The following is a 72089-nucleotide window of genomic DNA, read 5'->3' on the forward strand; positions in this document are numbered from 1 at the left end:
ATCTGGCTAGCACCAGCAAGTTGGGCAGCACGGCAGCAATTTCTAAGCAAGCTAGCTGCCATTAATGGTCTGCCTACTTGAGGTTAATGGGGATTAAGTTTGTTTCTACAACACAAATATTTATGCACATGGTGCAGTAGAACAGGCCCACCAGGTTTAGACTTGCAAATGCATTAATATCTAGGCACAACAGAGACCGGAGGGCAATAGGTGCGATTTCATTGCATTTTCTATTAGTGAAGGGTTGTCATTGTCCGGTTTGTCTAAATAAGTTTTTTTTTTTTGCCTTGAGCCCCCCATGGAGAACCTTAAGCTTCTTGTTCTTCTCGGTTTTGCCCTTTACTGTGTTGTTCCACCGCTGGAGAGTTTTAAATTTTCAAACTTTTTACTGTGTCAGGACCTTCAACAACTATTTGGAGAGCCTTCGCTGAGTTGTTTAACTCTACTTTTAGTAGTAAACTTTTAATCTATAGTCTTTTGCTTGTTTGTTCCACCACTGGAAGGCTTTCAATGTCTTTCTCCAGTTGCAGGATCAATACAGTTATTATACACAAAAGGAACACCATTGTCAAGCTGCTCAGCTGGAGCTTCATTATAGTTCATTCAAACCACATTGCAATGGATTTTATAATTAAACAGGTTAGAAGTTCCTCCGTGTAGCTTTGAGATAAGCAGATAAGGTTTCCAACATTCCATATGTGGAGAAGTCTTTCCTTAAGGTGGCCATACATAGGGAGATCCGCTCGTTTGGCGATGTCTCTCCCAGACATGCCCAAATTGAGGTGGGCGATATCGATTGGATCAGAAGGAAGCCATACGGGCAGTTGGATCGCAGGGCTACATCAACGAAAAGATGCGGCCACAATCCGATGGGACTTTTTACCCTGCCTGATCGACATCTGGCCAACTTTTGACCAGATATCGATCAGGGAAGTCCGTCAGAGGGCCCCACACACGGGCCAATAAGCTGCCAACTCGGTCTGTCAGCAGCTTTTATCGGCCTGTGTATGGGGGCCTTAAGACAGAAGACTACACTGTAAAATCAAAAAGGACATATTTTACATTTGGAACATCTCTGATTGCAGGTTTTTATTCCAAGATAACCTACTGCACATCAACAGCCTGTTTTTAAGTTCATTCCCTGCTGCATATGGCTGTCCACACACCAGACCCAGTCGTTTGGTGCCCTTATCAAACGAGTTAATCTTTAATTCGACCAACCATCTGCTGGGTCAAATCGGGCTGAGCAGTTTGGGAGATCATATTCACGCTCTTATATCCTGGTCAGAAGCAAGCTGAGCTCTGATCAAATAGCCGTTGCTGAGTAAGCAAAACCAGCCTATTGGGTTTATTTAATGTTTATATTGTTTTCTAGTAGACTTAAGGTATGAAGATTCAATTTAAGGAAATATCCATTATCTGGAAAGCCCCAGGTCCCGAGCATTCTGGATAACAGGTCCCATACCTATATGTATGTAAATATACAGTGGTGAAACTAGAGTGGGCCAGGCCCCCCTGCAAAAAAAACCTTCAGAGGGGTCCAGCGCCCTGGCTCCGCCTAATTTCCTCCCAGACAGCCACTCCCCATCACAAATAGTTATTGCTCTAAGTAAGTAACTTGTACATAATAGTAACTTTGTTCAACACAGCATGAAAAGTGAAAACACATTTCAATCAAATGTATAGATGGCCTGCAAAAAAAAAAATGGTTACCATGCCTCTCATTTAACCCAACACTGATTTGAATTCATAGATTTAGAGGCTTTTTCTCCCCCCTCAACAGATCTCTTAATCCGATCCTTTAATATCCAAACAACAAAATATTGCTTTTTAAATAACAGTTCTGGATGTAGAGCTCAAAGCAGCTCTTGGCTTGGACCTACTGCAACAAAATTAAACAGAAAATCAAAACCATATAAATAAGTGAGAGCTGATGGTTCAGTTAAAACGGGTAAAGCCATGATGTGCTGCAATCAGCCAGGCAAAAGAGTGCAATATGAGACTTGTGTTTGAGGGAGGAAAGTGACAGAAGAGCTAGCTGTTTGTAGGGTTGAGTTGGAGTCTTCACAAGGAGTTTTTGAGGGAAACACATTCCTACCACACTTGTGCTATATTAGCTAGAGAACTGGGAGTTGTGGTAAGTAACATACAATGGTAAGTAACATACAATGGTTTGGTATAAAATAACAAGAAGTCAAAACAAAATGCAGAGATGTCCAACTTGCCCTTGATCTTGAACATCCAATCCTTATTCAAATGCAATAAAATGCAGAGATGTCCAACTTGCCCTTGATCTTGAACAACCGGTCCCAATTTGAATGCCATAAAATGCAGAGATGTCCAACTTTCCCTTGATCTTGAACGACCAATTCCAATGCCATAAAATGCAGAGATGTCCAACTTGCCCTTGATCTTGAAAACCAATCCCAATTCAAATGCCATAAAATGCATAGATGTCCAACTTTCCCTTGATCTTGAACAACCAATCCTTATTCAAATGCCATAAAATGCAGAGATGTCCAATTTGCCCTTGATCTTGAACACCCAATCCCAGTTCAAATGCGATAAAATGCAGAGATGTCCAAATTGCCCTTGATCTTGAACAACCAATCCCAATTCAAATGCCATAAAGATATGTCCAACTTGCCTTTGATCTTGAACAACCAATCCCAATTCAAATGCCATAATATGCAGAGATGTCCAACTTGCCCTTGATCTTTAACACCCAATCCCAATTCAAATGCGATAAAATGCAGAGATGTCCAAATTGCCCTTGATCTTGAACAACCAATCCCAATTCAAATGCCATAAAGATATGTCCAACTTGCCCTTGATCTTGAACAACCAATCCCAATTCAAATGCCATACTTGCCCTTGAGATGTCCAACTTGCCCTTGATTTTTAAAGCCCAACCCCAATGTTATACAAAGTTTTCATTTTTTTCTCATTTATCCCAAGTTTTGGTGGTTGGTGTCGATTTTGTTTAGTGTTCATGCTCTTTGCTTCTTATAAATAGATCTTATTTCTTGAGGCCTCCCCCCCAATCATAATCATAAAGATTTTTGCAACATCACAAACATGACATTACAACTGATGATAGCACAAAACAAGGTTTTCACTGGTTATATATGGTTGTAATGTAGTATAAGGGTTTTTAATATATCTATGGGCCTTCTAGTTATATCATGTGACGCATTCAAAAATGATGATGTGTGGGCAAGTGGAATTAGTTTACAGGAGATGCTCCTCATATATAGGTTGTGTTTTCCCTTCACTGATTCAGTTGTTCCATGTGACATATAATTAAAATGATGGGGACGTAGAGTGCATAACAAGTACACAAAATGAGGTTTTCTTCTCATGTCTTCAAGGATTCATTTATACAGGTATAGGATCCATTATCCGTTATCCAGAAAGGCCATCTCTCATAGACTCCATTTTAACCAAAAAATTTACATTTTAAAAAAAGATTTCCTTTTTCTCTGTAATAAAACCCAGTAACTTGGACTTGATATCAACCAAGAGTAATTGGAGGCAAAACAATCCTATTGGGTTTGTTTCATTGATTTTTTTTTATTTAGGAATGCACCGAATCCACTATTTTGGATTCGGCTGAACTCTAAGCTAAAGATTCGGTGAATACCGAACCGAATCCTAATTTTCGTATGCAAATTAGGGGTGGGAAGGGGAAAACATTTTTTACTTGCTTGTTTTGGGAAAACTTTGGGAAAAGTACACAAAAAAAACCTGATCCTGAGACCAAACTGAACTCCTATCCCTTTCAATGCTTTCACCAGAAAAAAACCTGTTGTAGCAACTTCTCATCTAGGTCTCCCTCTCTTCAGAATGGGCAAGTGACCGCAGTTAAAAGGAAAATCAAGAGGCATACAGGACTAATTGCAAGCAAAATTGCCTTGCGTGTCCAAGAATGGTCGCCGGCATACAAAAATGAGACGCCGGCATACAAAAATGAGATGCCGGCACCTCCAATGGGAGCAGAAACCCTCAATTTTTTGATTGAAACTTACCAGAAGCTGCTGCATTTCTCCCCCTCGGCTTATACTCGAGTCAATAAGCTTTCCCAGTTTTTGGAGGTAAAATTAGGTACCTCGGCTTATACTCGAGTATATACGGTAGTTAACTGTAACAGAATTAACAATGTGTCATGCAACTCAAAGAGACAGGTGTTACTTGTAAGTATTGCATGAATGGAGGTGAGAAGTTTTTTGAAACTGCCGAGGTCCGATCCTCTGTTTAAGGATGGTTTCTCTGCCTCTTTTGCACCTTGTTCAAATCAACAAAGAGTTTATATAACAAGAATCTCCTGTACCAGTCAGCTGAACTGAAGAAGCTGTTCGGATGAGTAGTGAAACGTCTTCAATGATTACCCAGCAAGTCCAGTTGCTCTAGATTTACTTCTACTAGATATGCCATCTACATATTCCTGGCCAGTAGTTCTTTGGTTCTTGCAATGAAGTGTGATTGGATTATTTTAAGAGTTTATATGCCGAGGACTTCCCGTACCAGTCAGTTGAACTGAAGAAGCTGCTCGGATGACTAGGGAAACGTCTTCAATGATTACTCAGCAAGTCCAGTTGCGTTGGATTCACTTATACTAGATATACCATCACCTGGATGAATGAAACCTTCATACATAAATAGCCACTTAAGACTTCATTCTCAGAACTAGAGCAAATGGAAAAATAGCACTTAAGAACTGTTAAATGCTACATGGACCATGGATAGAAATGGCACAAAAATGTGTGTGTGAATGAAATGAAAGCCTATGGTAGAGTCCTGCATGGGTTCAGTTGAGCAGACCCATGTCCAAACCATACCTGCTGACCCACAACCCAACCCAGACCAGCTAAACCACAATACCCCTGCCCATCCCTGCAAGTTGTTCAAACTCGACTTGGGACCCACAAAACCTAGACACAGTTGGCCGGAAGTGACATTACTCCGGAGGTGAATCACTCCTGGTACCTATGCAGGTGAATGTACAAGACCCAATGCAGGACTCAAGCCTATGGTACAGTGGGAGATTACTAGGAATCCTGGCTGCTGCATCTTGTGCCATTTAAACAAAACCCAACTGGGGGAAGCCAGGGCATTTTCATGTAATATATCAATATGTATTGACTGCATGGACATTCCTTTTACATGACTGTTTATTGAACATGGGTAATCTGCTGGCAGAGATTAAACAGTAATTTATCGCTAGCAACAAGTGAATTTACTGGAATGAATCAATTCAGCTAGAACCGTGAAAAGCTCACAATGGTACAGGCAGAAAATACGATTCTAACATCGCTTTTCAGTCACAAACGGACACCGTCAATAAAAGCAACTGCAGGAAAACGACTGCAATTTACAGAGCACAATAAACAAAAAAAAAATGCCCCTCCATAATAGAAAATAAAAATACACTTCTTCAGGTCCGTCCTCGTGTCTCGGAGTTTGCTTCAAACCAACCGAGTACCACGAAGATCTCGGAGATTCTAAACGCAACTCGAGATGGCTGCCAGCTTAATGTTCTGCTGCACATAACGGAACATTCCCCATAAAAACGAAGCAGACACAGAAAGCAGCAACCGACACAGCGCAGGTCCCTGCACGTTTATCACGCACAGCAATGGTGTGAACATGCAAACATGGCCGACGTGCATGCGAAACAGCAGGGGATCACAGTATGGCTTCGTAGCTTTCTTTCTCCAGCATAAGCTCGGCAAATCTCTGCTGCAGCTCTCTCTCTCGCTCTTCTTGTCGCTGGACGTCCTCTTTCAGACACTGAACAGGAAGGAGAAAGATGTAATAATGTTTGTACATATACGTTACCATATAATCTGCTATAACAAGACATAAGGGCAAATTCACTAAAGGGGGCGAATTTTCGCCAGCAAATGATCAGCCATACTTCTCCAGGCGCAAATTTGCTACCACTACACTAATTCACTGAAGTGAGTCTCAGCCGAGCACTGTTGAAGTTTCGCTAGCATTAATTCATCAGCACAAGCATTTCTTAGCGATCTTTCGCTAGCGTTCATTTCTGCCTACCAAAACTTCGTTAGTACTCTTACGCTTACGTCAATTTAAATAGGGTGGGTACATATAGATCATATATACGTCTTTATTAGAGATGTTGGTGCAAATGCTTGAAGTGGCCACTTATTATTACTAGTGATGAGCGAATTTGTCCCATTTCTGAAACTGGAAAAATTAGCGGAACACAGATTTTGCTGGCGTCAAAATGGGCGCCAGCGTCAAAGTTGACTTCAGCGCCCATTAGAGTCAATGGGCGTCCTTAATTGTCGACCGTCGTCTATTCCGTCGCCGAGTTGCAAATTACCTGTGAATATTTTTCTGCAAATTCCCAAATTGATTCCCTGGCGCTGAAACGTGGAGATTTACCGCAAATTTGCGCCTGGCAAATACGTTCGTCCATCACTAATTATTACACATGTCCAAGGAAGACAATAAAGATGTCCTAGACATAAGCCCACCCTAAAACTAATGTGGCATGCCCCTCAAATAGTTGGGAAAAAATGTTAACACAGAAATCTTTAAGTCAGAACTTTTGAAGACAATCCCGCTTTAAAATATGAAAAAACACCAGCGTTTTTTGTAGAACTTTTATGACTTTTCGGCATACAGGATATGATGTCACTGACATAAGATTGAGGAGGATGTAGCTTCATCTTATCAGTTCGCCAGGTCTAAAGGTGGCCATAGACGCAGAGATCTGCTCGATTGGCGATGTTAATGCATCCGATACGGAAGGTCAGATCGCGGAAACGCATAAACGCACAGATGCAGCCTCGATCCAACGGGATTTTTTAACCTGCCCGACCTAAATCTGGCAGACTTTTGGCCAGATATCGATCGGCGAAGCCCGTCGGATGGCCCCACACACGGGCTAATAAGATACCAACTCGGTCTGTCGGCAGCTTTTATCGGCCCGTGTATGGGGGCCTTAAGCTGGAGAAGGAAACTCTTTAGGGAGTAACGATCGTTCGCCCGATTCGACTAGCGATAGGGCACAAAACTGCTCTGGTGACCGTCTCTTTCACTAGCGAATTGTCCTCTACACCTGTTAGTAAATTGGTGATGTCCCTGCGGATGGGATTTCTGGAGAATTTTCACTAGCGACGGCCACTTCGCCCTTTAGTAAATCTGCCCCATAGTTGTATGTAATGCAGTAGCTTCACTTTCTCAAGCAGTTAGTGTTAAGCTTTTTGTTCATGGAAGCTGCCAAGATGCTTGTTTCTTAATGATGAAATGTTCTGTGCTAAACAGGAGATGGAACCGGAGCTCCACCAAACGTTTAAAAACTGTACTGGCTTAGTGCTGGCCAGAGATAGCCACAATTTTATGTGCTTGGGGCCAGATTAAAGGGGAACTTTAGCGACAATGAAAATTTTATATTGGCTTCAGCATACTGAAATAAGATACTTTCTAAATACAACCAATTAAAAAATCAGTACCGTCTGAAATAATCAAGTTTATCTTCACTATCCCCTATATCTCAGCATCTGTTTCTCTTCATTCTGTCTTGAATCAGGAGTTGGGTGTCAGATGAATGATCCAATATATCTTATAGGGGGGGGGCCCTTTTGCCTAGAAGATGTATTAGAGCTCACTCTATTAAACTCACCAGACATCATGTCTCTCTACATGCAGAATTTGTGCAAAAGGCAGTTATTTTGTTAAATTTTTTTGTTTGCTAAAACATCTGCTAGGAAAGGAAGCCCCCTATAAGATATATTGGATCTAACTGTCAATGAGAAACAGATGCTGAGAGAGGAATAGTGAAGATAAACTTGATCATTTCAGAAACAATGCAGAATTTTTTTAATTGATTGCATTAAGAAAGTTTTTTATTTCAGTATGAGGAAGCTTATTAAATTTTCATTTTCGCGATAGTTCCCCTTTAAAATACAAAGATGATTAGTGGAGCTACTTGAGCAGTATGGGGGCTATAAAAATCTCTTGCAAGGCCACATCGGATCCTTCTGCCCGGCTGAACCGAATCCTAATTTGCATATGCGAATAAGGGGCGGTAGGGGAATCATGTGACTTTTTGACACAAAACAAGTAAAAAATGTTTTCCCTTCCCACCCCTAATTTGCATATGCAAAGTAGGATTCGGATTCGGCCGAATCTTTCGCGAAGGATTCGAGGGTTCGAATCCTTCGCGACCTTCAGATGAAAAAGAGGCAGGCTAGGTAATTCATTTAAAATACAAGATATGTGGAAATAGTAGATTAAGAATAAAAAAAGCACAGGGAGGGCACAAACTATTAATTACTGGAAAATGATGCCATCGGAAAGCAGCAAAGTGGCGTGGGCACAGTTCACAAGCTATAAACCAAATACATGTATCCAACAATATTCACCTCTATCCTCCTAGGAATGGCGATATCTTCGTGTTTTTTAAGTTCTTCGAACGTTCCCAGTTCCAGGTTTGCCTGTTCGTACTGATCCCAGACTTCATTCAGCTGTTTGATGAGCCCCATGGCCCGGGACTGGTAGCCACCGAGCAAGATCTTCAGTTTCTTCTCCATCTTGGCTGCCCTTTTGGCTTCTCCTGTCATGTGACCTCTGTTGACCTGGAGCAGGCACAGAAAATCCATTACATACACACATATATATACAGTATATATATATATAATTTTCTGTTATTGTTTTCTAAAGAGTATTCAGAGTATTGTATTCATAAGTAAAGATGTGCCCAACCAATTGTTTTTTTTTTTTTGATTTGGCCAACTACTGAATCCTCACTCAAAAGGTGAAATACTGAACACGAACCTTCATTTTCATATTCAAATTTGAGGGGGAAAAAAATTGTGATCAAAAAGGTTGCCATTTCCAATGTCTACAGCATGACCTTAAATCCTTGGATTTATCATAAACTTCGATATCTCCAACTAAATCCTGGATTCAGAGCAAACATCCATCGTTGGAACCCACAGCTACTCTACCGAGTGAACTGGACTGCTTTCTAGTAGTCGAATGACTAATAATGGCAAACTTCATATTCAGACATGGCCAATTCCTGAACCAAATGCAGCAGGAAATCCCCAAAGTGGCATCTCTGGTCAGTCTGTGTGTAACAAGGCACTCTCACTTGAGCTAAAAGTCAACCATGTAGATTTATACAGATTGCTTACAATAAACAGGGCGGGCTAGGATAGGGTTTGGCCTGGTTCCCAGGAGAAGCTTTGCAAATCTGATCAAGTGATCTAAGGTAGAGTGTGGCCTTAAAATAACAAAAAGAAACACTTGAAAAAAATTGCCCCAACCCACTGCTGGATATTTGCATCTAAATACCGTGGCGAGGAGGAGCACCCCTCTGTGCGGCAAGTTCTATATGTAAAGAACATTTCTGACCATGACCCACCTTTATACAGTCCCTTTGCCACCATTTTAATTCTCTTTACAAACCTCAATACATTTCATACATTTCGTTACATATTGCCATAGTTATATTTGATTCCACTTTATAACCCCAGCTCTTTATGGGCAACATGATAAAAAAGTACAACCCAGGCAGTGCTGCTGGCAAAACATTATGCTCTATGTTAAATTACCAAAGTATCAGAATGTTTGCCTTTGTTTTTCCTGCATCCCATAATCCCTCGGCCCTCCTATTGCAGGAGTCCCCGACCTTTTTTACCCTTGAGCCACATTCAAACGTAAAAAGAGTTGGGGAGCAACACAAGCATGAAAAAAGACCCTGGTGCCATATAAGGGTTGTGATTGGCTACTGGCAGCCTACATGAGACTCTGTTTGGCAGTGCACCTGGTTTTTATACAACCAAAACTTGCCTTCAAGCCTGGAATTCAAAAATATGCACCTGCTTTGAGGCCACTTGGAGCAAAATCCAAGGAGATAGTGAGCAAAACGATGCTCCTGGTTGGGGATCACTGGTCTAATTTTAATTGGGTTATGTGATATGGGACAGTGTAAGAAACAACATGTACCTAAAGCTACCACAGCTGAAAAAATTGCCACAGAGGGTATTTGCTCTGGGCCCAATGATAAATAATAATAATTAGTGATGAGCAAATATTTTCAACAATTTTGCCACCAGCTAAAAGTTTGCAAAATTGCTGATGTATTCTATCGCACAGACAGATGTATTCTATCCCACGAACTGATGTATTCTATTCCACGAACGGATGTATTCTATCCCACAAACTAATGTATTCTATCCCACGAACGGATGTATTCTATCCCACGAACGGATGTATTCTATCCCACAAACGGATGTATTCTATCCCACAAACGGATGTATTCTATCCCACAAACGGATGTATTCTATCCCACAAACGGATGTATTCTATCCCACAAACGGATGTATTCTATCCCACAAACGGATGTATTCTATCCCACAAACGGATGTATTCTATCCCACAAACGGATGTATTCTATCGCACGAACTGATGTATTCTAGCGCACAAACTGATGAATTTTATCGCACAAACTGATGAATTCTATCGCACAAACTGATGTATTCTATTCCACGAACGGATGCATTCTATCCCACAAACGGATGTATTCTATCCCACAAACGGATGTATTCTATCCAACAAACGGATGTATTCTATCCAACAAACGGATGTATTCTATCCAACAAACGGATGTATTCTATCCAACAAACGGATGTATTCTATCCCACAAACGGATGTATTCTATCCCACAAAGGGATGTATTCTATCCAACAAACGGATGTATTCTATCCCACAAATGGATGTATTCTATCCCACAAATGGATGTTTTCTATCCCACAAACTAATGTATTCTATCCCACAAACTAATGTATTCTATCCCACAGACAGATGTATTCTATCCCACAAACGGATGTATTCCATCCCACGAACTGATGTATTCTATCCCATGAACTGATGTATTCTATCGCACGAACTGATGTATTCTATCCCACAAACGGATGTATTCTATCCCACAAATGGTTGTATTCTATCGCACGAACAGATGTATTCTATCCCACAAACTGATGTATTCTATCCCATAAACTGATGTATTCTATCCCACAAACTGATGCTTACATGAACGCATAGAACCCTCGGCTTATTTCACTTGCTTTAGGTGGTAGGGTTGGTGTTAGGAAAGAATTACTTTATAAACAGAGGGGGGAGCCACATTCAAAGAATATGTCCCTAAAAAAACACAAATGCACATGTTCGGGGAAAAGTTTGTGTTCTTAGGGTGAAATGGTTCAATACACATTTTTTTATACTCGTTCAATTATTTAACATCTGAATTTCAACCAAAATCCTTGGAAAGAGAAGGGGGTTCCAGCTAAATAAACAAAAAAGAAAAGTGAAACAAGCAATTACATGTAAGATATTTAGTGCCAGGGTGGCCATGTGTACATAGTAAGATGATGATTCATTTATTTTTATTTCATTCCTTTTTACTTGGGGGTGTCAAAAGTTAGTCACCACCAAGTGATCACATTTATTTACTGAACACCTCTGGTTGATGATCCGATCAGCAGAAAACTGCACCGGCCTAGGGTTCTCCCAGAGAGCACCACGGATTGATCCTCTTCCTTCTTCGGTTTTCAAATTTCCCAGGGCAGAGAGGCATGCGCAGTAGAACGAAATAGCCGACTTTTTCGTTAAAGTTCGGCTTTTCGCTCTTCTGCATAGCACAGTTGAGCCAAACAGCCACAAGAAGAAGCCGGAAGAACTTGCAGGAAGAATCCAAATTTTCATACGATATTCTGTGCGTGTATGGTGGGAGAAGAGCCGACCAATATCGGCTGAAGGTTTGGATATCGTTCGGCTCGTGGATAGGTCCAGGCAGAACATATTTGCCTTTGAAGGCACCTGAACATCAGCCACTGTTACTGCTGAATTGTCAGATACAGGTAGAATTCTATTCTTTCTACCTGTATATCGGACGATTCAGCTCTAAACGTGTGTATTGAAACAAACGATCTTCCTTGGAAAGATCTTTTCCAGGAAAGATCGTAATTACGTTTATGGCCACCTTTAGTCCATGGGTCAAGACCATCAATCATTAGTATACAGGCCTGAACGTTCCAGTAGAAACACGGGGTGAGATGTGAACAGAATACCCATATGCTCTTCTAGAAAACACCAAAAATGGAAGATTGTTTTAAATGGGATGGGGATTTGCAGTCCCTAAATATCCTTGGTACAGGTATTGGATCTATTAACTGAAAACCTGTTTTCCAGAAAGTTCCACAGACTCCATTTTATCCAAATTTTTTAAAAAACTGTTTTTATTTTTTTCATTAATAATAAAACAGTAGCTTGTACTTGATCCCAACTAAGATTAATAATTAATCCTTATTGGAAGTAAAACCAGCCTATTGGGTTTATTTAATGTTTACATGATTTTCTAGTAGACTTACAAATTACAGAAAGATCAGTTATCTGGAAAACCCCAGGTCCCGAGCATTTTGGATACCTGTACTATGTTTAAATAACACAGCAGTGCTTTCCTATATCTGTATTATTATAATAAGCTACAGTAAGTGGAGCCCTGACCAAAGGTTGGCCCTGCATGGAGATGTCAACTGAACTCTTAACAACCAAACCAAGAAAAACCTTTCCCATTAACAAGGTTTGGGGCCAAGACGACTGAAAAACTAACATAGTTCGGAGGGAGAGGCCAAAGGAAAAAAAAAACAAAAAAAAAAAACAGATTGTTCACTTTGGCCGCTGTAAAACTCAAGTTAATCATTTTTAAGGCTATAAATCATTTTTTTCCCCCAACATATTTTTAAAAGATTACTCTATTAAATAAAAACACAATGGCGTCTCAGACGAGGGTGTGAGAATCGAATGTCTCTCGCAGGGAGACGGAGGAGAATATAATAGGCTTCCTTTCACAGCGCAGAAAAATGGAACATTCTAACTTTTTATTTATGCTCCGCAATTCCAATCTTCCTTTGTCAAAACATTCTAATTCTCATATTTTATTAGCATTTCGAGTGAGCGCTGCCAAATAATTTAATCACACGAGAATACAAAATGAGTTCCAGATGCCTTCATACATCAGAGTGCAGAATGGCTGGCATACTCATCCTCTGGAATCTGGCACAGCCACTGGATTCCTTATACCTGAACATACAGAGAGCTTGGACTGCGCTTCCAATAAATAAACACTCACGACAGGAGGGGGAAAAGGAAATCTGGAAATGTACCAATCTCTTTACCTGTTTTGCCCAGTGCTTGGAATAAAGTGCCATCACGGCTTTCGAAGGACCCCATTATATTCCTTTTCGTCTTGTCTAAAGGGAATATAATTTGCCTGCTCCCAGAGACTATGAAGATGTTACTGGCTGGTTTTTTAAAACGCATCAGTTAATAGAGCTGCTCCAGCAGAATTCTGCACTGAAATCCATTTCTCAAAAGAGCAAACAGATTTTTTTATATATTTAATTTTGAAACCTGACTTAGGGCTAGACATTTTGTCAGTTTCCCCGCTGCCCCCAGTCATGTGACTTGTGCTCTGATAAACTTCAATCACTCTTTACTGCTGTACTGCAAGTTGGAGTGATATCACCCCCCCCCCCAGCAGCCTAACAACAGAACAATGGGAAGGTAACCAGATAACAGCTCCCTAACACAAGATAACAGCTGCCTGGTAGATCTAAGAACAACACTCAATAGTAAAATCCAGGTCCCACCGAGACACATTCAGTTACGTTGAGTAGGAGAAAACAGCCTGCCAGAAAGCAGTTCCATCCTAAAGTGCTGTCTCTTTCTGACCAGGCAAAATGACTTGAGATGCCCCTACACACCAATATTACACCTAAATACACTTGCTGGTTCAGGAATGAAATTTTATATTGTAGAGTGAATTATTTGCAGTGTAAACAGTGTCATTTAGAAATAAAAATGACATCATAAAAATCATCATCATAAACAGAATCCATTTAAGGTTGCCACCTTTCTGTTTGCCCAACTCCGGGAAAGGGGTGGGGCAAGTGACAGGTGATGTAGGAGGCGGGATCTGTGCTGTAGGGGTGGGGCTGAATATTTCAGGGGGGCGGGACTGGTGACGTGGTAGATCATCGATTAGCTGATCGCTATGCCATTTACTTCAATGTCCTGTCCGAATTTCCTAATTTCCCCAATATATCTTATATGGGGGATTCCTTTCCTAGCAGATGTATTAGCGCTCATTTAAATAACTGATTCCAGTACAAACAAAATCTAACGAAATAACTGCCTTTTGCACAAATTCTGCATGTAGAGAGACAGGATGTCTGGTGATTTTAATAGCGTGAGCTCAAATTGATCTGTGCTTCTAATAAAATCCAAGATGGGAAACTCCTGTGACAAGTTTGAAGGCCTGAATCATTACTCACTATAGAGATGCAGAACATTCAATAACATCAATATATAAAATATGGCATTTCCAGCAATCTTACATTTTAGGGTTTAGTTCTCCTTTAAACGCTGATACAAACCAGAGAACGCTGCATCATCAGCAAGCATATCTGAACACTGAGAGCTAGTCACTGCAAAGATTTTACTTTGCTCACATGTGCAAACTGAGAACAAGCGTTCAGTGCATATCCCTCAAACTCAGGTATTTCCCATTGCAGTACACACCTCTAAAATGAAAGGATCAGCTCAGTATAAAAATAAAAACTGGTTAAATAAATAGGCTGTGCAAAAAATAAAACGTTTCTAATATAATTAGCCAAAAATGTAATGTATAAAGGCTGGAGTGACTGGATGTGTAACATAATAGCCAGAACACTACTTCCTGCTTTTCAGCTCTCTTGCTTTCCACTGATTGGTTACCAGGCAGTAACCAATCAGAGACTTGAGGGAGGTCACATGGGGCATAACTGTTGCTTTTGAATCTGAGCTGAATGCTGACGATCAAATACAAACTAACTGAATAATTATGTCCCATGTGGCCCCCCTTAATATTGCTGACTAACTCAGAGTTAGAGAGCTGAAAAGCAGGAAGTAGTGTTCTGGCTATTATGTTACACATCCAGTCACTCCAGCCTTTATACATTACATTTTTGCCTAACTAACTATATTAGAAACATTATTTATTTTGCACAGCCTATCTATTTACCCAGTTTTTATTTTTACACTGACCTGTCCTTTAACCACTTTCCCGTTACACAAGTACAAGATGGCCGGTAGCCCACCCTTCCAGACAAAGTCATTTGCTGCTAATTAAATGGAGATTGAGGAGCTGCTGACCATCCAAAGCCATTTTTCCCACTCCCTGCTTGATTCCACAGGGGCCAGTATAAGCCATAGTTACAACTGGCTAGTGACATCGGCCTTAGACTTCAAGTTTTCTTTCTACCGACATTCTAATCAAAACCTTCCCCACCCTTATATTTATTACCACCTATGTGCTGGTTTAACTACTTTGGCACATGTATCACATTATGTTAACAGCCTGTCTGAGACCGTTAGGAAAGAAAGTTTTAGAAATATTTCAAACAAGGAAAGAGCACTAGTGCCACCTGCTGGTAAACTGGGCACAGTCATTTGTTTAAAGGGGAACTTCAGCTATCAAACCAAAATTTGATAAAGAGGCCGAAATAACACAGAAACACCTAATACACCCATCACAGTTACCGGTTTCTTCAAAAAGTATGAATAAATGGCATTTTCTATGCTGAAATCCAGCTGTTTAAGAGTTCTTCTCTTCTGCATCATTTGAAATACTGGCAGGGAAGGAGGGACTAAACACTGATTCCACAGCTTACAGACAGCATGCAGGAACTACATAACCCACAATGCATTGCACTGGGATGTTCCTTTGCTTATTGAAATCACGTGTGCAGGGAATTGTGGGGTTTGGAGGATGCAGGCTGAGGACAGATGGCTGTTGATTCAAAGTAACAGTAGTCAGACAGCTCAGCAAAGTAGTCAAACAGATCAGCAGGAGAGCAGGGGGCTAGGCTTAGGGAACTGTCAGAAACCATTAAAAATCATGAAAACTCTGCATATTTTTTTTAAATGATGTATATTGCAAAGTTGCTTGAATTGTGTTTACTTTTCAAAAAGCTCGAGTTATGTTTCTCTGTACATCCCCTTTAAAAATTGCATATCTAGTTGCTTTCAGCATTCATCCTATATTGAGGATATTGGGTTATTAAAGGGATAGTAACACCTCTGTTGGCTTTTAATTAAAAAAAAAAAAAAAGAATGATGATGAGGTTGTCAAACGACAAGATCTTTTCCTGATTTGGCCTTCCAAAAGCTGTTTGGCCAGAGATTATAATAGGTATGGGGATCTTTTACCCGGAAACACATTATCCAGAAAGCTCTGAAAAACGGAAAGGTCAGCTCGCATAGACTCAATATTATCCAAATAATTCAAATTTTTAAAAAATGATTTCCTTTTTCTCAGTAATATTTAGGGATGCACCGGATCCACTATTTTGGATTCGGCCAAACCCCAAATCCTTTTTGAAAGATTTGGCTGAATACCGAACCCTAATCTGCATATGCAAATTAGGGGTGGGAAGGGGAAAACATTTACTTCCTTGTCACGCGATTTCCCTCGCCACCCCTAATTTACATATGCAAATTAGGATTCGGATTTGGTTCGGCAAGGCAGAAGGATTCAGCCGAATCCTGCTGAAAAGGGCTGAATCCTGGCCGAATCCCGAATTCGATGCTTCCCTAGTAATAATAAAACAGTAGCTTGTACTTGATCCCAACTAAGATATAATTAATCCTTATTGGAAGCAGAACCAGCCTATTGGGTTTATTTAATGTTTACATGATTTTGTAGTACACTTTAGGTTTGAAGATCCAATTATGGAAAGATCCATTATCCGAAAAAACCCCAGGTCCCGAGCATTCTGGATAACAGGTCCCATACCTGTTGCACACAGCAGATGCATTCCTCACCAAGTGATTTTTTTTAAATGGTTTAGATATCTAATAGATCTTCAGTCAGATATTGGTTGACCAAGTCTTGGGCTACTGTGTGTGGTCAGTTTGACATGCAGAATAATTATACACCTACCTCTAGTCTCTTCTCAAGTGATTCAATCCTGTCCTTTTTGCTGGCCAGGTTGGCCCGTGTGTAACGGCCTTGTCCAGGAAGGTACAACACCTGACTGTAACACTCCTCCCACACCTGATTGTACGAGTCAAGCGAGAGCTCCCCGTGGCCCATACCTTGCTTCACCACTTCCATCTCTTGTTGGAGGAGTTCCTCGGCCTATCACAGTGCGAGATAATGAAAGGAATATACACATGCAGCTCATCGGTTATAAAATTAAGCCAATACTTCAGCCTCACGTAACATGAGAAGAATCAAAAGCTCATTTTGTAACCCTCTTCTTAGGGCATGGCCACACGGGCAGATTCAGGGAGATTATTCGCCAGGCAAAAAATCTCCTCTTCAGGATGACTAATCTCCCCGATCTGCCTTCCGCCGGCTCGAATGAAACATGTTTTTTTTTCAAAAACCATCAGTTAATAGTGCTACTCCAGCAGAATTCTGTCTGAAATCCATTTTTCAAAAGAGCAAACAGATTTTTTTATATTTAATTTTGAAATCTGACATGGGATGGGGCTAGACATATTGTCAATTTCCCAGCTGCGCCAAGTCATGTGACTTGTGATCTGATAAACTTTAATCACTCTTTACTGCTGTACTGCAAGTTGGAGTGATATCACCCCCCCCTCCCTTTTCCCCCCCAGCAGCCAAACAAAAGAACAATGGGAAGGTAACCAGATAACAGCTCCCTAACACAAGATAACAGCTGCCTGGTAGATCTAAGAACAACACTCAATAGTAAAAACCCATTGAGACACATTCAGTTACATTGAGAAGGAAAAACAACAGCCTGCCAGAAAGCATTTCTCGCCTAAAGTGCAGGCACAAGTCACGTGACTGGGGGCAGCTGAGAAATTGACAAAATGTCTAGCCCCATGTCAGATTTCAAAATTGAATATAAAAAAAATCTGTTTGCTCTTTTGAGAAACGGATTTCAATGCAGAATTCTGCTGGAGCAGCACTATTAACTGATGTGTTTTGGAAAAAACATGTTTTCCGATGACAGGATCCCTTTAAATAATCGCTTAATTAGAGCTTTCACTAACCCCAATTTCCAACACTGTATTGTTGCTGCCCTGGCAATTAAAGGGCAAGTAAAAGGAAAATAAAATGACGTTAACAAATGCGACATTGCAATAGAAACCTTGACCTTAGTTTCAACTAAACCTTTAGAACAGAATAAAAATAAATGACCTCTACTATCATGGCTCCCAGTATGTTACGCGAATGTATGAGAGTAGCCAGGTAATTACGAAACTTACATGCTTGAGTTCCTCCTTAGTATACTTTACATACGAGGTGTGTTCGAGAAATGCAATGCTTTCTGCATTGGTCGCTGCCGAGCCGGGCGCCTTCCCTCTCTTCCCTCCTACATTATCGGCATAAGGATGGTGAAGGGTGTCGTGATGGAGCATCACGATCATTTCCTTTTTTATCATCTCTTCGCTTTTCTGCAAATCTGTAAGTGGCGGCTCCACGTTTACAGGCCTCAGAATAGTTTGATTCACCTAAAATACAGGTATGATTGATTTTTAACTCCTGGAAGAACTGCTCGTGCCTAATTTTATCAAAGGGATTTTAATTAGAACATCAGTAGTGTTACACACATTTGCTGTAAAGTTTGCCAATGGTCTAGCCTCTTATAGCATCCACTAAGTAGGTAGCATTTAAAGGGCAAGTCAACCCCAGAATAAACATTTGCCTAATAGAACATAAGCAACTTTACGATATACATTCATCACAAATTTTCTACGGTTTTTAATTTATCTGTACAGTATATGGATTGCTATTGAAAGCAGCGTCTGTCCCTGCCTATTCTCTGCCTTGATGGCTAAGACTGTTGATCCGATGCAAGACAAGGCAGCTGATTAACAGACCTGATTTTGCTGGGGAGCCAAGACTTTTGCAACATTGTTTAAAAAGTAACAAGCAGGAGTTAAGCAAAGGCTGCTTTTAATAGCAAACATTTTTACAAATAACTTTAAAAGCACTGAAATTTTTTAATAAATGTATATTAAAAAGTTGATTCGAATTAGGTTTTATTTTACTAGGTACATTTTTATTTTGGGGGTTAACTTCTCCTTTAAAAACAAACACCAGATTGGTTGTTACAGGTGACTGGACCAACAAAACTTTCCTCCTTCTATTATGGGACCCTTAAAGGGTTTGTTCACCTTTGAGTTAACTTTTAGTATGATGTAGAGAGGGATATTCTGGGACAATTTGCGACCACTTGTTTTATTATTTGTGGTTTTTGAGTTATTTCGCTTTTTATTCAGCAGCTCTCTGCAGTTTTAGCATTCTGGTTGCTAGGGTCTCAATTACCCTAACAACCATGCAATGATATGCATAAGAGACTGGAATATAAAGAGGAGAGGACCGAAATAGAAAATAGGATTTTTTGCTACTCACCGTTAAATCCTTTTCTCTGTAGTCGAAAGGGGGACACAGGGACCGATGGGGTTAAGCTCCATCCTCCAGGAGGCAGGACACTTGGTAATATTAATTAAGGGGCGTGCCATACTTGGCTTAACCCCGCACACTGTGCTGAAGCTTCAGTTTGTTCCAAAGAAAAAATTAACTGATAACTATGACAGAATGAAAGCCAGGGATTATCCTGGACACGACCGTCTGGTCAAAGGCTCGTCCTAGGGCGGGAAGCCCTGTGTCCCCCTTTCGACTACAGAGAAAAGGATTTAACGGTGAGTAGCAAAAAATCCTATTTTCTCTGTCGTCTAAGGGGGACACAGGGACCGATGGGGACTTAACAAAGCAGTCCCAGGACAACAGCAGGGTGGGACGAGCCAGATTGAACATTAATGCAAAACAGACTGTAACACCCTGCGGCCTAGAGAGGCCTCAGCTGAAGAAGTGGTGTCAAGTCTGTAAAATTTAGTAAAGGTATGAACTGAGGACCAGGTGGCTGCTCTACAGATCTGATCCATTGAGGCAGAGTTGCGCCAGGCCGCTGATGCACCCATGGTTCTTGTGGAGTGAGCCGTGATAGTCTGTGGTGGCGTCTTGCCTTTGGAAAGATAAGCTTGCCTGATGGCTTCTTTTATCCACCTAGCAATGGTAGTCTTGGAAGCAGGAAAACCCTTACGAGGACCGGCAGGAAGCACAAAAAGAGTCTGTGATTTCCGAAAAGTCTTTGTCCTATCAAGGTACCACCGAAGGGCTCGGACTACATCTAATTTGTGAAGACGTCGTTCCTTGTCATTTTTGGGATCCGGACATAGTGATGGTACTATGATTTCCTGATTAATGTGAAAGGAAGATACAACTTTAGGTAAAAATGATGGAACTGTTCGTAACACTGCCTTGTCTCTGTGGAACACCAGAAAGGCCGGATCCGAGGACAGAGCGCTCAGTTCGGACACCCTTCTGGTTGAGGAAATAGCAACTAGGAACACTGTCTTGTAGGTGATCCAACTGTCGGAAACAGAATGCAGTGGTTCGAATGGGGAATCCAGCAATGCTTCCAGCACCAAGTTAAGGTCCCAACCTGCAACTGGCTGCTGAAATGGCGGAACTACATGCGCCACACCTTGTAAGAAGGTACGTACGGTGTCTTCTGTTGCTAGTCGATGTTGAAACAAAATAGATAATGCCGAAACTTGGACTTTCAGAGAACTGAGCTTTAGGCCTAATTGTAGACCTTGCTGAAGAAATGATAGAAGTCTGGGTAAATTGAGTTCCAGGGCCGAGACATCTAGCTCCTGACACCAATTATAGTAGGAACGCCAAACCCTGTGGTACGACTTAGAAGAAGTGGGTTTACGAGCTTTAAGCATAGTGGCAATAACTTCTTCTGCTATCCCCTGTCTTCGCCAGATGGATGCTTCAATAGCCATGCCGTCAAAGCGAATAGTCCGGGATTGGGATGCGACACTGGGCCCTGGTTGAGCAGATCTGGTCTGCATTGCAGACGAACTGGTTGGTCTATCGACAAATCCTGCAGATCGGAGAACCATGTTCGCCGAGGCCAATAAGGAGCTATTACAATCACTGTCAGTGTTGACTGCCTGATCTTCTTGAGCACTCGAGGCAACATCGGAAGCGGGGGGAACACATATGCCAGGTCGAATGTCCAGGTTTGTGTCATGGCGTCCACCCCCGCCGCTAGTGGGTCTCGAGCCCGTGCAAAGAATGTGCGTACCTTCCGGTTGGATTTGGATGCCATCAGATCTATCTGTGGTTGGCCCCAGAGACCCACGAGTTCCGCGAACACTTCCGGATGAAGTTCCCATTCGCCCCGGTCGAACTTGGTTTCGACTGAGAAAGTCTGCCTTTATGTTGGACACTCCCGGAATGTGGATGGCCGACAATCTTACTCGGTTGACCTCTGCCCACTCCAGTATGAGCTGAACTTCCTTCAGTGCTGCTTTGCTGCGAGTTCCTCCCTGACGATTTATGTAAGCCACTGTGGTGACATTGTCGCTTTGGATGCGAACTGGGTTTTGGTACAGGAGACATGACCATTGATGCAGCGCTAGTTTTACGGCCCGTAACTCTAGTATGTTGATGGGGAGTTTGGACTCCTCGTGAGACCATTGACCTTGTGCTGATAGATTGTTCCAGGTTGCACCCCAACCTTTTAGACTGGCGTCTGTGGAGATGACGTTCCATTCCGGAGTCGCCAAGATTGCCCCGTGATTAGGTTGTCCATCCTCAACCACCACTGAAGGTTCTCCCTTGTTGTCTGGGAGAGATTGACCACTCGAGACAGAGGTCCTCCCTTCCAAGATGATAGTATGTTTGCTTGTAAGGCACGAAGGTGAATCTGAGCAAAGGGAACTGCTTCGATCGTTGAGACCATGAGACCCAGAACCTGCATTGCCATGTGTACAGTAGGATTCTGGTGTAATAGCAATGACCGCACTTGCGTCATGATCTTGTGTTGTTTCTCCTGTGGAAGGCATACCAACTGTGAAATTGTGTTGAACTCCAAGCCCAGAAACACCATCTGATGGCTTGGTTGAAGGTTGGATTTTGACCAATTGATGGTCCAGCCGAAGCTCTGCAACAGTCGGATCGACTTGTTTAGATCCTCCTTGGCCTTCACCTCTGATCTGGCTTTGAGGAGAAGATCGTCCAGATACGGAGTCACAGATACTCCCTGAAGCCGTAATGTTGCTGCTGTGACCGCCATTAACTTGGTGAACACTCGTGGGGCCGAGGACAGGCCGAACGGCAGTGCCACAAACTGAAAGTGTAGATTTGCAAATGCGAATCGGAGATATTTCTGATGAGGGGGCCAGATGGGGACATGGAGATAAGCGTCCTTGATATCTAATGACATCATCAGCTGTCCCTGTTCCATTCCCCGTATCACAGAACGGAGAGTCTCCATCTTGAAATGAATGGAACGGATAAACTTGTTTAGCAGTTTGAGATCCAGCACCGGCCTGAAGGATCCGTCCTTCTTTGGCACTATGAACAGATTGGAGTAGAACCCTGAGAATCTCTCCTGTCTTGGTACTGGTATAATTACTCCGGTGCGCTCGAGATTGGTAATGCAGTGCAAGAAGGCCTGAGCCTTTCTGGGATGAGTTGGAACTTTGGTCATGAAAAATTTTCGTGGAGGCGATCTTGTGAAATCGAGGTGATAGCCTTCTGAGACTATTTCGTTGACCCATGCATCTGTTGAATGATGGATCCACACCTCCCGGAATCGCAGTAACTTGCCCCCTATTTGCTCTAGCGATTCCGGAGGGAGTGCCCCGTCAGGCTGAGGTAGACTTATCTCCTGCTGGTTTGTTGAATGTTTTGTTGGACTTCCATGGGGTACGACCTTTATCACTGGTCTTCCCTCGAAAGTGCGAACGTTGTGGTGGGCTGCTTTTACGCGAATAACGGCCGCTTTGCCCACGAAAAAACCGTCCACGTCTGGTTGTTCCTGTAAACTTGCTCTTCGCCTGAGGGAGAAAGGTGCTCTTTCCCCCCGTAGCCTGTGAGATTATTTTCTCAAGTTCCTCTCCGAATAGTCTATGTCCTTTAAATGGTAATGAGGTTAGTGACTTCTTGGAACTCAGGTCAGCAGACCAGTTTTTAAGCCACAATGTTCTGCGTGCCGCAACGGACAGTGCTGAAGTCCGAGCTGTGATCTGCGAAACATCTAGAGTAGTGTCACACAAATAAGCTGATGCTTCCGCAAGCGTCTGTGCTGAAGACAATAGATCAGTTCTGGGGACTCCCTCTTGGATGTCCTTGACCAATGATTCTGACCATGCTTGAATAGCTCGGGAAACCCAGGCTGATGCCAAACTGGGTCTGAGAGTTGAACCAGAGGACGAGTAAATAGCCCTTAAAAATCCTTCCATACGCTTATCAGATGGATCCTTAAAAGCCGCTGCGTCATTAACTGGTAGCGCGGTAGATTTTGACAGTCTGGATACTGGGGCATCCACGACTGGGGGAATCGTCCACTTGTCTACTATTTCTTTGGGAAACGGGTAGGACTTTGAAAACTTTTTCGTGGCTTGAAACTTGCGTTCTGGATTGTTCCATTCATCCTGCAACATGTCCATCAACTGTTCATGCGATGGAAAACATAAAGTGGATTTGTGTTGTCTCTTGAACAGCTTTGCTGAATCGGACTGTTTAGGTGTTTGTGAAATGTTAAGTACTTCAAGTACCCCCTTGATGATTTTATCAACGTCATGTTGGGAATCACGGTCTCTCTCAGCCTCTATATTCTCCTCTTCCTCATCAGAGGATTCATCTGAATAAGGTATCTCGCCCTCTGACTGAGATGATCCTTGTTCTACTGACGACTCGTCAGGAGATGTGTTAGATGGATTGTCGGCTTTAGCGCCATGTGTGCGCTTGCGCTTGTTGCCTTGCTTGTGGCCCAACTTTGCTAGTGCTTTGCCTAAATTATCAGCTATGGCTGGGAGCCCCTGCAGGGATGCTAAAGACTGTGACAATTGTACCGCCCAGAGGGGGGCTGGTAAATCTTGAGCTCTGCTGGTGCCGGGTTCTTGTGGTGTACCCTGATCATTTGTACCTTCAGATAGATTTACTACTGAATCTGAATTATGCCCACCAGCGGCAGGGGCCCCTTGCTCAGCAGAACAAGACCTGCAAAGTGGCTCACTCTGGCCCCCAGCAATTTTTGATTGACATTTGTTACAGGCAAAATAAATGACCTGTGTTGTGCTGGGTGCTCTCCCCCCTGCCCTAGAGAATAAGCCCACTGGCCTACCTTCTGCCATTGTGATTCACCTGAAGCCAAGCAAGTGTGCGTGAGTTAAACCTTGTAGGTCACTTTAACGCTGCTTGTAGTGGTGAGAAGGCTCTCCCCTCCTTTGCTGCCAGTCGCTCTGTGTGCACCGAGCAGTTACTTCTGCTCCCTCTGTGTGGCGCGTGTCTGCCCGCTCAGTGTAGTGCGCAAGATGGCCGCTGGAACGCAATGCGTTCCACCGCGAACGTCATTTGAAAATGGCGTCGCGCACTGAATGGCGCCAAAAACGAGACGCGCTCTCTCCCCACCGGAATAGGCTATAACGGCAAGATATGCGCAGCAGAGCAGAGGCAGCCTCCCTCTGGGTCCCCTTTGAATGATAGCAATGACTCGAGTCTGGACCCAAAGAGTATGGCGACTGGCTGGTAGAGGGAGGAGGGAAGGGGAGGGGGGGGGGCAACCGGCGCCACAGTAGCATATGGATACTGGGGGAGACCGGACAGCTTACCTCAGTAGCAGTTAACACCGGCCAGACCTTCTGTCAACCAAGTTTGGCGCAGGCATTGTCTGGGTGGTTGATATAGCCGCATGGCTAGACGAAATACCCCGGTGACTGTTCCATGGCGGGGGCTAACCCTTAGGAAGCAGGTATCCCTGTTCCTGGTGTCACCCCGGGTGTCAGCCGATGCTGACCGAAGAAATCTTCCCCCAGAGGGGAAGTCCATCCTCCTGGTAGCAGGACACTTGAAAAACTGAAGCTTCAGCACAGTGTGCGGGGTTAAGCCAAGTATGGCACGCCCCTTAATTAATATTACCAAGTGTCCTGCCTCCTGGAGGATGGAGCTTAACCCCATCGGTCCCTGTGTCCCCCTTAGACGACAGAGAAAGAGAAGTAATAAAAAGTAGCAATAACAATACATTTGTAGCTTTATAGAACATTTGTCTTTTAGATGGGGTCGGTGACCCCCATTTGAAAACTGGAAAGAGTCAGAAGAAAATGGCAAATTAAAAGAAAAAAAAAAAAAACTATAAAAATAAATAATAGAGGCCAATTGCAAAGTTTCTTACAATTGGACATTCTATAACATCCCTTTTAAAGGCAACAGATAGGATAAACGAAAAAAACCCTAGTTATAAGTAATATATGGTGTTGCTTTTACATGGTGCTAAAAATGAATATGTTTAAAAATAGCCCCTTTATTGGAGCTCCCAATAGATGTTCTCTGGTATCTGTCTGTGTTTCAAATGAGGGGTGGGCATGTCTTAATGGTCCCTGCCAGAAGCACAGTAGGAGGGGGACAGCCAATCACAGCCCTGCAGTCACACAATCACAGACAGGCTTCAGTTCCCTATCAGGTCCTGCTAGCTGCTGATTGGTTCCTGTCCTACAGTGCAGTGAGCTGAGAGCCACCGGCTCCCCTGCACAGTCTGGGAATTCAGAGAGCAGGAAGTGGAAGAGAAGGGAGGGATTATTAGGGTTTTTGCACATATTCAATAAATCAGCCTGAAACACAACTTTAAGCACAATTCTTCTATATCTAAATGAGTATAATGCACTGGTACTTTCTTATTTTTTTTACACAATATGTCTCCTTTAAGAGCGAAATTTAGGATTCCAAGAATCTTGGATGAATGGAGTACAGTAACTCACCTCTGATGGTCGTGGTAAATCCTTCTGCACTGCCTTGTGCCTGTTCTTGAGCTCCTTTGCTCGCTGCGCTTCTCTGATTGCCTGAAAATGCATGCACATATTAAAATGATTATGGAATTTAAAGGACAAGGAAAGTTAAACTAAAGAAGTAGCTAGAAATGTTGTACATGGTGTTTTGTGCTTCTGTACCAGCCCAAGGCAACCACAGCCCTTTAGCAGTAAAGATCTGTGTCTCCAAAGATGCCCCAGTAGCTCCCCATCTTCTTTTCTGCTGATTCACTGCACATGCTCTGTGCTGCTGTCACTTACTGAGCTTAGGGACCCACTCACAATATACAGTACACATAGAATAGAAATGTCACAATATAAGGCTGATTAGTAATTAATACACATAATTACTACATGGCAGCACAGAAACCAGTGCAATTAGCATCAGAATTGAATAATCAGCAAACCTGTAGCATCAGCTTATATTACAGCCAGGGAAGCTCATTTTCTGCTGGATAATTAGTGACGAGCCCTAAGCTTAGCTTCTCAACAGCCAATCAGAGCCCACTGAGCATGTGAGTGTCACAGACACTTTCCAAGATGGTGACCCCCTGTGACAAGTTTGAAGTCCTGGAGTCCTGGATCATTGCTGCTATTGACAAGCTGGAACTTTAGGCTGATTCTGGTTCAGTATATAAAACATGGCATTTTTAGTCTTATTCATTTTCAGAGTTTCCTTCTCCTTTAATGGCTACATGTACAAAGCAGAGACAGATTGATCTTTTTACTAGTGAAAGAAGAGGCAGTGGCATATTCTTGCCCTTTATAGGCATTAGCCAGAATGATTATGTCTCATCTAAAAAGCCACATCACTAGTCAATTATATGTGAGTAAGCCCCGCCCCTCCGAATTAATATTCTGGTTGTTGAAAGTAGAGATGCAAAGAATCCACTATTTTGGATTCGGCTGAACCCCCAGAATCCATCACGAAAGATTCGACCGAATACCGAACCCTAATTTGAATATGAAAATTAGGGGTGGAAAGGGGAAAACCTTTCTTACTTCCTTGTTTTGTGACAGAAAGTCACGCAATTTCCCTCCCCACGCCTAATTTGCATATGCAAATTATGATTTTGTTCGGTCGGACAGAAGGATTCGGGTCGAATCCGGCTTGAACAGCCCAAATCCTGGTCAAATCCCGAACTGAAACCTGGATTCTGTACATCCCTAGTTGAAAGACAGCAACAAGGTTCGGTACAACGGAAAATGCATTAAAGACACAAAACTTCAAACCTGCTTTTTGGCCTCTATGTCGGCAGCATCTTCTACAAAGGAATCGTCCTGATCTCGATCCTCCAGCTCCCGCTCTGCGTTTTCCGGCAACACAATCTCAAAGTCATTTTTCGGTGCTGGAAGATTGAGCAAACCAAGGCGCAGGTGCTCCCGAGATTCCCTTTCCTGTCATTATACAAAAGTAGCAAAGTTAGCAGCAACCTAGAAACATTTACCGTATATACTCGAGTATAAGCCGAGTTTTTCAGCATCCAAAATGTGCTGAAAAAGTCTACTTCGGCTTATACTCGGGTCAGCGGGCAGTAGCTGAGATTGCAGTCACTTTTAATCATTCCTATACCAACAGTTCACTTGGGGAGAGACTGCAATATCCCACAATGCCCTCTGTTGGTTATATGAAAGAATAACAGTGACTGCAATATCACACAGCACCCTCTGTTGGTTATATGAAAGAATAACAGTGACTGCAATATCACACAGCACCCTCTGTTGGTTATATGAAAGAATAACAGTGACTGCAATATCACACAGCGCCCTCTGTTGGTTATATGAAAGAATAACAGTGACTGCAATATCACACAGCGCCCTCTGTTGGTTATATGAAAGAATAACAGTGACTGCAATATCACACAGCGCCCTCTGTTGGTTATATGAAAGATTAACAGTGACTGCAATAGCACACAGCGTCCTCTGTTGGTTATATGAAAGAATAACAGTGACTGCAATATCACACAGCACCATCTGTTGGTTATATGAAAGAATAACAGACTGCAATATCACACAGCGCCCTCTGTTGGTTATATGAAAGAATAACAGTGACTGCAATATCAAACAGCGCCCTCTGTTGTTTATATGAAAGAATAACAGTGACTGCAATATCACACAGCGCCCTCTGTTGGTTATACGAAAGATTAACAGTGATGGCAATATCAAACAGCACTCTCTACACATGGTAGTGGGACAGTGGGACAGTGCACACAGTAATCCGTTTGGCAATTCTCTGTCACCATCAACTTTACAAAGAAGTCCGGTTGATCGCTGGGGGGGTCGCTTTGGCAGAATGTGCGCTGCTGGGAGACAGGGCTGTAGTTGTGTCTAGGCTTATACTAGAGTCAATACGATTTCCCAGTTTTCGTAGGTAAAATTAGGTACCTCGGCTTATACTTGGGTCGGCTTATACTCGAGTATATACAGTAGTACTTTAAAGGGATACTGTCAAGGGGAAAAACATTTTTCAAAACACAGTTAATTGTGCTGCTTCAGCACTGAAATCCATTTCTTAAAAGAACAAACAGATTTTTTTATATTTAATTTTGAAATCTGACATGGGGCTAGACACATTGTCAGTTTCCCATGTGCCCCCAGTCATGTGACTTGTGCTCTGATAAACTTCAGTCACTCTTTACTGCTGCACTGCAAGTTGGAGTGATATCATCCCCTCCCTTTCACCCCCCCCCAGGAGCCCAACAACAGAACAATGAGAAGGTAACCAGATATGATATGCCCAAATTGAAGTCGGCTTAATCGGATCATAATTGATCCAATGCGGTTGGTTGCATCGCGGGATCGCATACACACATAGATGCGGCCGCAATTGGACGGGATTTTTTAAACTGACCCGATCGAGATCTGGCAGAAACATCGATCAGGGAAGCCGGTCGATGGCCCCACACACGGGCCAATAAGCTGCCGACTTGGTCTGTTGGCAGCTTTTATCAGCCTTTAGTACAGCACTCAATAGTAAAATCCAGATCCCACTAAGACACACTGAGTAGGAGAAACAACAGTAGAGTGAATTATTTGCAGTGTAAATAGTGTCATTTAGAAATAAAAACTGCAAATAATAAAGGCAAACATTACATTTCGAATGGTGAATCTACTACATTTATTATAATGCAGGTTAAATTCCCTCTTCACCCTCTATCCAAGAGAACGTGCCAGACATTTTTTCAGCCATGTTTCGGGTAATAAAAAAACCTCAAAACTAACAAAGTAGATGCAAATAGCCCATAGCAGCACCGCTATAAGTCAGCGTCCAATAATAAGGGCAATGAAGATAAAGATAGGGAGATATGCTCATTACAGTATACAGTTCACCCTAGTCCATGGGTGCATAACATATAGCAGGAATCAAAGAGTTGTGAGTTATTTCTCCAAAATAATGACCAAAAATATAATTAAAAGTTCAGCCCATTTATTGGGACATACAGGTAAAGGCCTGACGCGTTTTGTGCCTGCTGGGGGCACTTATGCATTGGCTGAGTAAGTGCCCCAACAGGAATAAAATGTGTCAGGCCTTCACCGCTTTGTCCCAATAAATGGATTGAACTTTAAAATTATATTTTTGGTCATTATATTGTAGAAATAACTCTGATTACTAATAAAAAACATAATCACCCATTTAACAGTGAATATACATGTCTACTGGTGCTATAGATGCCAAAATGTGGCCATGAACAAAAACTCTGTTCTCTCTCACCATCTGTTTTATGTAAGATGGGTCGTTATAATCCACTGTGCCGTCCTCGGGATTAATATTCAGCTTGTCCCGCAGCGGAGTCCTTCCAGGGGTAGCCCCAATAACTGGTTTGGGAGTCATTCCACCCCGAGGGGTTATTCCTTCAGAGCTCTGGGAAGGAGTTCTTTAGAAAACAAAAAAGGTTATTAAGTACCAAACCCTTTTCTAATAGACCGGTATAGACAAAAATAGCCACAAGACTAATTGCATTGTGTAAGGACATGTCGGCAAAATCTTTGGCTGCAATAAGTTGGCAGTGTATTTAATAACCAGACAGGCCGAAAAAAATGACAGCTGTGGTGGCCTATGTCACATAAAAAGACTTGGGGGGGAATTCACAAAAGTGTCGGTAAAATAAGTAACCCAGTAATGGCGGTCGACACATTTGTAAAATGTCGTACGTACGGCAAATTCACAAAGGCAGATGTTACCGTCTATGAATGTCCCGCAAGTCCGTCAATTTTCTAAAATGTCGTATATCGTTCAAAGACAATTTGAACGATTTTTTCATTTTGGAGATCCTTCATGTGTCGGAAAAATTGTCGGCAAAACAAACGAGTTTACGAGCAATTCCTAAAAATGTGGCACGGTAAAAGCTCTGTGAATTTGTCGGCTGTTACCAAGACACTTTCTAAGACATTTAAAAGACATTTTTTCGTTCCCGACACTTTTGTGAATTTCCCCTGGTAGTTGCTAGGTAGGCTTTCTTGTTTTCTGTAGGCTCTTAAAGGAGAACTAAACCCATAAAAATTAATGTGGCTAAAAAGGTCATATTTTATATAGTGAACTTATTGCACGAGGCTAAAGTTTGAGCTTGTCAATAGCAGCAATGATCCAGGACTTCAAACTTGTCACAGGGGGTCACCATCTTGGAAAGTGTCTGTGACACTCACATGCTCAGTGGGCTCTGATTGGCTGTTGAGAAGCTAAGCTTAGGGCTCGTCACTAATTATCCAGCAGAAAATGAGCTTCCCTGGCTGTAATATAAGCTGATGCTACAGGTTTGCTGATTATTACATTCTGATGCTAATTGCACTGGTTTCTGTGCTGCCATGTAGTAATTATGTGTATTAATTACTAATCAGCCTTATATTGTGACATTTCTATTCTATGTGTACTGTATATTGTGAGTGGGTCCCTAAGCTCAGTAAGGGACAGCAGCACAGAGCATGTGAATCAGTGAATCAGCAGAAAAGAAGATGGGGAGCTACTGGGGCATCTTTGGAGACACAGATCTTTACTGCTAAAGGGGCTGTGGTTGCCTTGGGCTGGTACAGAAGCACAAAACATCATGTACAACATCTGTGTCTCCAAAGATGCCCCAGCAGTTCCCCATTTTCCTTTCTGCTGATTTAAAGGCTCTAGGACACTGTCACTTACTGAGATTAGTGACCCACTCACAATAGACAGAACATATAGAGGATATACAGAATCAGCTTCTATGATACTCCCCACTAATGTGTTGTTTTCAGATGACCCCTATGCTTTGCTTCTCACTAGAGCCAAGGGCAGGTGTAGCGCCACAGACACTTAACGATGGCAACTTCTAAGGCCTGGATCATTAAAGGGGAACTCCGGCTTCCAAACCAAAATTTAATAAAGAGGCCACATAACACAGAAACCCCTAATACACCCATCACAGTTACTGGTTTCTTCAAAAAGTCTGAATAAATGCCATTTTCTATGCCGAAATCCAGCTGTTTAACAGTTCTTCTATTTCTGCATCATTTGAAATCCTGGCAGGGAAGAAGGGACTTAACAATGATGCTACAAATTGTAACAACTTCTCCACAGCTTACAGACAGCATGCAGGAACTACATAACCCACAATGCATTGCACTGGGATGCTCCTTTCCTTATTGAAATCACATGTGCAGGGAATTGTGGGGTTTGGAGGATGCAGGCTGAGGACAGATGGCTGTTGATACAAAGTAACAGTAGTCAGACAGCTCAGCAAAGTAGTCAGACAGATCAGCAGGAGAGCCGGGGGCTAGGCTTAGGGAACTGTTCCAAACCATTACAAATCATGAAAAGTCTGCATATTTTTTAAATCATGTATATTGCAAAGTTGCTTGAAATTATGTTTACTTTTCAAAAAGCTTAAGTTATGTTTGTGTGGAGTTCCTCTTTAACATTACACGGCTGCTGGGCAGGTACAGCAAGTACATAAGACAGAGCATGTTGAATCAATCTTTTTAAGCTTTAGGGACAGATTTATTAAGGGTCGAAACACTCAAATGCGAATTTTGAATTATTCAAACTCGATACGAATTTTAATTTGGAGATTTATCAGACCTATACCCTGGGAATAATTTGAATTAGACTATTCGCCACCTAAAACCTGCCAAGTTCATGTATGATTCAATGGGAGAGGTCCAGTCATCAATTTGAAGATGTTAAAGGACATGTCAACTCCTACAACAAAAATTTTATAAGCGATATGCCTCGTTACATGTCTTACATACCTAGTATTGCAGCCCTTGAAAAGTGATCCGTTAAGCAGCTCTGTTGATTTTGGCTGCCTGCCGCTGTCCTGCACTATCTGCCTCTCTCCCCCCTCCCTTCGGAATGCGAGCTGTAGTTTGGCGAGACGCATATGCGCACTTGTCTAAACTAATCTAGCACATGCGCAGTTTAGTTGAATCGACCTCGGCAAAGCCATCCAGCCGCACCTCTGAGTCTTCATTCCGCCAATCAAAAAATAGCATTGGCGGTTGCTATAGTGACTGTATTCTGCCAAGCTTTGGCTCTCTGCTCCCCCCACCCTTCTAGCACATATTTCTTCGTGCTGACTGCAGGGAGCAGAGCAAGAGAGCGCGGAGACATTAACTATTACACTGCCAACCAGGATAACTACTGTATGTAAGTTATTAAAAAGTTAGCAAGTCGACGGATGGGAGTATTGGCGCATGCGCATTGCTAATAGGAAGAGCGCAAGCATGAAAAAATGGCCGCTGGTTAATGAAGGCGCAGGGAGGCAAACAATGCTTCAGTGCAGGGTAGGTAGAGCGTTTTTCCAAGTAAAAATAATGCGGTTCAATTGGGGCTAAGGTAGGCTAAACAGGCATGGTAAAAGTCAAAAAAGGCTTGACATTTCCTTTAATAGCCTTCCTGACATTCAAGTTTTTTTTTTTTTTGGAGCAAAAACTCGATTCGAGTTCAGTTGAATTCAATTCAAATTTGATTTGAGTTTTCACGTCAATAATATTCCTTCGAGTTTTAGATTTGTTTTTTTTTTTCAATTAACCTCCCAATTTCAATTAACCTCCCAATATTCGAATTTATTACAGTTAATAAATGATATTTGAAATTCGACCTTTGATAAATGGGCCAAACGAGCAGATCTATCCCCAATATGCCCCCCTTGAGGTGGGCGATGTTGGGCTGATCCGATCGTGGGCCCTAGGGCCCAATGATCAGATCATAGCAAAGGGTAACGGGTGCAAACAAATGCAGCTGCGATCCAGCAGTATTATTAGTCCTGACTGATCGGCATCTGGCCGACTTTCAGCCAGATATCGATCGGGGAAGCCCGACGGAGGGCCCCATACACGGGCCAATAAGATGCAGACTCGGCCTTTTATCGGCCCGTGTATGGCCACCTTAAAAGGATACTGTCATGGGAAAAAAAACATTTTTCAAAATTAATCAGTTAATAGTGCTGCTCCAGCAGAATGCTGCACTGAAATCCATTTTTTAAAAGAGCAAACAGATTTTTTTATATTCAGTTTTGAAATCTGACATGGGGCTAGACATATTGTCAATTTCCCAGCTGCCCCAAGTCATGTGACTTGTGCTCTGATAAGCTTCAGTCACTCTTTACTGCTGTACTGCAAGTTGGACTGATATCACCCCTCCCCCCCAGCAGCCTAACAACAGAACAATGGGAAGGTAACCAGATCGCAGCAGCCTAACACAAGATAACAGCTGCCTGGTAGATCTAAGAACAACACTCAATAGTAAAAACCCATGTCCCACTGAGACACATTCAGTTACATTGAGAAGGAAAAACAACAGCCTGCCAGAAAGCATTTCTCTCCTAAAGTGCAGGCACAAGTCACATGACTGGGGGCAGCTGGGAAATTGACAAAATGTCTAGCCACTTGTCAGATTTCAAAATTGAATATAAAAAAATCTCTTTGCTCTTTTGAGAAATGGATTTCAGTGCAGAATTCTGCTGGAGTAGCACTATTAACTGATGCGTTTTGACATGTTTTCCGATGACAGGATCCCTTTTAGTGTGCCTTTCCTTGTTGTAGCTTCAACAAGAAAAAAAAAATAGTACAACTAATGCTTTAAATAAACACACATATCCTGTTCCAAATCTGTTCTAATCTAATTACTTTCTAATCCAGTGAATAAAATGAAAATCCCACAGAGATAAGAGGCGGATGTCCGATTTGCTTGTGCTGGACTCCATGCACTCAAAGGGTCACAATTTTGATAGGTTTGTGTCTGTGAACTACAGCTTCCTTTTTACATGGGTCCTTTTGTACCAATCCCTGAGGTCCCTGAACGAATTAGATGATGTTTTGCATTCCGGGACCCCAGGGCTATTTGTACATTTGCTGCCATGAGTGCATTGTTGGCACTGGAATATAAAGGCAGAAAGGGATGGAAGATTTGAAAAGGGATATGGCAAATATTGACTTACAATTAGTGACTAATAACTCTAGGGAGCAACTACCTTTGCACTGGGAACATTCCAGGCATATGTGAATAAAAATGGAAATGTCCCAGTACTACAGAAGGCATTTTGGAGCTCCTCGTACCTGAATGGCGTGGACAGCACAGTGTTGGGAGTCTGTACCACTTGTCTCTGTGGTGTAGCTCCTGAAAAATCACTTTCATGAAGAGGAGTGTTGAGGCCTCCCTTTAATGGCGTATCCACGTTGGTGAGGGCCATCAGATTCTGTGCTTCCTGTAAGACACAAACATAGCGGGTGTGTACAGAGTAAAGTACTGAGCTATAATACACGTTCACTTGGTGGACTGGCAGCAAATAGGGACAAAACAGATATAAATGTAAATGATTGACACCCCTGCAAGGCATTGAGGAACATACTCACTACTGATGACTGAAGTATCATGTACAGAGGGGTGGTTGTCAATGGTGCTTTCTCTTATTGGACCAGGCTTCTAAAGGGCTGTCACCGGGGGGTTGGGTTTGCTATTTAACTGGTTCATTAAAGGGATTCTGTTTGTGATTTTATTTTATTTCTAAATTACACTGTAAATAATTCACTCTACCATGTAATATTTCATTCCTAACACAAGTGTATTTTTCATCTCAGGTCATTTTGCCTGGTCATGGATTTCAGAAAGAGCCAGCACTTTAAGATGGAACTGCTTTCTGGCAGGCTGTTGTTTCTCCTACTCAATGTGTCTCAGTGGGACCTGGATTTTACTATTGATTGTTGTTCTTAGATCTACCAGGCAGCTGTTATCTTGTGTTAGGGAGCCGTTATCTGGTTACCTTTCCATTGTTCTTTTGTTTGGCTGCTGGGGGGGGGAGGGAGGGGGGTGGTATCACTCCAATTTGCAGTACAGCAGTAAAGAGTGATTGAAGTTTATCAGAGCACAAGTCACATGACTTGGGGCAGCAGGAAAATTGACAATATGTCTATCCCCATGTCAGATTTCAAAATTGAATATAAAAAAATCAGTTTGCACTTTTGAGAAATGGATTTCAGTGCAGAATTCTGCTGGAGCAGCACTATTAACTGATTCATTTTGAAAAAAAATTTTTTTCCCATGACAGTATCCCTTTAAGTAAGCTTTATCAGAAAGGTCTGTATAAATACACCAGTAAATCTATTGTGTACTCATGGGCTTCTGTATCAGACTTCCTGTTTTCAGCTTAAACCTCCAGGGCAAGGGCTTGAGCATGCTCAGTTTGCTCCTCTCTCCCTCCTCTCCTCCCTGATGTAATCTGAGCCCAGAGCTGAGCGAGCAGGGAGAGACTCAGGCAGGAAGTGATACCAAGTAAATATGGCAGCTGCTATCCTAAACAAACAGAGAGCTTCTAGAGCTGATTACTCAGGGATGGTAAAGCATTCTGCAGATTAAATATAGTGTTACAGCTTGCATTACTGTAGCTTATCTATTGGCCATAAACTGCTTCGGTAGCTTTCCTTCTCCTTTAAAATAACATGTAGAAAACAGAATACATTCGAAAAATATATCAGCCTTTCACTGTGGAATCATCAATGTACCTGAAGAATACGGTCTTGTGCTGCTGGAGTCTTGGGCGTCCTGAGTGCTACGCTATTATTGGCCACATTGTATTCTGACAGTAACGTGCTGGATGCAGAATTGGTAATACCAGACTCCTCTGCGGTCTGTCGAGCAATTTCACTGGCTTGGCCGATCTTCACCACTTCTTCCAGTTCAGCATCTGAAATCTAACGGAGAAGGAGAGAAACGCTTACATTTGCTTACAATCCTTGATTCACATATTTATCATTTAAAGGGGTGGTTCACATTTAAGTTAACTTTTTCGTATGTTAGAGCTGCCAATTCTTAGCAATTTTTCAATTGGTTTTCCTTATTAATTTTGTATAGTTTTTTAATTATTTGCCATTTTCTTCTGACTCTTTCCAGGTTTCAAATGGGGGTCACTGACCCCATCTAAAAACAAAGGCTCTGTAAGGCTACACATTTATTGTTATTGTTAATTTTTATTACTCAACTTTCTATTCTGACCTCTTATATTTATATTCCAGTCTCTTATTCAAATCAATGCCTGGTTGCTAGGGGAATCTGGACAACCAGATGGCTGAAACTGCAATATGGGGAGCTGCTGAATAAAAAGCTAAATAAGTCAAAAACCACAAATAATAAAAAATGAAAACCAATTGCAAATTGTCTCAGAATATCCCTCTCGACATCATATTAACAGTTAATTTAAAGGTGAACAACCCTTTTAAGACACACTGGGGGTCATTTATACAGTCCGCGCACATTACAATGGTTGTATTGTGCAAGTTTTTTCCTGAACGCTAATATATTGCACTGCTCTGCCCGTCTTTTCGGCTTTTGCTAATTCGCAGTGTGAATAAATTTTCGCAAATGGCGCTCAAATGAGACGGGAGTTTGCGCGAGTTAACTGTTAAACTCTGCTGAAAATACAAAATAAGACAAGTTTTCTGTTTTTCTTCCCTCCTTAAAATAGGTAGTGCTTTCTGAATGCCCAAATTATGTGCCATGGATTAACCGCTCATGGGAATGAGCTTTGGTTTCCTCAAAGCATTCAAATGTAGTAAGAGGTCCTCCTGTAGTAAAGCAGTAGCCAAAAATGTTTTTATAAAAGTAAAAAAAAATCTTTATTAGTACACATGTTAGCCTGATGCATTTCATGCCTGAGGTGGCCACTTATTCATAGGCTAGCCTATGAGTAAGTGTCCTCCTGAAGCATGAAACGCGTCAGGCTTACATATGTCCTAATAAAGATTTTTTTTTACTTTTATAAAAACATTTTTGGCTACTGCTTTACTACAGGAGGACCTCTTACTACATTTGAATGCTTTGAGGAAACCAAAATAGTCTAAACTCTGGCTACCAAGAACCATTTCCCACTGCCCTTAGGCTGTGTCATTCAAGCTTCTCTGTGAGCGATTCATGGCAAGACCAATTACCATGTAACTTAAAGGGCAAGGCAACCCCAAAATAAACATTTTATTCTAAGCAACTTTGCAATATACATTTATTACACATTTCCTATGGTTTTTAATATATTTGTATATGCTATTAAAAGCAGTGTTTGTCTGTCCCTTTCTAGTCTGGCTACGGGTCAGGGCACACAGGCAGATTTGAGGAGATTACTTGCCCAGCGACAAATCTCCTCTTCTTCGGGGGGACTAATCTCCCCGAACTGCCACCCGCCGGGTAAAATGTAAATTGCCGGCGAGATGGCACTCGGAGTGATTTGTTTTCCGAAGTCGCTTGACGATGAAACTTCAGGCGACTTTGGAAAATGAATCGTTCAGCGGGCCATAATGCCAGCGATTTACATTTTAGCCGGCAGGGGAGTCAGTTTGTGCAGATTAGCCGCCCGAAGAAGAGGAGATTTGTCACCGGCGACTAATCTCCCCAAATCTGCCTGTGTGCCCTGACCCTAAGGGGGTTATTTACTAAACTCCGAATGCAAAAATCATAAAAAAAAATTGTGATTTTCTTTTTTTATAAAATTGGACTTTTAAAAAATCACAAATTTTTCGGAATTTATTAAAGCCCGGAGGATGAAAAAGTCCAAATCTGAAAATCTGGCATCTCAGACCTGTCAAGGTTGCATATAAGTCAATGGGAGAAGTCCCAATGATGTTTTGATGTGCGCCAAGTTTCGGGGCAAAAATCAGTTGAAAAATCATATTTTTTTCTCACAAAGCAAATTTTCGGGAAAATGTAATAACAAATAAGCGCTAAAAACCCGAGCGGATTTGATCGGAGTTTGTAGCAGAAAATATGGAGATAAATTCGGACTTTGATAAATAACCCCCTAAGACTGTTGATACAATGTAAGACAAGGCAGCTGATTAACAGACCTGACTTTACTGGGGAACAGAGACTTTTGCAACATGTAAAATATAAATGTAAATAAACGTATATTGGAAAGTTGCTTATAATAATAATTTCTTTTATCAGGCAAATTTTAAATTTTTAAAACGTCTACTATTTGCAACTCGTTTTAAGCAAATATCCTCTCTTTAATTAGGCGGTGGTTTTCCATATATCCCAGCTACTTGGCACCAGCTTGTACAAACCTGAGGGGACGGCAGAACTAATTTGCTTCTCTTTTTAGTAAGTTCCGAGACCCCTCCAGTCATCTGAAGAATGGCCGACGGCAAATCAGATTCCTTTTTCCTTTTAATGTTTTGTTTGTCTTTCTTCCGGTCCTTTGCTTCTTTTTCTCTGATGAAGACAGGAATAATGGGAAGAGAGGTGATTTCTAATATTCATTTTGCATACGTTTTGCTAAGCGTAATATGTTCAGCCATAAGATTTGTGCAGCGTCTCAAAGGCCTGAATAAAAAGAGCAGTGATAATAAGTAATAACATTGTAGCCTCGCAGAACATTGATTGGAAAGGTGGAAAAATGCAGATATAGAAAAGGCAAAGCATTAAAAAAAAAATTAAGACCAATTGAAAAGCTGCTGATAATTAGGCATTCTATAGAATATCTGTTAACGGAAAGGTAATCTACCCCATTAATCTAATCTACCCCAGTATCACCCAAAAATCTACTGACCGCAATATGCCAAAACAACCTTTTTGCAACAGTACAGCATCATTCCCACTTCCTATACTGCTAGCAACAGGAGGATTAGGGACTGATGTTAACACACTGCCACCAAATTTTTCAGATTTTTTAATGAAAAAAAAAAAGTCAGACCAAACTAGAATCCACGATTTACCCTTATTTATCAATAAAAAAAAAAAACCACGAAAAAGCCAGATCGACAAAAACCGCAACTGCCACCAAAAACATTGTGACTTGACACTACTGGAATCGTACATTTAGGGGGTTATTTATCAAAATCCAAATTTTTCTGTTTTTTTTTTTTTTTAAATTAAAAAAAAATTTAAATTAAAAAAAAAAGTCAGACCAAATTAGAAACTATGATTGACCCATATTAATCGATGCTTCCCCCTCCGCGTCTTTCTACCCATCTGTTTCCCCTTCTGCATCTCTCTCCTCTCTCTGTCCACCTCCCCTTCTGCTTTCCCTCCGGGTCCGTTTCCCCATCTGCTTCCGCTTCCCCCTCCGCGTCTCCCTTTCCCCTCTGCTTCCCCCTCCGCTTCTCTCTCCTCTCCCTGTCCGCCTCCCCTTCTGCTTTTCCCTCCGTGTCTCCCCTTTCCCACCGCATCCGTCTCCCCTTCTGCGTCCCCATCAGCTTCTGCTTACCCCTATGCGTCTCTCTCCTCTCCCCGTCCGCCTCCCCTTCTGCTTTTCCCTCCGTGTCTCCCCTTTCCCACCGCATCCATCTCCCCTTCTGCGTCCCCATCAGCTTCTGCTTCCCCCTACGCGTCTCTCTCCTCTCCCCGTCCGCCTCCCCTTCTGCTTCCCCCTCCGCATCTCTCTCCCCTTCCCTCTAAGCGTCTCTCTCTCCCCTTCCTGTCCGCCTCCTCTTCTGCTTCCCACCTCGTCTACCCTTCCACATCCGTCTCTCGCCTCCTCTTGTGCGCGTGCGTATATACGCATATACGCATATCTTGAATATTCAAAATTGCGCATGCACAACCAACTTCAATGCAGCTGGGCGGCATGTCGCCTGGCCTTTGTGGCCTTGCCACAAATCCGGTCCTGAAAACCAGCGCAGACAATAATATCTTCAAATTGCAAATAGGACTTCGACAGGTTGAAGATGGAGTATTTTCGGGTTCTGAGTTTTTGCAGGTATACTAAATCTCGAAAAATTCGAGGTTTTTTTTCCTACTAAATTTAGTATTTTATAGTAAAAAAAAAAAAAAAAAACTTACATTTTTCGATTTTTTAGCATTCGGACTTTAACAAGCAACCCCCTTAGAGTGCAGCTGTTTGAATGAAGAAGTATGACAGCTCCCTGATTTATATAGAAATACATATTAGTAAACAGAAGAACATACGATCTCAGGTCACCATCCAGGTCTTGCTGACGGAGCTTTCTGAAGTCTGCGTTCAAGGCATTGTAGTTTTCTTCAGAAGTATCGTAGAACCCTGGGGCGGGCTTCTTTTCAAAAGGAATTTCTGCATTGTAGTCAACACCGCGTTTCTTTTTCCTCTTCTTTTGAATTTCAATTCCAGCAGCACGGAGCTCTCTCCTCTTCTGAAGGGCTGCAAGACGCCTGGAATAGATAGAAAGGGAACGCTAATTACAAGATTTCCAACCTGTATGAACGGCATATCCAAATATTGCCCTTCAGGATAGGGGAGGGCGCTGAGTACAGGTATTGACCTTTATTAAAAGTGCTTATAATGCAACTAGGGATGCATCGAATCCAGGATTCGTTTCGGGATTCGGTCTTTTTCAGCAGGATTCGGCAGAATCCCCCTGCCCGGCCGAACCAAATTCTAATTTGCATATCAAATTAGGGGCGGGGAGGGAACTCGTGTGACAAGGAAGTAAAAAATGCTTTTCCCTTCCCACCCCTAATTTGCATATGCAAATTAGGATTCAGATTGGTATTCGGCCAAATCTTTCGTGAAGGATTCGAGGGTTTGGCCGAATCCAAAATAGTGGATTCGGTGCATCCCTAAATGCAACATAAAGGATTGTCTTCATTCATGTAGAAACCATGTATAGGCATGGGATCCGTTATCCAGAAATCCTTATACAGTTATAGGATCCCTTATCCGGAAACCCGATATCCAGAAAGCTCCCATAGACTCCATTTTATCCAAATAATCCAAATTTTTAAAAATGATTTCCTTTTTCTCTGTAATAATAAAACAGTAGCTTGTACTTGATCCCAACTAAGATATACAGTAATTAATCCTTATTGGAAGCAAAACCAGCCTATTGGCTTTATTTAATGTTGAAATGAATTTCTAGTAGACTTAAGGCATGAAGACCCAAATTACGGAGCATTCTGGATAACAGGTCCCATACCTGTACAGAAAGATCCAAATTACGGAAAGGCCGTCTTCCATAGACTCCATTTAATCCAAATAATCCACATTTAAAAAAAAAAAAAAAGTATTTCCTTTATCTCTGTAATAATAAAACATATAATTAATCCTTATTGGAAGCAAAACCAGCCTATGGGGTTTATTTAAATGGGACCTGTCACCCAGACATAAAAATCTGTATAATAAAGTCCATTTCAAATGAATCATGAAACCCAAATTCTTTTTTTTATTAAAGCATTCACAGAATCTGTAAACTCATTTAAAAATCAAATACTGTCTGCCCCTCCTCTATGCCTTAGGCAATTTCTTTCACTTTCCATTCAGCACTTCCTACATGTCACTGCTCTCCCCACATTCCCCCGTTCTCTAATTCTCATATAATTGTGTAGCCAGGACATGGGGATGGATATCAGGTCCCCCATTCTGGTGCACAAACAAGATTCTGAGATGATACAAGACTTGTATCCTGCTTGCCCCTGCCTGCTTGTTATAATTATGAATTCCCAGACTGATGGAAACAAGATTCAAATTTATATAGTGTAATTAAAGTTAATTTTGCTTGACTTATGCGGATTTTGAATACATTTTTTTGGTGATAGTTCCCCTTTAATACTTGCAAGATTTTCTAGTAGACTTAAGGTATGAAGATACAAACTATGGAAAGATCTGTTATCCGGAAAGTCCCAGGTCTAGAGCATTCTGGACAACAGGTCCCATACCTGTACATGTTTGAAGTGCAAGGAATAATTTAAGGTGTACAGAAAATCATGGTACCTGGCTTCTTCCAGCTGTTTCTCTCTTGCTTTCCTCTTGGCTTTTTTGCCTTGAGTGTTGGCAAGACGAGCTCTAGCCTCTGAAAGCATCTCAAGTTCATCTGAAATAAAGATGTAAAACTGTTATCCATTGTCATGTTAAATATACAAGTATGGGATCTGTTATCCGGAACACCATTATCCAGAAAGCTCCGAATTACGGAAAGGCAATCTCCCATAGACTCCATTATAAACAAATAATCCAAATTCATTTTTTTCTGTATAATAATAATAAAACAGTAGCTTGTACTTGATCCCAACTAAGATATAATTAATCCTTATTGGAGGCAAAACCAGCCTATTGGGTTTATTTAACGTTTATATGATTTTCTAGTAGACTTACGGTATGAAGATCCAAATTACTGAAAGATCCGTTATCCGGGAAACCCCAGGTCCTGAGCATTCTGGATAACAGGTCCCATACCCATATATTTTAACTTTAAACAGTCTCTTCTGTGTATGGGGCTTATCTCAATACAAAGGGAAAGTCCAAATCTTGTTAAAGGGGTTGTTCACCTTCAAACACTTAGTTTAGTTGTTTTCAGACAGTTCACCAGAAATAAAGGCTTTATTGCGATTACTTTCGATTTTCTATTTGAGATCAATATTGAGGTGTTAAGTTAAATTTTTCTCCGTCTAAAGCAGCTCTGGGGGGCGACTGTCTTACTGTTCTAAATTGATACATTTAGTTGATACATTTGTTATCTTTGTCCCTGCTGAGCAGAATCCCTGAGTTTCAATAAAGGGGTTAAGTTAACTGTTAGTATGGGATATTCTGAGACAATTTGCAATTCGTTTTAATTTTTCTATGATTTGTGGTTTTTGAGTTTTTTAGCTTTTTATTCAGCAGCATTCCAGTTTGCAATGTCTGCAATCTGGTTGCTAGGTTCCAAATTACCCTAGCAACCATGCATTGATTTCAATAAGAATATGGAATATTAATAGGGGCGGGTCGGAACAGAAAGAGGAGTAACAAAAAGTAGCAATAACAATAAAAAATTTTTTAGATGGGGTGAGTGACCCCCTTTTGAAAGCAAGAAAGAGTCAGGAGAAGAAGGCAAATAATTAATAAACTATAAAAAAAAAAAATATTAAGACAAATTGAAATGTTGCTTAGAATTTGCCATTCTATAACATACTTAGGGGGTTATTTATCAAAGTCCGAATTTATCTCAATATTTTCTGCTACAAACTCAGATCAAATCCGGTCGGTTTTTTTACGCTTATTTATGATCACATTTTCCCGAAAATTGGCTATGCGGCAAAAAAAAGATTTTGACGATTTCTTCTGATTTTTCCATCTGATTTTCACAATTTTTTCGTAATTTTCAGACGAAAACTTCTGGGTATTGCACGAAACCCAGCGCAAATCAAAGAATCATTGGGACTTCTCCCATTGACTTGTATGCAACCTCGTCAGGTCTGAGATGCCGGAGTTTCTGATTTGGATTTTTCCATTTTAGGTTAGAGTCCTGCAGCAGGTCGGGTACCCGCAGATTACCTGCAAAACGACTGGAGGATTTTGAGGTGCGGATATACCCACAGGTCTGCGGGACGCAGATCTCATCTAAATTTCTTATCTTATGTACTATTGTCTATATTTTACTCCAGGGCTGTTCACACCTTATTCAAAATGCTAATGAGGCACCAGCACTGTGTCACTGTATGTAGTACATATTAGACTGAGAGCTTTCCCTGTCTCCTGCTCTCTTCTGCCTTCCCTCCCTCTGTGTGCCATTCTCTGCTTGCCCAGTGCTGCTTATATGTGCCATTCTCTGCTTGCCCAGTGCTGCTTATATGTGCCATTCTCTGCTTGCCCAGTGCTGCTTATATGTGCCATTCTCTGCTTGCCCAGTGCTGCTTATATGTGCCATTCTCTGCTTGCCCAGTGCTGCTTGTGTGTGCCATTATCTGCTTGCCCAGTGCTGCTTGTGTGTGCCATTCTCTACTTGCCCAGTGCTGCTTGTGTGTGCCATTCTCTGCTTGCCCAGTGCTGCTTGTGTGTGCCATTCTCTGCTTGCCCTACACTACCTGTGGGATGTAAGCCTGTTATGGGTTTGTTCTTGGGGTTTGTTAGCATTTGGAAATTGTTGTTAGGGGCCCCTAAGGTGTTTAATCATGTGTTTGGGGGTTGTTGTAATATCCACAGGGGAGGATGAGGCATATGGATTTAAGGGGATGTTTTTAACATGACTTCAATTTTTCACATGAGTGATTTCCTGCAGTGATATGGGTGTGATTTACAGTGGGTGTGGTTTAAAAGGGGGAGTGGCCAACACTGACTTCCATTATCGACCCTCCACCACATAGGACTGTAAAATTTTGGCCCTTGGTACCATAGAAGTTGGACAGCACTGTTTTACTCCTTTTAAAGTTTTACAAAAGTTGTTTTTGTCCCGCCCACTTTTGATGATATGTGGGGTTTGTAGCACCAACACTTCCTGTTTGATAGAGGTCGGCGGGTTGCGGGTTGGGTTGCGGATAAGGCAGTTGCGGGTCCGGGTCATGTAGTGGATCAAAATGGGTAAAAATGTGGGTTGCGGTTCGGTTCGCAGGTTCGGGTTTTAGAAATTGGTTCCTCGCAGGACTCTATCCTAGGGGTTTAATAAATTCCAAAAAAATAGTGATTCTTTAAAATTCTGATTTTATAAAAAAAAAATCACCAATTTTTCAGGATTTTTGTATTCGGAGTTTAGTAAATAGTAATAAAGGCAGCTGTTAGAATTGATTCAATAGTTACTGATATTCCACAGATACTGCTGAGAAATGGATCAACTAAATGTATCAACTAAATGGAGTAAATTGTAACAGTTCAGATGTTCTTGGATCACTGAGCTGCCAGACTGAACAGTGGCGTAACTACTAGGGGTGCGCAGGGTGCAATCACACCCGGGCCCGCACACCACTGGGGCCCGGCGTCGGGAGGCCTGGACTAAGCACTTGCCCCCCCTGGACTTGCCTGCAGAAGCAGCCTGGGACACGGACACTGCACTGTTTTTCAAATTGTTTTCCCCCACTCCCTCAGACTATTTATCTGCAGCCCGACGTTTCTTTTCACAGCTCCCTTGGTGCTCGCTCCTCCCTTGTCAAACTGCCCAGTGGTGGAACTACCGGGGGTGCGAGCGGACCAGGGCCCGCACCCCCTCGGGGCCCCCCGGCAGCCCGCTCGCCAGTGGAATCAGTCGTGTACGGAGGGGGGGCGGGGTCCGGCTACGCGTAACGCACCAGGGCCCGCCCCCCTCTAGTTACGGCACTGACACTGCCTGCAGCCGGATCAAATTACTTAGGCTGTGACACGGAGGAGAGAGCATTAGCAGCTGCTGTGATTGGCCAGCACTGATACTGCCCGCCTCCTTCAGTTCCCTGATTTCAGCGCGGGCAAAAAGAAAACCAAGGAAGGAGCTGCTTATTAACCCTTAAACACTGCAGCCTCCTCACCATCCTCTCATCCACAAGGTCAGTGGCTCTGCTTTTGTGTTTTTCTAAGTGGTCTCTGGATGATGTGCGGTTACTGGTCCACTTTCCAGTCAAAGCCAGAGAGCTGTGAAGGCAGTAAATCATGTAAAATAACTGTGCCATTCTGCTATGAGTTCTATAGGTATTTATACATGAAATTGCCACCTTTACATTTAATAAAAATCGCCAAATTGGAATGATCCATTTGATGGTAGTGTCAGTAACAGAATGAAGATGCTATACGTATGCAATTTGTACTACTTTATATATTATATAAAAGCTTTGTGGATTCTGAAATTTGCCTTCTTCCCCCCCCCCCCTGGAAAATTTTCTGCGGAAGCAGCAAGGTATGTGTCAATGGGAGTCGGCAGCATAAGTCCCTCACTATTAGCAACCACCAGTTGCACATCCTTGTGGGACTGGAGCTGCCACTAATAATACTGTCCCCTGTCTAAACCATTATCCGAGCCTGTCTTTCACCTTGGCTACAAAGAGAGCCTGGAAAAGGAGGGGGGTCAGGAGCAGCCAGCATTAGTGACTTTTCAGCAGTTCCCTTGATTGAGGTCCAAATCATCTCAACATAAATAATAATGTTTAGTTTTAGATGGGAAATAGATCCAGCACATGCAGAAGGCATCCCCCTCAAATAGAGTGAGACACTCTGCAGATTTGTTGAATAGTCAGTCCCTCAGTCATTTCAGTGAACGAACTGCAGTTATATATTTCATTTGTGGCTCATGGTAGGATAAATACAATGCCAGTTCTATGTATAATGCCTTCGGAACACATGATAGTGCCAGTTACATGTACATTACCCCAACACATAAAAGGACAAATGTAGTGTCAGCTTTGTCAGCTTCTTTAAAGAAGTTCGACTTCAACACTTTGCCACCTTAAAGGAACAGTAACACCAAAAAATTTAAGTGTTTTAAAGTAATGAAAATATCATGTACTATTGCCCTGCACTGGTAAAACTGATGTGTTTGCTTCAGAAACACTACTATAGTTCATATAAACAAGCTGCTGTGGAGCAATGGCGGAAATTGAAAAACGGCTATATGGCACAGGTTAACGAATGGATAACAGATAACACCATTAGACAGACAGAGCTTATCTTCTATCTGCTGTGTAACTTTACCTTTTTCTCCTTGGAATGGCTGCCCCCATTGCTACACAGCAGCTTATTTATATAAACAATAGTAGCGTTTCTGAAGCAAACACATCAGTTTTACCAGTGCAGGGCAACACTGCATTATATTTTCATTACTTTAAAACACTTATTTTTTGACGTTACTGTTCCTTTAAACCTGCCGAATTGCTGTGTTATCCTATGGGGATCTCCTAGAACCTATAGCCAACTTTTGGCTACGTTTTTAGAAGTCAAAGTAAAATTGTTTGATCGTTCGATCGATTAAATTGTTCGAATCATTTGATCCAAAGGATTTCATTGTACGATCAAACGATTTTACTTCGACCGAATATGGCCAAATTCGATAAAAAAAAATAAAAAAAACTTTGACTTCAAATATGGAAGTAATGCAATTCATTGGTCGAATTTCGAAGTTTTTTACACTTCGAAATTCGACCCTTGATAAATCTGCCCCTAAATGTGTAACTTAACATATTTTAAATCTAGAATGAGTTTTCAGAAGATTATACCTTCATCCATGTCCACTGGATCAGGCCTTGCTGGTTTTGTTTCAGGATTTGGATCAATTTCTCCTGGCTTGAGCTTTCGAGGATCATCTGCGGTCTCCTCTTCATTGTCTCGTTGGGCAGCTTTATCTCTAGAAATATAAGAAGGAACATATTTAGACAGCTAATTTTAGTTAACCTAAAGGCCATGCTTAACACATAAGAATGGAATAAATGATATTACAGACTGTTTTTATCCCCCTTATCTTTTTTAAGTATAATAAATGTTTCTTCTGTAGGTCTTTCACATTTAAAGGAGCAAGGAATGAAAGTGCCATAATAGAATTTCCATATAATGTTCAATACATCTGCCACCAATTTTAGAAAGGAAAAGATTATATTTGAACCTACCTGGTTTTCTGGTAGGACCTGTGAGGAAACCTCATGAATATGTTTTATCTAAGTCTCTACTGAACACAGCAGATTGAGTGGAGCTTTGTTAAAGGAATTGTTCAGCATTAAAATAAAAACTGGGTAAATAGACAGGCGGTGCAAAATAAAAAATGTATCTAATATAGTTAGTTAGCCAAAAATGTAATGTATAAAGGCTGGAGTGAGTGGATGTGTAACATAATAGCGAGAACACTACTTCCTGCTTTTCGGCTCTCTAAATCGGAGTTAGTCAGTGACTATAAGGGGGGGCCACATGGGACATAACAGTTCAGTGAGTTTGCAATTGATCCTCAGCATTCAGCTCAGATTCAAAAACAAAAAGTTATGACCCATGAGGCCCCCCTCAAGTCACTGATTGGTTACTGCAAATCAGTGGAAAGCAAGATGGCTGAAAAGTAGGTAGTGTTCTGTTCGACATATGATGTTTTTTTATAAATTACATTTTTGGCTAACTAACTATATTAGAAACATGTTGTATTTTGCACAACCTGTCTATTTACCCAGTTTTTATTTTTACACTGAACTGTTCCTTTAAGACTAAGATGACCAGGCAGTAACCAATCAAGTGACTGGAGGGGGCACATGTGTCATACAATTTGCTTTTGGATCTGACCTGCGTGCATGCAAACTCACTGAATAGTTATGACCCACGGGGGCCCCCTTCAAGTCACTGACTAACTCAGAGTTAGAGAGCTGAAAAGCAGGAAGTAGTGTTCTGGCTATTATGTTACACATCCAGTCACTCCAGCCTTTATACATTACATTTTTGCCTAACAATATCAGAAACATTTTTTTATTTTGCACAGCCTATCTATTTACCAGTTTGTATTTTTACACTGACCTGTTCCTTCAAGGTTGAAAATAAACAGTATGTCTGGGCAATTTAGTCATTTTTAGAATTGCTGGTCCTTTAAAGGAGAAGGAAAGCTAGTGAGGCAGTTTATTGCCAGTAGACTAGGCACAAAAGTGCAAGCTATAACAATAGATTTATTTTGTAGAATGGTTTTACCTACCTAAGTAAACAGCTCTAGTAGCTCTGTTTGTTTAGGGTAGCAGCTGCCATATTAGCTTGGTGTGACATCACTTCCTGCCCGAGTCTCTGTCTGCTCACTCATGGGGGAAATGGGAGGGGGAGAGGAGCAAACTGAGCATGCTCAAGCCCTAGCCCTGGAGGTTTAAGCTGAAAACAGGAAGTCTGATACAGAAGCCCATGAGTACACAATAGAAGGAAAGAAATGTGGTGTTTCTTTTGACAGAGGACTCAGAGCAGCATTACTTTGAGGGTTTACTGGTGTATTTATATAGACCTTTCTGATAAAGCTTACTTAGTTTCAGCCTTTCCCTCTCCTTTAACTAGCAAGATCTGAGGTCAGCATCCCTAGTAACCAAGTATCAAATTCAGCTTGTGAAATATACCTCAGTAAGGGTATCAACAAGGAGTGAACACATAGGGGTTTAAAAAAAAGAAAATTATACCAAACTTATATCAAAAGTTGCTCTTCTGAGCAAGGGATAAGCTACTCCTTGCTTGAAAGAATGGGAACATATTTACACTGCTGTATAAGGAAAAATACCCGTTCTAACTACCCAGTGAGAATTCATATTTTACATTTCTGGCTTAAATCTTACGTACAGCAAATATTCATAGTGCTCCAAGCACTGGGCGGCTGTTCTTCCTATGATAGGAGCGATTGTCCTCCACTGAGTTGGCATCAGCTTGGCCAAATGAAGTAGTTTCTCCTCTTCCTCTCGAGACCATTCTGTCTTTTTGATGCTCGGGTCAAGCCATTCATACCTGTCACAAAGACATAAATGACACAAGAGTTTAGTGACCAACTGCACTGCCGATATTCACAAGGGCACTTTATACAGTGAAACCTCGATTTTAAGTCCCCTGATTTAAGTTTTCTCGCATTTTACATTTTTTATTTGTGGTTCTACCAATAATGTATTTCAATGGGTGCATTTTCCTGATTTACCGTATATACTCGTGTATAAGCCGACCCGTGTATAAGCCGAAGTACCTAATTTTACCTACAAAAACTGGGAAAACTTATTGACTCGCGTATAAGCCTAGACACAACTAAGACCCTTTATGCTACAATCACTACAGCGCAAACTAAATCACTGAAAATTTGTCCCCCCCCAGTGGATTTATATTACAGATATTTTTCAGCTGAGACAAAATATACTTTCCACTAGCAATTATACACACATAGACACACATATACTTTACACACACACACTCTTCCCACAAAATAATCACACACACATACTATACACACAAACTCCCCACACATATACTATATACACACACAAACTCTCTACCCACACCATCATACACTATATACACTCACCACACAATAATGAAATTGCGGGGAAACGCGAGGGGTGTCCAGCTGCTGCTCGAGCTGTGGACTTCCAGGGGAGTAGACGGGAGGAGGAGGCTGGGTCACTGGGGAAGGAAAGACTCGTCCCCGGATTAGACACAAGGGACTCGGTGTGAGCAAATAACGAGGCGAATTCCCTGGCTGGATCGGCTGATGATTCATCGCTCCTTCCGCCCAATGCCACACTCGATCATCCGCAGCACGAGCGGCTCCCCCGGGGGAGGAATGGGCTGATCGGGCGGGGGAAGGAGCGGACTGTGGATAAAGGGAGAGTCCATGTGTCCGAGGGAGGAAGGTCAGGTAGAGGGAAGACTCCCGGGGAGCGGATTCCCCACAGGTTGGAGGGACTGGCGGTCAGTTCCGGTTAGAGGAGCCGCTTGTGCCCGGGGTTCGCTAATTCCTTATTAGCCCAACACAGACCCCCGGCTCACAGCCAGTTCTTCCGCCCTTTGCGCCTGCTCTTTCCGGATCCTGTCCCCTCCCGGTGCTGGGCGGGTGCTACGGACAGAGGGAGCCCCCTGCAGGCAGCGCGGACACGTCGAGCCCCGGGGAGGGAAGTGTCACATTAGGCAGGAGCCCCTCGCGTATACTTACCCGCGTATAAGCCGAGGTCAATTTTTTCAGCACATTTTGGGTGCTGAAAAACTCGGCTTATACACGAGTATATACGGTAGTATGGTTTTCCCGGATTTTGCATCAAAATTTTGTCCTGATGTTCCCAAAAACTGCTTTTTTCCCCCCTCTATGGATGTTATTATTTGTGAAATAAAGAGGCTTAAAATACTAAGATATATATTTTGGAATTTTTATAAATGGTACAGCACTCTCTAAAATATTAAACAGACTTACTCAACCCTATATAATAGGGTGGTGCAGGAGATAAAACAATTTAGAAATGATTGGTGTTACAAAGTATCTCAAAATCTGCACTCGGTATTTAGTCTATAATTTATTACGTTGCATTTTAATTATTCTCACAGGCACCTGATTCAATTAATTAGTGACACATATGTTAGTACAAATTATTCACACGTATGCAAAAAAACACATATGTTAATGAATTTGTAAAGTGCATGAGTTTCACACATAAATATATCTCAAAGTTTATCAATATTAATAGCATTCATTAGTTCATATTAAATTTGATTATTAGAAGCTGTTGATCAAAGTTCATGATAAATTCATATTCAAATTGATAATTGTGGACTGGTTGTTAAGGATGTAATAATTCATTAGTTGATTTGTTTGTTAATGTCCCGAATGAATTCATCAAAGTGTCCATGTGTTCCAGTTAAAAGTAAAATCACTGAGGAAACGCTCTATTTTTTTCTCCTCCTTCTGCTGCTGTTTAGTTAATCACATTAAGCCAATTGTTACTGTTGCCACTTCAACAAGTCATCCTTCCAATTGGAAGCAGGGTAGACACAATTATTACAAAATATGGCCAAAGTCAGTCTTAAAGGAGAAGGAAACCCCCTGGGCGCAAAAACCCTCCCCTGTGTTGCTTCCCCTTCCTCCTCCCCCCTGGCCTACCTGTCCCCCTGGGCAAATGCCCCTAACTTGTTACTTACCCCTCTGCGCAGGTCCAGTCTATGGAGTTCACAGACGCCATCTTCTTCCAAGCGATCTTCTTCCTGCTTTGACCGGCGCATGCGCAGTAGGAGCATTTCGCCGGTACGGATCTACTGCGCATGCGCCAAAAGTCACGATGTGAAATCGGAAAAATTCGTGACTTTTGCCGCATGCGCAGTAGATCCGTACCGGGAAATGCTCCTACTGCGCATGCACCAAAACGCCGGTCAGAGCAGGAAGTAGATGGCGTGGAAGAAGATGGCGTCTGTGAACTCCGTGGACTGGACCTGCGCAGATGGGTAAGTAACAAGTTAGGGGCATTTGCCCAGCGGGACGGGTAGGCCAGGGGGGAGGAGGGAGGGGAAGCAACACAGGGGAGGGAGGGGTTTCCTTCTCCTTTAACAGCCCCCTTACTGCCAGCCGTTTAGAGAAACATCACAGTTGCAACAATGTAGAACGGTTGACACAGTTGCTTAATAGATATCCTGTGCCAAAATGATTTCAATGCCCATAATGTATCAAAGACTGCTGCGCTTCTCACGGTTTCTAGTAGAATAGTGCAACGGTAAATGCCGGTATACGTTACCGCTTCATGATTACTGAAGTGATCACTCCTGATTCTGGGAATAGACCGCACCTCGCACTTTATCCATCGTCGCATGAGACATACCTCTGGGCGACACTTGCACAGTTGCCTTTTTTCGGCTGCCGGTGTTTGTTCTTTTGCGCCAGCGTACGGGGTGCCAGCAATCAACTAATGAATTATTACATCCTCAACAACCAGTCCACAATTATCAATTTGAATATGAATTTATCATGAACTTTGATCAGCTTCTAATAATCAAATTTAATATGAACTAATGAATGCTATTAATATTGATAAACTTTGATAGATATTTATGTGTGAAATTCATGCACTTTACAAATTCATTAATATATGAGGTTTTTTTTGCATACGTGTAAATAAAAGGTGAATAATTTGTACTAACATGTGTCACTAATTAATTGAATCAGGTGGCTTTGAGAATGACTAAAACGCAACATAATAAGATGTATATTTTGCCTTGGTTCTGTCTGTAATTCCAATGAGTCTGCCCCTTATACAGTCCTGCACCAATCACTTTTTTTAGGTTGTGTATGTGACTGACAGACATGCCCCCATAGTGTAACATTAACTCTGCAATGTTTAATCCTTTTTATTAACACAATAAAAATTAATAATCTCAAAGTAAAAAGGACTCCTGTGCTTATATCCTTTAAGTTCTTGAAGAAAATTAACACATTTCCCTGATTTTACATTTTCCCTAATTTTACATAATTTTTTCTTGGTCCGATGAAAAACACACACACACACATATACATATATACATATATATATATATATATATATATATATATATATATATATATATATATATATCTCTCTCTCTCTCTCTCTATCTATCTATCTATCTATATATATATAGAACAAGAAGGATCAGCACTCACTGTATTGATGTGAAGAAAAGTTTGCTTTTATTTATTTACATCATAATCCGACGTTTCGGTCCCACCTGGGGAAGGAGAAAGGTCCCCAGGTGGGACCGAAACGTTGGATTATGATGTAAATAAATAAAAGCAAACTTTTCTTCACATCAATACAGTGAGTGCTGGCACTGTGGGACTATATATATATATATATATATATATATATATATATATATATATGTTCCGGATCCTTGAACCAAATCCGAATTTGCATATGCAAATTAGGGTAGGGAGGGGAATCGCGTGACTTTTTGTCACAAAACAAAGAAGTAAATGTTTCCCCTTTCACTCTCCTAATTTGCATATTAGGATTCGGTTCTTTCACAAAGGAGTAGGCCGAATTCAAAATAGTGGATTTGGTGCAATATATATATATATACATATACACACACACAGTCCCTGAAACCATGACATGGAATAAAGGTTGTGGGAAGAGGAAAGTTGCGGAGACACAGCTATAACGCCAGGGACATACCATCGAGCTTTGCACTGTTTGGCGGATTTCCGGTGCAGCAAGGAAGCAATACGAGACCATTGGTTTTTCCCATATTTCATAACAGCCGCTTTGAGAATTTCATCCTGAGGAAACAAAGAGGAAAAGATGAGCTTCACAGAACAATATCAGATGGGGGCCAAATGTAAGAAAAGCTTCCAGGTCATATAGAGAACTGCAAAGCACTTTTCTTATACGGATAGTTCATGTTTTCCTTGAAGGGATACTGTCATGGGAAAACATGTTTTATTTTGTAAACACATCAGTTAATAGTGCTGTTCCAGCAGAATTCTGCACTGAAATCCATTTCTAAAAAGAGCAGATTTTTTTATATTTAATTTTGAAATCTGACATGGGGCTAGACATACTGTCCGTTTCCCAGCTGTCCCCAGTCATGTGACTTGTGCTCTTACAAACTTCAGTCACTCTTTACTGCTGTACTGCAGGTTGGAGTGATATCACCCCCTCCCTCCCCCCCAGCAGCCAAACAACAGAACAATGGGAAGGTAACCAGATAGCATCTCCCTAACACAAGATAACAGCTGCCTGGTGGATCTAAGAACAACACTAAATAGTAAAATCCAGGTCCCACTGAGACACATTCAGTTACATTGAGTAGGAGAAACAACAGCCTGCCAGAAAGCAGTTCCACCCTAAAGTGCTGGCTCTTTCTGAAAGCACATGACCAGGCAAAATGAGCTGAGATGCACCTACACACCAATATTACAACTAAATACACTTGCTGGTTCAGGAATGACATTTTATATTGTAGAGTGAATTATTTGCAGTGTAAACAGGGTAATTTAGAAATAAAAACATCATAAAAATCATGACAGAATTTTAGACAGATTGTCCTATTACAGGTATGGGATCCGTTATACAAAAACCCGTTATCCAGAAAGCTCCGAATTACGGAAAGGCCATCTCCCATAGACTCCATTATAATCAAATAATCCAAGTTTTAAAATATGATTTCCTTTTTCTGTGTAATAAAATAGGACCTTGTACTTGATCCCAACTAAGATATAATTAATCCTTATCGGAGGCAAAACCAGCCTATTGGGTTTATTTAATGTTTATATGATTTTCTAGTAGACTTAAGGTGGCCATACACAGGGCGATCCGCTCATTTGGCAATGTCTCTTCCCGATATGCCCACATTGAAGTGGGTTATATCGGTCTTATCCGATCGCGGGCCCTAGGGCCCAACCATCACATCAGAATGGAGGCCAAACGGGCAGTCGGATAGCGGGACCGCATCAACGAAAAGATGCGGCCGCGATCCAACTGGATTTTTTAAACTGTCCAATCGGCATCAGCCCAACTTTTGGATGGCCCACATATTGCCCATTAAGCTGCCGACTCGGTCGTCAGCAGCTTTTATCGGCCAGTGTATGGAGGCCTTTAAAGGTATGAAGATCCAAATTATGGACAGATCAGTTATCCTGAAAATCCCAGGTCCTGAGCTTTTCTGGATAACAGGCCCGATACCTGTATAAGCAATCTTTCACTTGGTTTTATAATAATTTGCCCTACCCTTCTGCCCTTTTACATCTTTTCAATGGGGGTCATTGACCCCACCAACCAAAAAAAACTACTACTCTGCGAGGTAACATTTTTTTTTAATTTTTGGGCTACTTTTGAAGTGCCTCTTGGCTGGTTTTGTAGCTGACTTTGGCTGGTTTTGTAGCTGACTGTCTAGTTTTCAGCTGGTTTTGTAGCTGACTGTCTAGTTTTCAGCTGGTTTTGTAGCTGACTGTCTAGTTTTCAGCTGGTTTTGTAGCTGACTGTCTAGTTTTCAGCTGGTTTTGTAGCTGACTGTCTAGTTTTCAGCTGGTTTTGTAGCTGACTGTCTAGTTTTCAGCTGGTTTTGTAGCTGACTGTCTAGTTTTCAGCTGGTTTTGTAGCTGACTGTCTAGTTTTCAGCTGGTTTTGTAGCTGACTGTCTAGTTTTCAGCTGGTTTTGTAGCTGACTGTCTAGTTTTCAGCTGGTTTTGTAGCTGACTGTCTAGTTTTCAGCTGGTTTTGTAGCTGACTGTCTAGTTTTCAGCTGGTTTTGTAGCGGACTGTCTAGTTTTCAGCTGGTTTTGTAGCTGACTGTCTAGTTTTCAGCTGGTTTTGTAGCTGACTGTCTAGTTTTCAGCTGGTTTTGTAGCTGACTATCTAGTTTTGGGTTGGTTTTGTAGCTGAATGTCTAGTTTTGGGTTGGTTTTGTAGCTGAATGTCTAGTTTTGGGTTGGTTTTGTAGCTGAATGTCTAGTTTTGGGTTGGTTTGTAGCTGAATGTCTAGTTTTGGGCTGGTTTTGTAGCTGACTGTCTAGTTTTCAGCTGGTTTTGTAGCCGACTGTCTAGTTTTGGGCTGGTTTTCTAGCTGACTTTGGCTGGTTTTGTAGCTGAATGTCTAGTTTTGGGTTGGTTTTGTAGCTGACTTTGTCTAGTTTTGGGCTGGTTTTGTAGCTGACTTTGGCTGGTTTTGTAGCTGCAAATTAGTGGTGTAGAGGCAGCGCACTTCTGGGTTTCCAAATAAATCGCTTGTCTCCAGACCAGAACGTAAAATTATATACTTTATTTAATCAACATATTAATCATACTTAGCATCTGAGGTCTGACGCGTTTCGTGATAGAATACTTCCTCAGAGACCTCACTTCCCGTTATGACACAATGCATTTAAATCCCCCCACATCTGATTAATTAATTAGATTAACAAGGTTCAAAAATTAGTTTTAAAAACAGTCACGCCAGATAATGAATTTGAAAAAGCAATAAATAAAAACAATTCCATATATCCATTTTATGATTAATAATAGATGTAAATTATATTTAATTCTATATTTAATATGTCAAGTCTAAAAGGGGTATTTCTAGCATACAAATCACATTTTAATTTGTCATTTAAAGGTTAAGCTTAATTGAATATTGTTGTCACTAGCTGGAGACTTGTAAAACCTTATAGTTACATTGTTTTGTTTCAAATTGTAAAAATAGCAATTATCTTCAGCACAATTAAGATTTGTATCGGTCATGTAACAATATTATCTTTTTAAAAATAGCAACTAATGTCAAAGATAGAGTTTAGCCCTTCTGGTTGTTTGGCATGTAATTGAAAAATCCATTTTACTTCCGTTTTTAATAGTTTCGCTTGTAAATCACCAAGTCTCTGGCCTAAATTAACCCTTTCTGTTCCTTGGTGGCCTTGCCACAGGACTACTCACTTTTTCAGAGTTTAAACTATTAAGATGTTCTCTTATCCTGTTTTTCAGATTCCTCATTGTGCAACCAATACACTGTTTTTGACATTTAAGGCATGTTATCAGATAAACAACAAATTTGGTATTGCAATTGATATAACTTCTAATCTGATGTGTTTCCTTTGTCACACTACAGATACAAGTATTCGATATTTGGATTACTGAACAGGTGACACGTCTTTTGGATCCACATCTGAATATTCCAGGACTATCCATGTGCTGGATTTCCTTTCTTTATTACCGTATATACTCGAGTATAAGCCGAGTTTTTCAGCCCCCAAAATATGCTGAGAAACTCTACCTCGGCTTATACTCGGGTCAAGTGCAAAAATGGTCGCCGGCGCCTATGAATAGTCCAGGAATAGTCGCCAGCGTCCAAGAATAGTCTCCAAGAATATTCGCCGGCATCCAAGAATGGTCGCCGGCATCCAAAAACGAGACGCCGGCACCTCCAATGGGAGCAGAAACCCTCAATTTTTTGATTGAAATTTACCAAAAACTGCTGCTTTTCTCACCCTAGGCTTATACTCGAGTCAATAAGCTTTCACAGTTTTTGGAGGTAAAATTAGGTACCTCGACTTATACTCGGGACGGCTTATACTCGAGTATATACGGTAAATATACTGGGTGCCAATGTCATGCCCAGTGTTGGAGCCCTCCTCGCCACTACCTGAATGCCTGGTTCTAATAATTGTTTAAAGGTTGGGTCCCCATACAGAATTGGAACGTTTGTTTAATAAACTGTTAATCTTATTAAATTGTGCACTGTATCTCATGCGAATTACTATTTTCTTTGTGTCCTTTTTCTTTTCCCTTACTCTTTCTATATGATCTTCTACAGATGTGTTACTATATCCCTATGTTCTGTGACCTCTCATCTTTTCCCTTTATTAACTCCATTCTGTCTGAACTCAAAGCCGACTCAAAAGCCTTCTGTAAAACCTCAATATTATATCCTTTGCAAAGGAACTTATCTGTCAATTTTAAAGACTCTTCAATAAATTTTTCCACTGTGTTACAAGCGCAGGAACTGCCCTCTGGGAATGCCCCCATTGAGGTGTCGTGGGTGACAGGAGTCTGCTCTTAATAGGGAGTTTCCTGCAAAGGGCTTTGTATAAACAGTTGTCATGATGCTCTCATTTTCTATACAAATCCACAAATCTAAGAAGGCAATGTTTTTCTTGTTGAAGCAGCATGTGAATTTGAGATTAAGGGTCTCGTTATTTAGGCTCGCAATGAACTCCCTAAATAATACATCACTTCCTGCCCACACGAACAGAAGATCATCTCTATAGCGACGAAAGGTAATGACATGCTGCAGTGCATGATTTCCCCCTAGGACGTGGGTTTCCTCTCACCATCCCATGTAGAGGTTGGCATACGTTGGCACAAACCGCGCCCCCATAGCCTTCCCACGTCCCTGGAGGTAAAATATCCCCCCAAACATGAAATAATTATGTGTGAGAAGAAACCATGATGAAACTTTTGACACCTTCAGAATAGCTGCTGCACCTATTGAGATGGTAATCATCATTTGGGCTGGTTTTGTAGCTGACTTTGGCTGGTTTTGGGCTGGATTTGTAGCTGATTTTGGCTGGTTTTGTAGCTGACTTTGGCTGGTTTTGGGCTGGATTTGTATCTGATTTTGGCTAGTTTTGGGCTGGATTTGTAGCTGACTTTGGCTGGTTTTGGGCTGGATTTGTATCTGATTTTGGCTAGTTTTGGGCTGGTTTTGGGCTGGATTTGTAGCTGATTTTGGGCTGGATTTGTAGCTGACTTTGGATGGTTTTGGGCTGGATTTGTATCTGATTTTGGCTAGTTTTGGGCTGGTTTTGTAGCTGATTTTATAGCTGACTTTGGTTGGTTTTGTAGGTGACTTTAGCTGTTTTTGGGCTGGATTTGTAGCTGGTTTTGGGCTGGATTTGTAGCTGACTTTGAATGGTTTTGGGCTGGATTTGTATCTGATTTTGGCTAGTTTTGGGCTGGTTATGTAGCTGACTTTGGCTGGTTTTGGGCTGGATTTGTAGCTGATTTTGTAGCTGACTTTGGTTGGTTTTGTAGGTGACTTTAGCTGGTTTTGGGCTGGATTTGTAGCTGACTTTGGCTGGTTTTGGGCTGGATTTGTATCTGATTTTGGCTAGTTTTGGGCTGGTTTTGGGCTGGATTTGTAGCTGATTTTGGGCTGGATTTGTAGCTGACTTTGGATGGTTTTGGGCTGGATTTGTATCTGATTTTGGCTAGTTTTGGGCTGGTTTTGTAGCTGATTTTATAGCTGACTTTGGTTGGTTTTGTAGGTGACTTTAGCTGTTTTTGGGCTGGATTTGTAGCTGGTTTTGGGCTGGATTTGTAGCTGACTTTGAATGGTTTTGGGCTGGATTTGTATCTGATTTTGGCTAGTTTTGGGCTGGTTATGTAGCTGACTTTGGCTGGTTTTGGGCTGGATTTGTAGCTGATTTTGTAGCTGACTTTGGTTGGTTTTGTAGGTGACTTTAGCTGGTTTTGGGCTGGATTTGTAGCTGACTTTGAATGGTTTTGGGCTGGATTTGTATCTGATTTTGGCTAGTTTTGGGCTGGTTATGTAGCTGATTTTGTAGATGACTTTGGTTGGTTTTGTAGGTGACTTTAGCTGGTTTTGGGCTGGATTTGTAGCTGATTTTGGCTAGTTTTGGGCTGGTTTTGTCACTGACTTTTGCTGGTTTTGTAGCTGACTTTGGCTGGTTTTGGGCTGGATTTGTAGCTGATTTTGGCTGGTTTTGTAGGTGACTTTGGCTGGTTCTGAACATTAGAGCTAAAAGCCCGGCCCGTGTTGCTACAGATCAGCAGCAGATCACTATACACACACACACACACACACACATATATATATATATATTGGGCCAGACAAAGTCTTTCCAGTTATGGATCAGTAAAAGGCATCTGTGGAATTAGTCATCTTTATATAAAGCAGCTGAAACACAAACAGTCAAACACAAAGAGAGTCTTTAGCTATAACAGGCCCGAGCCAGACCAATACACAAGTTAGAAGAACAAGTCCCAGCATCCCCTGTAGCTCATGTGAGACACCGGCACATGCTGCAAATCTCTCACCTCGGTGTTCCGCCACACCCCGCCTTTTATCATAATTCGCGGCATCTTGGCTGCAGGTTAGGGACCCCGGGCCCGCGCGGTGTTACAGGGAAAGAAGTGGGAGGGGAAACAGCGGCCTCGAGTTTGTTGTCCAAAGTGACGCGCAGACACCAGCGTGCCCGACACTCTGCTACGAATCAGAACCCAGAGCTCGGAGATAGAATAACTCTCACAGCGAACTCTGCTGGACGGAGGTCAAAACTACACACGCAATTCCTTTTCCGATATCGGAACTTCATATCCCAGCATTCCCCTTCTAGTCATCTCTATGGAGAGGCATTGTGGGACTTGTAGTTTATTAGTTGCCATGGCTAGTTCCTTTACGATTCATAGTAGTTTGAAGTGATTATGGGGTCAATGTTGAGCAGATTTAGCTCAGCAATGACTCCTGCTTTCTATCCAAACGGGGGAGGGTAAGTGAATTTGAGTGTATGAAGTTTTGGGGATAGTTTGTGCAATGAAAGATGGTTGAATTAGAGGCACATGGGAAAAGAAAGATCTAAACTTGTGGTAAAGGGGTGTTCTGTTACAAAATGCCCATTTCCAAGCCACTTTTGATTGGTCTTCATTATTTTATTATTATTTTTTTAGTCTTTGAATTATTTGCCTCCTTCTGACTCTTTCCAGCTTCCAAATGGGGGTCACCGACCCCATCTAATAAACAAATGCTCTGTAAGGCTACATATTTATTGTTATTGTTACTTTTTATTCCTCCTCTTTCTATTCAGGCCTCTCCTATTCATATTCCAGTCTCTTATTCAAATCAATGCATGGTTGCTAGGGGAATTTGGACCCTAGCAACAAGACGGCAAACTGGAGAGCTGCTGAATAAAAAGCTAAATAACTCAAAAACCACAAATAATAAAAAATGAAAACCAATTGCAGATTGTCTCAGAATATCCCCCTCTACATCATACTAACAGTTAATTCAAAGGTAAAGAACAAAGACATATTTCTGACTGGAGAGCCTTGTTTTGACTGATGGATCGGTAAGGACAATGCAACAACTGGGAGAGCCAGGGACATTTTTCTGCAGGCGAAGATTATCCCCCGTGTGGCATTAGCCTTACTGACTTTGCAGGTGAAATACAGGAGGGTTCTAGTGGTTTGTCACAACATACCTCCCAACTGTCCCTTTTTCGGAGGGACATTCCCTCTTTTGACAGCTCAACCCGCAGTCCCTCATTTGTACTGGAAAGTCCCTCTTTTCTCTGCACTGAACAGCCAGAAAAAGAAACAAAGTTTCTCACTTAATTGGCTTTTAGCAGAGAGCCCAGAACAGCTAACAGGTGCAAATAAGATACTTTGTAACAATTTTGAGACACAAAAACACAGTTTAGATAAGGAGAAATATTTTCAAACTTTCATAACCTGCCAAATTTTGTAAAAGAAACATGGTAATTAGGGGGTGTGTTCAAAAAATTGCTGCGCTACGTGCAGAAAAAAATTTTTTGTCCCTCTTTTTACTTCCAAAATGTTGGGAGGTATGTCACAATGTGGTTAGGGGTTCCAGGCACCATCTTCTTTTATTTGTGTATAGTTAAAAAGTAAACATTTCCCTCAGGTTCTAGGGGGCAAATTTACTGAAAGGCGAAGTGGCTAACGTTAGCGAAAATTCGTCAGCGTGACATCATTTTGTTACTTCACCGATTTACTAACGGGCGCTGGCGTAAATTCGCTATCGAAGTGGACTTACTCTAGCGCTACTTCGCACCCTAACGCCAGGCGAAGTTGCGCTATGTCGAAGGGACGTAACTAAGGCTAATTCACTAAGTTGCGGATTTTCGTGAACGTTACCTCTTGCGCCAGACTTGACTTCGCCACCTCAGACCAGGCGAAGTGCAATAGAGTAAATAGGACTTGCTTCAAAAAAAGTTGAAATTCTCTCTAAGTCCCTAAGTCTTTTACTTTTTTAAGGGTGATAGGTTAAAAAAGACCGTCAATTTTTATGGGGTACCCTCTTTCCCCCCTACATTTCCTAACATATGGCACCTAAACTATACACTGGGCTCATGTGTAGGGAAATATAACAACTCTATTTTATTTTACCAGAGCGATGAGAGGCCAGAAGTGCTGCAGAAGATCCTCATTCATAAGGCTAAAGACTTGCCGATGAACATAAATATTGGCTCCTCCCGATCTTCATCAGCTTAAGAGATGGCTTCTCATTCCCAATGGGAGATGCCAAAGAGGAGATAGAGAAAAATGCTTCTATTGCCTGACAAACCCCCAAGTGAGTCCCACAGTCAACTCACAGAGCATCTTTTAAACATTAATTCAAAGGTTTGGTTGGACTTTTAATGTAATGTAAACAAGAATCCATCATTGTACATGAACTACCCCTTTCCCAGTTTGGATTTTATCCCTATGACTTGCCTTCTTTCAGCCCCATAGCATCTTCCCTTCCCCCCCGCCTGGAATTGGCTGGCCCAAAAGGTGGCAACCCTATCACAGCATCACAAATATGCCAACACTATTGTCATACCTTTATAAAACCCCCACCTTAGTGGTACAGTATAAATATTTGACTGTTTTAATTGTTATTTTATTGTTTTATTTTTATTTTAATATTTGTAATAAATGTAAATTATATTTTGGTAATATTGTTGTGTCATGTCCTGTTTGTGTAACCAAACCCCAGCGTGGGGGGCAGCACTTTAGCTTGAAAAAGAAAAAAAAAAAACATTTTTTCACTCCATTACATATGCAGTTGAGTAATACCTAGTTGGCCGAACCCCCGATTCCTTCGTGAAAGATTTGGCTGAATACCAAATCCAAATCCTACTTTGCATATGCAAATTAGGGGTGGAAAGGGGAAAACATTTTTTACTTCCTTGTTTTGTGACAAAGAGTCACGCGATTTCCCTCCCTGCCCCTAATTTGCATATGCAAATTAGTGAGGGAAAAATGTACTTCCTTTTTTTGCGACAAAAAGTCATGAGATTTCCCTCCCCGCATCTAATTTGCATATGCAAATTTTGGTTCAGCCGGGCAGAAGGATTCGGTCGGATCCAAATCCTGCTGAAAAAGGCTGAATCCTGGATGAATCCCTGGATTCGGTGCATCCCTAGTAATAATTTGTTTTTTTGCAATTTAAAAGGGTGGGTCACCTTTAAATGAACTTTAAGTTTGTTATACAATGACCAATTCTAAGCAACTTTTCAACTGGTCTTCATTATTTATTTTTAATATTTTTTTAATTATTCGCCTCCTTCGTCTGACTCTTTCCAGCTTTCAAATGAGGGTCACTGACCCCATCTAAAAAAAAACATGCTCTGTAAGGCTACACATTTATTGTTATTGTTACTTTTTATTACTCATCTTTCTATTCAGGCCTCTCCTATTCATATTCCAGTCTCTTGTTCATATCAGTGCATGGTTGCTAGGGGAATTTGGACCTTTGCAACCAGATGGCTGAAACAAACTGGAGAGCTGCTGAATAAAAAGCTAAATAACTCATGAAACAGTTAATTGCAATTTGTCTCAGACTGTCACACTCTACATCATACTAAAAATTATCTCAAAGCTGAACAACATCTTTAAAGGGATACTGTCATGGGAAAAAAAAAATTTCAAAATGAATCAGTTCATAGTGCTGCTCCAGCAGAATTCTGCACTGAAATCCATTTCTCAAAGGAGCAAACAGATTTTTTTATATTCAATTTTGAAATCTGACATGGGGCTAGACATTTTGTCAATTTCCCAGCTGCCCCTGGTCATGTGACTTGTGCCTGCACTTCAGGAGAGAAATGCTTTCTGGCAGGCTGCTGTTTTTCCTTCTCAATGTAACTGAATGTGTCTCAGTGAGACATGGGTTTTTACTATTGAGTGTTGTTCTTAGATCTACCAGGCAGCTGTTATCTTGTGTTAGGGAGCTGCTATCTGGTTACCTTCCCATTGTTCTTTTGTTTGGCTGCTGGGGGGGGAGGGGGGTGATATCACTCCAACTTGCAGTACAGCAGTAAAGAGTGATTGAAGTTTATCAGAGCACAAGTCACATGACTTGGGGCAGCTGGGAAATTGACAATATGTCTAGCCCCATGTCAGATTTCAAAATTGAATATAAAAAAATCTGTTTGCTCTTTTGAGAAATGGATTTCAGTGCAGAATTCTGCTGGAGCAGCACTATTAACTGATTCATTTTGAAAAAATTTTTTTTCCCCATGACAGTATCCCTTTAAGAAGACTATGGCAAAAGTATTTTGCTGTTTTTCACCCTACTGTTCATGTGCACCCAAATTAGAACTTTGAGAAGGTGCTGAAAGAGGGAGAAAAGGGCAATGTAGTGCTTCTAGTCTAGTTCTTCAGGCAGATGCATTTTTCAGTGAACAGGAGCCCTGGCTTGGGGTTTAAGGCAAACAATATAATTTATAGTAGCAAAATAAACAAAGGACTTCCTGGTCCCCTAGGGGCAGATTTATCAAGGATTGAATAGTAAATTTGAATTTTGGAGTTTTAAAATTCACACATTCAAATTTTAATCGAAAATCGACCATGGACACAATCCTAATTTAAATATTCGCCACCTAAAACCTGCCGAGTTCATGTACAAGTCAATAGCAGAGGTCCGTTGAGCCTTTTGTAGATGTTAATAGCCTTCCTGATATTCGAGGGTTTTTTTGGGAGAAAAACTCGATTTTTATGGATCAAATACTGAATCTAATACGTTTCAAATTTTTAGGGATCATCGAATCCACTTTTTTGGATTTGGCTGAACCCCCGAATCCTTCGCGAAAGATTCGGCCGAATACCGAACCAAATCCGAACCCGAATTTGCATATGCAAATTAGGGGTGGGAAGGGGAAAACATTTTTTGTTTTCTGACAAAAATTCACTCAATTTCCCTCCCCGCCCCTAATTTGCATATGCAAATTGGGATTCGGATTTGGGCAGAAGGATTCGGCCGAATCCTGCTGAAAAAGGCCGAATCCTGGATAAGGTGCATCCCTACAAATTTTCGGGTCGGAGCCAATCTATTGAATATTAGACTTTCTATTTTTTCTTAAATAACCTCCCAGTAGAATTGTGAGTATATTCAAATTAAAAAAATTCACATGAATTCGAAAATCGACCTTTGATAAATGGGCCTCTTTGTGTCCATGTTCTCTAACACAGTATTTTTAACTAAAGATCCATAAGTCATTAAACAAATTTTCACTGATTTGAATTTATTTTGGATCCTTACTGAGAACATTTTTAAGTTCAGCTCAGCTGTAATATCGTCTTAGTTTAGCATGAGTAACATATTTTTTTTTTATTTGTAGCCAATACTTATTTTTAATTACCTTTTGATTCAGTCTCATGCTGATAAATGAACATGCGAAAAAGGTAATAGTTTTTAAAAATTTGGATTATTTGGATAAAATGGAGTCTATGGGAGACATCCTTTCTGTAATTCTGAGAATTCTGGATGCCGGGTTTCCGGATAATGCATCCCATACCTGTACAAATGAAGACAGTGCTCATGCCTATAGAAGCATCGCACCACCTTCAGCCCAGTGTGACAGACACAACTTCAGAGGACCCTTTTGGAGTTGCGCCTGATACAGTTGAAAGTTGGCACAGTTGTGCTTGCCCTTCCATTTGAATCAGAAGCAATAGCCCATCATTCTCGAGAGAACCCTACGTCTACTGTCGGTTTGGAGGTGGTGGTAGCTCCACGGTTTCATTGCATTAATCAGCACAACTGCACCAAATTTGGAACAAATCATGTACCAAACAGTGCTGAAAGCAACTATATGGAAGTGCATGTTCCAGGTGGCCATGCATGATGGCCTGTGCACTCATGTCTGTGATATTACTGGGAGAGAAACAAATGAAAATATTAACTTACAAAAAGTTAGGTGACCAAAGTCTCTGAGTCTTCCGCTTGGTTGTCCGACCCAATGATCCTCGTTTCTCCTCGAGTACAAAACAACAGTCCAAAATTTCCTTTAAAAGGTCAGCGCTAATTAAAAGCTCAAGGGAAAAAATATGATGAAAAAGAGAAAAAAAAGAATTTTTTATAGTGTAGTATTTACTGAGAGTTGTAATTCACCTGTGGTGAATCGTAAGGGTAACTGCACCAAATAGTTTTTTTGGTTGTGGAACTACAACTCTCAGTAAATACTACACTATAAAAAATTCTTTTTTTTCTCTTTTTCATCATATTTTTTCCCTTGAGCTTTTAATTAGCGCTGACCTTTTATTACTGGGAGAGAGTTCACAACACAGCCAGACCCCAAAATAAACCAGGTGAATGGAATTTCTAACGTCTTGTGAGGCTTAACACATTTACATAGTAAGTTAGGTTGAAAAAAGACATACACCCATCAAGTTCAACCTTTTAAGTCTGTAAATAACCTACCTAACTGCCAGTTGATCCAGTGAAAGGAAAAAAAAAACATTTGAAGCCTCTCCAATTTGCCTCAGAGGGGAAAAAAATTCCTTCCTGACTCCAAAATGGCAATGGGACCAGTCCCTGGATCAACTTGTACTATGAGCTATCTCCCATATCCCTGTATTCCCTCACTTTCTAAACACCATCCAACCCCTTCTTATACCTATCTAATGTATCAGCCTGTACCCCTGATTCACTTCCCAGCTCTCCCTGTAACACCCCTTTCCCTCCTCTAATCTCATTGGCTCCCTCCTGTCTGCTGGGAGGAGCTACTGGTGAATAAAGCATCCGACCCTTCCTTGTACCTATCTAATGTATCAGCCTGTACCACTGATTCAGGGAGACAATTCCACATCTTCACAGCTCTCACTGTAACAAACCCCTTCCCAATATTTAGCTGGAACCTCTTTTCTTCTAATCGGAATGGAAAGACCTACAGTCCTACTGGTAAATAAAGCATTATAAACATTATTAAATGATCCCTATATATATATATATATATATATATATATATATATATATTTATACATAATTATCATATCACCCCTTAAAGGAGAACTAAACCCTAAAAACAAATAGGGCTAAAAATGCCATGTTTTACTGTATATACTGCACCTATTGCACCAGCCTAAAGTTTGAGCTTGTCAATAGCAGCAATGATCCAGGACTTCAAACTTGTCACAGGGGGTCACCATCTTGGAAAGTGTCTGTGACACTCACATGCTCTGTGGGCTCTGATTGGCTGTTGAGAAGCTAAGCTTAGGGCTCGTCACTAATTATCCAGCAGAAAATGAGCTTCCCTGGCTGTAATATAAGCTGATGCTACAGGTTTGCTGATTATTCAATTCTGATGCTAATTGCACTGGTTTCTGTGCTGCCATGTAGTAATTATCTGTATTAATTACTAATCAGCCTTATATTGTGACATTTCTATTCTATGTGTACTGTATATTGTGAGTGGGTCCCTAAGCTCAGTAAGTGACAGCAGCACAGAGCATGTGCAGTGAATCAGTAGAAAAGAAGATGGGGAGCTACTGGGGCATCTTTGGAGACACAGATCTTTACTGCTAAAGGGCTGTGGTTGCCTTGGGCTGGTACAGAAGCCAAAAACATAATGTACAACATTTCTAGCTACTTCTTTAGTTTAACTTTTGTTGTCCTTTAAGCCCCTCTTCTCTAGCGTGAACAATAGGGATGGGCGAATTTTTTCGCCTCGTTTCCCCAAAAAAATGACGGCCATAGACTTCTATGGCGGTGTACGTCAAAAAAAAAAGCGCTTCAAAACAATTTCGCTGCGCGACAAAAATTTTTTAGACTTTAATGGGCGTCTGCAACATTTCGCCGGCGGCAAATTTTGGGCGAAACTAAACGGGTCAAATTCACCCATCCCTAGTGAACAACCCCAACTGTTTCCTCGTAGCTAAGATTTCCCATACCTTTTACCAGCTTAGTTGTCCTTCTCTGCACCCTCTCTAATTTAATAAGTTCCTCTTTAATATTACATACATTGTTAGGACTTTCATCATAACTAACAATACCTCTTAGTCGCTATTTTGAAACAGCAATAGGACAGATAGTGTAATATTAGCGTTGGAAGATTAGAAATATTGAGAGTGATATTCACAAGTGCAGTTGTGCAAAAGATGGGCTGAAACGTTGTGTGTATTGGTGCCAATCATTACGCTAGAGGCAGAATAATGGACAGGATGAGCCATTGATTAATATTTTAAACATCTCTCATTTCTCTTTTCATTCCAGCTGACTTAATTTTGACTTGAATTGACAAGCCTTGAAGTTTTCAGGCTAATTAAACCAAAATCAATTAGCTTGTAGCAAATCTCCTACATTCTTAAAAGAAACATTGATCTCCTCCCAATTACTCCTGACGTTGCTGCAGCTTAATATACACAATATTTTGTTCCAGGGAAACTCTTTGATGCACGATGACAACTGCAGTCTCTGTTTTTAAATGTCAGAAGGTCACGGCATTGTTATCGGTTAATGTAAATAACTTTTAGATTTAGGCACATCGTCTCTAGAAAACCAGAATTTCTCTGCTGTTTGCCTTTAGCAATTTTTTTTTTTATTTTTAAAATATTTTTATTGATAAACATATCATCAGTGATGTTTATACATATACATTACGTAGTATACATAGTATTATACAAGCCCAATAACAGTGATCACAATATCCAGAAAGCAAACTGTTCGCTACATCATACGCTGGAAATAGTGTCACAATAACATCCATTGTTTAGTTTCCTGTAAGCAATTTGTGGTTACAAGCTATATAACATTTGAGTAGTCTTGCATTATTACAAATGACATAACAAGCCTACTGAAATGACCCTGTATTGTACTTGTAATCGACATAAAAACATCACTGTGCCGTTTAATAACGTAATTTGTATTACAAATAAACTAAATTTTAACCAAACTAGAGGAGACAGTCCCAACGTTTGTCCTAGTTTTCTAAGCCGGATGGAGTAAAATGTGCCTTTAGCAATTTTTAATGACTACAAGATAAAGTGCATTAAGGGGTAAGACCTATCCTTGTAGATAAACTGAGAATGAATTCATTTAGTTGAGAGGAACCACTACCCACGTGTTGGTCACATGAATGTCATCAGAAGTATCCCAAAGAAAAGTTCTTTGAGAACCATTAGAGATGCGAGTTAAAGCAAATTAAAAACTGAAACCGATTTCAACAGAGTGCCAGAAAAAATGAATAAAATGTCAACTCAAGTCATTAAATGAGTTCAAACAAGTAAAAGTACAAGTAAAAACATGTATGTGGCAATATATGGGCAGATCTACTCAACTGGGCTAATTTGTGCTAATTCAATCATCCATTGGGCCTACAAAGACCTGAAGGACAAGAACCACATATATGTGCAAAAGACTCCAACAGGACTTTCTAACCTGCCCGATGACTATGTGGCCAATTTTCAGGCCATCTAATGGTTGAGCAGTCCCATCAGTTGATCCCATAACCTGCAAATATTAAATGGGAGGCATTTGATCAGAATTTAAGTGGCAATCTATTCTGATGATTTAACACTCAGGCTGATATACGCCATAACGCCACCTTCCCCAATATGGGGAAATGTACTAATGACATATAATGTTTTGAAAGGTGAGTTTTAACGTATGGAAAGTTGAGCTTGGAGACAGCCCCAGGTGATTCCTGTGCTGATACATTAGACTTTGCAAGGACTTGCAAGTTATTGTACAAAGAAGATTTGCAGCATTTGAAAGATGGAGTTACAGCAAGCTTCTGACTGCCTAGTCTTCTATGTCAATGGACAGAAGCTCTGAGGAAGCTGATTGGACCAGCAAAACGCGTCAGGCAGTGGGGATAGAACAGCAATCTGCAGGGAAAAAGCCACGAGGGAAAAGGGGAAGCTGGCATTTTACTCCTATCCTGGATACAACTGGGCAACCTGCAAAGAATAGCCTATGTATGAAACGCTTGTAAAGAATGACAAAAATGTGAGCGGAAAATTTTAATTTTTTAAGAAAATTTTTAATAAAGCAGATTACACGATATAAGTCTCCGTTTTATATGTGGGATCACATGGAGTGACGGAGGAGGAGAGGAGCGCAGATATTATTACGTGCAAGTTGAAGGCTACTGTCTTGTAAGTACACAATTTAGCCAGTTTCTGGTGGAAGTATTAATAACACCACGCATGCACGCTGAGAGAAACTAACAGTCACTTTAAAGGGGAACCAAGCGTGATCTCCTAATACACGTGAAAAAAGGAATATAAAGGGAAAGGAATTAGGGATGCACCAAATCCAGGATTCGGTTCGGGATTCGGCCAGGATTCGGCCTTTTTCAACAGGATTCGAATCCTTGTGCCTGGCCGAACCGAATTCAAATCCTAATTTGCATATGTAAATTAGAGGTGGGTAGGAAAATCACATGCCTTTTCATCACAAAAGAAGGATTTTTTCCACTTTTTCCTTTCCTACCCCTAATTTACATATGCAAATTAGGGTTTGGTTCGGTATTCGGCCGAATCTTTCACAAAGGATTCGGGATTCGGCCGAATCACAAATAGTGGATTTGGTGCATCCCTAGAAGGAATATAGTACACCATAAATTCCCCATAAGAACACGTGGTGTTTAATTACCTATTTGGAAATACTACACTATATATTTTTTCTTTATTTCTGCTGTTTGTTTGTCTCTGTTGCCAGAGGCGCTGATCCATTTTGTATATATATATATATGTGTGAAACCTGCAAATATGTTGCAGACTTTGTCTCAAGGGAACAAGACAGCATATTTTATTGTTTCATGTATGGCCACGTAAGCCACACAAAGGACCTCTAAACAAGCGAATCACTACCCAATTTGGCCAACCGAGTCAAGGACCTAATGCAGACTTATTTTCCTAGATTAAGGAGAAGTCAAACTAGTATTTTGTGCCTTGAGGTTGTTGGTTGATTTGGAATGTAATGTTCTAATATTGCAGTATTCTGGTTATTCCTGCTTTAATAAGCTAATAGTAAGGAAATGCTAGGTCAGAAATCAGTATTGGGAAGTGGAAAGAGGTTGGGTGAAAGTTCCAGAAGCTAAGTTGAAATAAAGAGATGTGCTAATTAACCTTAGCCTTAGTGAAACACTTCACAGACAGTAAGCCTTTACAGTATTTGGAGGAACTTTGGATTGCTATACAAATAACTCTAATTATCATTTGCTCCTAGGTTTACTATACATAAGACCTCACCTTCCACTACCTTATCCCCATTCATCTATTATAGTCTAATCTCACCCTGGACTTTGTCTTCATTGGGGCTTCCTTATACCAAGCTCCTGGCACCACCATTCCTTCTATTGTTCCCTTAGATACCAATTAGGAGAAACCACCTTACATCCTTGTACCAAAAACCTGTTGAGTGCTGAAAGCAAGAGTAATGAGATGTGAGTTGAAAATATAAGAGCTGGAGTAAGCTCAACAACACAGTGTTTAAGCAGAGAAGAAGGCATAGGGTCTAGAGAAGTTGTGAGTGGGGAAGTCAGGAGACGTTGGAGGCAGTTATAGGATCAAATGAATTAAGGCGTGTATAAGGGGGCTTAGGAAGGAGGAGATGATTTTAGGCAGTAGATGTGGGGATCTGATTGTGAATGAACTCTGCTTCAGCAAAGTCATGTGTAGAGAGTATGAGGTCAATTGATTTTGGATGTAGAGAGGTAGATTGTTTACAAAAGTCCTGTAGTAGTCTAACTTGGCCTATGACAGGACACAATTGAGGCTTGGCCATACACAATGTATAATGTATAAAGTCTGCACATCAGGAATAGGAGCTCAGGAATTTTGTTTGTGAGTTTAGCCAGCCGTGGGTTCTAAAAACTGTACTCATTTTTATGAATTAGAAAAATTGTGCATTTATATGGCCATGGAACACCTAATATACTGTATTTATATTTGACAGTAGGGGGTATATGATTCCTTATATAATAAGATGCCAAATATCAAGATGAAGTGGATTCCTGTAATACCTCAGAAGTCAGTGAATAATTAAAGGCTGGATCCTGGAACCAGATCAGTGACTTGCAGAAACCCTTTTATCCCAATCGATGTGTCACACAGGAATTATCATGTTATGCTTATGGTTCATTCTTCCCTTGCATAATCCCTTTAAACACGTGGACAGACATGTTCTGCATTTGAATTATTGATT

General features: G+C 41.3%; 1 protein-coding gene across 1 annotated transcript; it reads right to left on the reverse strand.

The window, feature by feature from the left end:
• Positions 1 to 5157: 5157 nt before the first annotated feature.
• On the reverse strand, positions 5158 to 60099 carry cdc5l.S (cell division cycle 5 like S homeolog). The gene is given in 16 exon segments (NM_001103188.1): positions 5158 to 5790; positions 8397 to 8609; positions 17021 to 17218; positions 18322 to 18567; positions 25897 to 25977; positions 27178 to 27342; positions 29657 to 29819; positions 34468 to 34616; positions 35911 to 36099; positions 38458 to 38605; positions 40301 to 40519; positions 42078 to 42177; positions 47231 to 47358; positions 49293 to 49454; positions 53624 to 53727; positions 59978 to 60099. Coding segments are annotated over 16 exon segments (2415 nt in total). The 5' UTR covers positions 60023 to 60099; the 3' UTR covers positions 5158 to 5685.
• Between the last annotated feature and the right edge of the window lie 11990 nt (positions 60100 to 72089).

Source organism: Xenopus laevis, chromosome 5S (assembly GCF_017654675.1).
Source record: "Xenopus laevis strain J_2021 chromosome 5S, Xenopus_laevis_v10.1, whole genome shotgun sequence".
NCBI classification, from domain to species: domain Eukaryota; kingdom Metazoa; phylum Chordata; class Amphibia; order Anura; family Pipidae; genus Xenopus; species Xenopus laevis.